The 72089-nt window shown below is 44.4% G+C and overlaps 2 protein-coding genes across 7 annotated transcripts; one reads left to right on the top strand and one right to left on the bottom strand.

Moving 5' to 3' along the window:
- The first annotated feature begins 39096 nt into the window (after window positions 1–39096).
- Window positions 39097–43064, top strand: LOC123053087 (protein CMSS1). Its single transcript, XM_044476480.1, has 6 exons — window positions 39097–39498; window positions 39630–39825; window positions 40023–40095; window positions 40965–41014; window positions 42431–42544; window positions 42641–43064. Exons 1-6 carry the CDS (start codon window positions 39198–39200, stop codon window positions 42765–42767), a joined length of 861 nt encoding a protein of 286 aa, XP_044332415.1. The 5' UTR covers window positions 39097–39197; the 3' UTR covers window positions 42768–43064.
- A 2858-nt stretch (window positions 43065–45922) lies between these two features.
- LOC123053084 (U11/U12 small nuclear ribonucleoprotein 48 kDa protein) lies at window positions 45923–54481 on the bottom strand. Of its 6 annotated transcripts, XR_006425392.1 has the most exons (7): window positions 53380–54481; window positions 52981–53095; window positions 52073–52180; window positions 48325–48998; window positions 47520–48240; window positions 47252–47424; window positions 45923–46229 (listed from the first exon to the last, which is right to left on the bottom strand). XR_006425392.1 is itself a non-coding variant. In XM_044476476.1 (5 exons), exons 1-4 carry the CDS (start codon window positions 54402–54404, stop codon window positions 48369–48371), a joined length of 1878 nt encoding a protein of 625 aa, XP_044332411.1. In that variant the 5' UTR covers window positions 54405–54481; the 3' UTR covers window positions 45923–48240; window positions 48325–48368. The 6 variants fall into 6 exon arrangements, 3 of the variants coding, with proteins under 3 accessions (XP_044332411.1, XP_044332413.1, XP_044332412.1); XR_006425391.1 differs by having other exon boundaries at window positions 47252–48240; XR_006425390.1 differs by having other exon boundaries at window positions 45923–47424.
- Between the last annotated feature and the right edge of the window lie 17608 nt (window positions 54482–72089).

Genomic DNA, 72089 nt, shown 5'->3' with positions numbered 1-72089 from the left:
GGAGCACCGTCTCGGCATCGCCGAGATGGACGAGGAAGCCATGGCGCTGTGGCGCCAACACTTCCCGCGGGACATCATCAAAGAGCGCGAGTTCTACACGCAAAGGAGGGCGGAGAGGGATAAGACGAGGGCGGAGCGAGCCGCCTATCGCGAGGACAAGCGTAGGCGAAAAGCGGACGCTCAATTCAACATGAGGCTAGGAGCAGCGTCGCCCTGGGAATCCGACGACGATCGGTATCTTCACGCCTACAGCCAGACGTCGGAGGAGGACATCACCGAGGAGGAGTCGGACGACGAGGAGTAGTTGAATTATATTTTTTTTATCTATCTATGCTGAGAACTATCCTCTACTCTATAGTATCTACTTCTCGATCTCAGCACTGTAAATGCCTTTTTAAAGCTCGCACGTTGCGATTCTGTTGGAGATGCTCTAACATGGCAGATGAGTGCTTTAATGTTGCCCACAAGATGCGCGAGTATTACTAGTAGTATATTTTTCTTGCCATGTTGAGATTTTAAAACCACGAGTGCGAACATGCAGAGGAGCAATGAAGACCAAACACGGGATATTCGGGACATCTTCAAGGAGCGTGGCAACTTAAAGAGGAGCTGCACCAAACCTGTAAAACGAGCTTTGGTAAGTAACACCCTTTCAATTACTTTCGTGTAGCCTCGTGTTCTTCGATGTGTATATGTTGTAGTTTCTGTTTCTCTTAAGCGTGGTGTTCTTCGATGTGTAATAAGAAGAGTCTTAATCGTCCTAATGCTTTCATTTTTAGCTTGATGTAGGAAGTGGGTGTTCTCACCTTGTAGTCTGTTTTTATTTTTTTTCCTTTTGAATTCACTTCTCCGAGTTCTGTTTATCTGGCTTCTACTAAATGGATCTAGGTTGCTCTGAGTATTGATCTAAAAAAGAAGTCAGGATGCAGTTCCTGCGAGGAGGGAAGTATGGTCAACCTCGAGATCATGTTTCCAAAATGAGGCTGGATTACACACAAGGTGCCAGTTCCCTAATGATGCTGGATTAGACACAAGGTGCAAATTCCCAGATGATGCTGGATTACACAAAAGCCAGGTGGAGTCGTCAGTTGTTCGTGTCCTCGTGGCATTAGTAAAGGTTGAAAGAAAGCGTGCAGCAGCCCTTCAGAATGTAGCTGAGTTCCTGAAGAAGCGAAAAGAGCAATCAGATGCTCTCTTCACCCAAGCCAAAGAAGAGATGGAAGAAGCCAGAAATAAGCTAGCAGAGGCAGAGCAGGCTAGGCGTCTCCTGCTATCTAAAACTGTTGTCAATACAAAATTTCCTTCATAATAGCTAGGTTCAAATGTTTATCCAGTCAGCATGCCTGTTGTGATGTCCGTGCATCTACTGATGTGGAACAAAATGTTTTTTTTCGGGTCATGTAATAACAGCAATTACTTTCCAAACAATAACAGACGAAGCATTGGACATGGTATAGTTCACGCGCAAGCCCGACATTCTAAGTTCAACTTCCACATCAAACTCATGTTCACAGATATCTGCACATTCATACATAGTGTCCACAACCATGATTCACTTCAAAGCCAAAAAAAATGTGAGGAGAGTTATAAATAAAGAAAATCCTCTACTAGTTCCTGCTACCAGTGCGAGCACAACAAGTCAAGACCATGCGTAAATTAATTATATTTTAGTCATTTTTTGTGTTCTAAAATGCCTGCCGGCTCGCGGAAGTACGTGTTGTCGGCACACGCGCGGATTCAATGAAGGCATGCGGGGCAGTCTTAAGCTGGTTGCACGCGGCGAGGAGGCGTGCTCGGCCGGGCCTGCAGCGAGTGCGGCCCTCTTGGCCGGCGCGCCGGTTCAATGCCTGCGCTATGAGAGGTCGCGTCCGTGTCAGAGCAATCACTCCCTCCAGTCCTTTTTTGTTTGGGTATAACAAAATCTCGTTTTCCATTCACATTTTACAAGTAAAATTCATGGACAAACTTTGACCCAAAGTACGATGGGGACTAGTAAACCAGAATGGAGGTAGTAGTTTTTTTTAATCAAAGAAGGGTTTCCCCTTCCGATTTTCATTACTGAAAACCAGCATCTAAATCTAAACCATAGTATTTTCCCTAGAACTACCAGGTTCAACATCTCGCAACATAAACCCATACAACCTCCATCGCAAAAAAAACCATACGACCATACGCCAAGGAGGTACATAGTACTATGAATTCCATTTTTGCTCCATACCAATCGTTCTAAAAACTACTTACTACTTATAACGCGCCATTCAAAATCGGAACTCTTAACCCCGCTAAAAAACGATATTTTAAACGTGGCTACTCAATCTGTGGCAACTGGCGAGCCACCGCGCTCCAAGTCGTTCACCTGTGGTCCCGACCATCAACTCCTACGGATCAAATTATCACGCGAGCTGACTATTCCTACAAAGGTGCTCCACCACGTACCCGGTACCCAAGAATGCAGCAATCGTGCACCTAGGGTTTTAGGGTTTATTTGTTAACGTCGCCTTTACGTAACACTCATGTGTGTGAGACAGCGAGAGGCCGACTGCGTGCGTGCGCCTCTTCTCTTCGTATATGTACTCCACAGTTTGTCTGGTGTCCAAAAAATTATAATAACTACTAGCAATGTGCCAATGCGTTGCCACACGATCAAAGTAGATTAATACATATTCACCGATTTGATAGAAAAAAAAGTCTAGTTTTGAAATACGTATATCACTAAAAATATGTTATGTTTCACTCAAAATATATTCCTTTGGCGGTTTTGATGAGATAAGGGAGGAATGTTGTTGGTTTCAAGATTCGAGAAGTAGTATATGTATAATTTCTACTCTTAATAGCAAGATGCCCGTGCGTTGCACAGAACATCAAGATCTTGTGGGAGAAAAGGATGAACGAGGGAAGGCCTTATCTGCAAATGTGGTGAAGAGTGCGGGTAAATTGCCATATTTTCCTTCCTATCCGTCAAATATAAATCGGACGACCTACATTGCAGGATGGCAGGCCCACCATCATCACCAACTCTATTTTTATCCCTACTCTTATAAAAAGCATTGTCGGTGATGATCGTGTGCCTGCCATCCTGCAATATAGGCCGTCCGATCTATATCTGACAGATAGGAAGGAAACTATGGCAATTTTGCAAAAAGATATCCACACCCCTCTCCACATTTGCAAATAAGGCCTTCCCTTGTTCATCCTTTTCCCCCACAAGATAAACTACTCATACAAATGCATCTTGATGTTCCGTGCAACGCATGGGCATCTTGCTAGTTGTTGCAAAAAGCCCATGTGTGTGTGAGAGAGAGGGAGAGTGGAGGAGGACGGAGTGCATGTGTAACAAAGACACAAGGAGTGTGTGTGCGATAGGTATCAGCTTAAAATGAGGCGATAGTGTGTGTGTGCATGATCGAGAGGGCGTGTCTCAAGAAGGGAAGAAAAATCTACATAGATACAAGGAGCGGGAGAGAGACATGTATGCGATGGTGGAAGCACGAGTGTGCGGGTGTATAAACCTATCTAGAGGCTAGCTAGTCAATAAATGTTTGTGAGAGAAATACGAGTCGGGGTGTGAAAGCGAGAGTTTTGTGTGTGTGAGAGAGAGACGGTAGTCGGGAAGGGGAGTGGAATCAGGAGTTGTGTGTGTGTGTCTGTGAGAGAGAGAGGAGACGGTAGTCGGGGTTGTCTGATCGGTAAACAAATGAATAATGTCAGTCTGGGATGAAGACGAAAAGGAGACCGCAACAAATGTTGTGTCTACAGGAGAGAGAGAGAGAGAGAGAGAGAGTAATTTTAGTGGTATGAGTCATATGTAGAGACATATAGGGTGTGTGAGAGAATCCCATAGAGAGAAAGACAAAGTGAAAGACGAGTGGAGACTGTGTGTGTGGCGGTGAAAAAGAAAGCTTAGGTACCGAGTGATACCAGAGAACAGTAGAAACGTGAGAGATAATGAAAACCGTGTAATGTATAATGATAGGGAGAGTGTGACACTTCTCAAGGGAGACATCGAGAGACCATGTTTGCGAGGATAGGAGAAACATGAAGTGAGCGTGCGGGTGAGCTGGGAAAAGAGAGTGATAGCTACCTGAAGGAGCATGCATGCGAGAGAGATGGGCGTGAAAGGAGTGAACAAAAAAGGGATTCAAATATTTGAATTCGAGATGATGATACATGTAATCCATACTCGAACCAAAATTTATCTATCAAACATGCATACTCACATGAATTCACACACATCTATGTTATTTAATATGTAGATATTACTGATCCATACATTTTAGTAGAACATAATTTGGTTAAATTTTTTGAATTCAACCTTAAGATTTCGAGATCGTTGTATTTGTAAATCATATTATACATATAAAGGAGCAGAATCCTTTGTTGTGCTTTTGAAAGTATATATAAAAAATGATGTATATAGAATGTAATTCCAATTGAAAATGGATCCCGCCCGAAAAAAATAGAATACAAACGGGATTCGAATTGAGTTGGCACGGTAAACGTGCACTCTGCAAAATTTGAACGAAGCGGGGAAAGTCGCAGTAACCGCCCGAAACCAAAATCTGCGAGATGGAAATCACTACTGCCTATCCCTGCCACGCAAAGCCTATCTGCTGGATTTCTATAGGTTTCGATAGGGGTAGGTTTGTAATTTCACCCAAACGTGACGTAACCGCCTCTCACCCGGATTCATACACGGTGGGCGCCAAAACACAGTGTGTCCTCGGCCGAAATCGACTCCCTCCCCGATTCATATTCATACACGGTGGGTGCCAAAAACAAACTCTCGTCGGCAAATATTCGGTGTATGCGAGATTACCGTCCTATCCCCAACCGACTAATGTTGCTGTGATGTAGTAGAAATTTGAAACGGGGGCTAAGTTTGTAAATTTCCTCGCATTTGAGACAAGCGCGCCCTGAATACATGCTTCCCCCCTTCCTCTCTACCTCCCTTTTCCCCATTCGTACTCCGTGGGCGCCAAAACACCCTCTCCACCCCACCCTCCTCCGTCCGCCGCCGTCCGCCACCCCATCCACCGCCGTCCTCCTCCACCATGCCGGAGCTGATACCCCGACGCCGCCGTCCATTACAAGAGATCGACCTCTCTCATCCACGGCTTCGGGCCGGGATCCTTGCATCCCGTCCTCTCGCTTCATCCCCGCCGTCGTCCACCTTGCCGGCGCCGCTCCTACGACCGTCTCGTCCACCGCGCCCCGCCGCCACCGTCTACCCTCCTAGATCTGCTTCCACGCCGCCGACAGCCATCGCTACCGCAGCACCGTCAAATTCTCAACAGATGCGTACACGGCGCCGCACCAGAGGCGGTACTCTTTCGTATCTGCTCAACTTATTTATCGCAGCAAGAAAATATATCGCCACTGCTTTACTCTGATTTTTTGTCTTGGTTGCGAAGTTGCCTTTGTCCGGTTTGCACCTTCAGATCCGCCATGGCACGCTCCACACTATACTCCCAATGCTTATGGTTTTCCCCTTTTATATTCCACACTAGTTAAATCACAGTAGACTAAATTTCAAAATTGGGTCAGTCGATTTTTCAGAGCTCGCCGGAGTTCGCCGGTGCGATCGAAGGGGCTCGGGTGGTTGTGGGGCCTCGCCGAACGAAGAAAACTCGACGCGGGTGGGGGTTGGGGCGGGGGTGGGGGTAGGGGTGGCGGAGGAACACAGGCGGTGGGGGCCGGTGGTCCGGCCGGCGGCCCGTGCGGTGTTCTGTATGGGAAGAATCAGAGACGAGGAAGAAGAAGGGTTAGGAGACGTAGGATCTTCATCCAACCGCCTGAAATGGTCGAGAGACAGCTGGGAGTTGCATTCTTAATGCGCTCTGGTTCATCATGTGTGGGCACTGCGCAACCAACAATTTATTATCCAAAATCTGCTTGCTCTTCTTTACCATGTTCCTCTTCCGTTCTTCTTTAATATGTACTCTCTCCGTTCCTAAATACAAGTCTTTGTATAGATTCCACCATGGACTACATATGGAGCAAAATGAGTGAATCTACACTCTAAAATGTATCTGGATACATCTGTATGTGATCCATAGTGGAAATCTCTACCAAGACTTATATTTTGGAACGGAGGGAGTATGATAGTAGTACAGTATGTTCCTTGTACTGAAGATGAGCAGGGACATTTGCAGTGTAGAGGTCTATACGGTCGGTTGTGATGGACACTTTGAGCCTCTTTGATTCGTAGGATCTTGTAAACATAGGAATAGGATTTATAGTGGCCTGCCCACTTGAATCCTATAAGAATAGCAAGGAAATGCGGGGAGCTGTGTCGCCTTTGAGAGTTACACTGATATTAACAGTACCACACCTTCACTTGAAGAGAGCTGGTATCCGAAGCCTTTCTAGTCGTACCGGCAATACTAGCACATATATTCCAGCAAGTTCCACTTTGCTGATTTTACTCTGATGCTTAAGGTTTTCCCGTTATATCTACACTATGATTTGTGTAGCTGCTTTGTGTCGCACTAGCAGCAGTCCACTCTTGAAGCTAAACACTGCAATGACTTACAAAATTGGCACCAAGGCATTGAGTGCCATTCTGGATGCAATGAAACTCATACGCTCCCCACCTGTTGATTCTTGTTCAGAATATGATCCTAATGACTATTCTAACCTCAAGGAGTCAAAGGCAGATGGCATGTCCTGTTCACCCATCAAGGTGCATGTTCTAATTTGGCAATGTTTTATTGATTGCGGGTATCTTGCATATGTTGTCTTGCATTTCTTCTACTTTGTTGCACCGCCATTTGCTTAGTTTATTCATCATATATGTCGAGATGTCATGCCCATCCATTATCAATACATATTCCATCTGTCATCATACCATGTTTTTCCACTCAAATGTTGTTCTTGTGCATCAGACATCAAAAAGGAAGAGGGTGATTGCCGAACCTGAAGGAGCACCAGCAAAGTCCTTGAAAAACGTGGTGGTGCCGGAGAAATCAGACAGCACCCCACTTATATTGGTTGTACAACTAGTGACACAAAACGTAGGACCGACTCCAGCAGACTGTACCCATACTTCACTGGCCACACCACTAGCCCCACCACACAGGACCTGCACTCCAGCAAAAGGTATACCAATTTCATTTGCCATAGCACCAGCTGTACCACAGAAAAATCCCACTCCAGCAAAAAGTACAGCAAGTCCACCGGCCGAAGATCTATCCCAACTGCAGAGACGGCCAATTCCTGCAGATTGGAACCCCATTCCATTTATTCCCAGTTTAAAAGACAATGCTTTCAATGCTGTTAGGGACTACGTGCATATATTCCCATCATGGGAAGATTATTGTGAAGACAAACACCATTTTCACATCTTCCTGTCCAACTTACGTGTAAGTGCTATTATTCATGGTTATTATTTTCCTGTTTTCTGCTAATTGAACACATCAATGATTTACATTACATTGTTGTAACTATGCGAGGGTCAATCTGGATAGTCATGACGAGCAAAGCTTGCTTGTGCTTTTCAAGGAAGCATTGCAGCAGTATCGGTGTTACCTGAGGAAATCACACTTTGATGGCAAGTCTATAAACGAATTTCCGGTGAAGTCTCCTGCGCTAAATTTAGAAGACATTGAATGGAAAAACCTTGTTATGCACTGGTCTCGTTCCCAAGATGAGGTACTGTCTATGAAATCACATGACAATTTGAACTTCTACTTTTCCGCATGTGCCTTACGGATCTTTTTTGCAGGAAATCTGCTCGAAGAAGAATTCTGGTTTGACAAGAACGATAGGATATCGCAAATATGCTGCCCGCTGCTTTGCTCTTGTTAGTACCTGTTGTCCTGTATCACTGTACTTGCATACATACATGGTTCATTATGTGACAGCAGTATGCATGATAGCTTGCTTATCAATTGTTCGCTCCAAATTATCTGATCTGTATGAATGGTTACATTAGTGTAGAATATATCCAATGCCAATGTTTTTTTAGCTCTGCATTGTTCTTGTAAGTACATGTTGTCCTTTATCAGTGTACTTATAATGACAGGTAGTTGTTCATGTACCATCACTCTGCAGCTTATTTTCCTTTGCCCTCCATTTTCTACACATCAGATCTATATTTACTCTTACCATAAGGTTGGTACTGAAGAAGTTTAGTTGTGCATTGCTCTTGGTTGTACCTTTTGCCTGTATCGCTGCACTTACATTTATAGCTACTTGGTTATGTAGCATCACTCTTCATTTTATCTTAAATATTCTCCATTTTTTCGTATATTATCACATCTATATTTACTCTTAACAAAATGTAGAATAAAGGCAATGCTTTGAAGAAGATTTTGTGGTAAACTTCTTGAATTGCCCCCCCCCCATCAGCATGGACAAGGCCTTTATAGAGCCTGTCTTCACCAATAATGTAAGTTTGTCCATCTCAAGCCTTCAAACTTTGTTGTATATATTTGGTTAGGCATGACTGCAGCAGCTGTTTATTTTTGGTGTTTGCATCAAATTGCTTGTTTAAAGTTTATTATGTAGTTCATAAACAAAAGTTTGTCCTTTCTCAATTTAAGTTTTCAGTTGTACAACCAAGTTCCTTCTTCATACCATGTAAATTAAACTATACAGAGCAAGTGATCTTCTTTTGCACTGCATGTATGCTTCTGTTCTTCATTCGTAATCCAGTGGTGTGGTGAACCTACCCACTACAGCACAATGTCATATTCTGCAATGTCTTAACTATGAACAATGTCATATCATTCTACTATTATTTAAACCGTCTCTTTATTTGCCAATCTGAAATGGTATAAATTGACAGCACACTAACCATTGATACTTATGAGTTCTTGATCTGTAATCCAGTGGTGTCGTGAAGCTGCCAACTCCTTCACAATGTCATTTCCTGCCATGCCTTGACCTGAACAATACCATATTGTGTTAATGCAATTTTAAACTGTGTCACTTTATTCGTCAGTAAGAAATGTGATGAATTGTCAGCACTGATACTTTTATGTGCAAAACCTGTCATCTGTATGCTTGTTTATCTTTCAGAGTGAGGAAGATATAAGTGTTGAACAAGCGCAGTCTCATCATCTTGCTCAGCTGCTTGCGCTGCAGCTCCCCAGCAGGGCTAACCTTTCTTGAACTCTATTGAAGTGCTGTCGGTTTTGTATATTATTTTGTCGGCGTGTTTATTTGCACTGGTGGCGATCTTTGATGCCCAGTGTATGTAATCTGTTGTCTGCTTGTGCTTTATTATCATAGTGGCGAACTTTGATGCCCAGTGGATGTAATATGCCGTAATTTCTTTATTGTATAGTCTAGGTTTTTTCTTATTCACGATGCTGCAGTTATTTTACTGTATATATATATATATATCCTGTCTTCGCAGTAAACCGGCCAAACCGTAAAATTACGGTACATAATCGGGCTGTCATGCAATCACGATGTAGGTTGGGCCTGAAACGTGCCGAACAGCTCACGGGCCGGCAGCAGCCCGAAATGAACCCCGGCCCATGATTGTGCGAATCAAATCACGGGCTTTTAACATGCCAAAATTGTCTCGATCCTTGTTTGGCCCAATCAGATATCGGCTGCGAGCAGGCCGGATGCAAACCGGGCCGTAGTTAGGCCCAACTATATGACGGGCTTTTAACAGGCCAAAATTAATATAGGGCCGAAATGTTAAACGGGCCCTTAACAGGCCAAAACTAATATCAGGCCGAATTACTAAGTGGGCCTTTAGCAAGTGGGCCCAAAAGCATAGTGTCCAATTGACGGGCCGAATCTGATATGGGCCATAATTGAGCCCAAAGCCTCTTAAAGGGCCGGACCTGATCTGGGCCGTAATTTGGCCCAGAACATGGTAGGCTTTTAACAGGCCGGATCTCATATGGGCCACTATTAGGCGCGGAGCGTGGCAGGCCATTAATGGACCGGATCAAATATGGGCCGGCATTTGGCCCAAAACATGGCAGCCAGTTAATGGGCCGGCCTACTAGGGTCCTCAAAACCTTGTGGGCCTACAGCTGGGCCGGCCCATTAATGTCGGCGAAATCTCGTGGGCCTTTAGCTGGGTCGGCCCATTATGATCCGCAAGAATCTTGTGGGCCTTTACCTGGGCTGGCCCATTATGGCACACAAAATTCTTGTGGGCCTTTACCTGGGCCAGCCCATTATGGCCCGCAAAATCTTGTGGGCCTTTAGCTGGGCCAGCCCATTATGGTCCGCAAAATCTCGTGGGCCTTTAGCTGGGCCGGCCCATTATGGTCCGCAAAATCTTGTGGGCCTTCAGTTGGGCCGGCCCATTTAAACTTGATGGGCCGGTCCATGTGTCAACATATCATAGGCGCGTCTCGCCCATTGGATGAGTGACACCTGTGCCAACGCGGACCTGACACGTGTCTCCTCTAGCCAATGATGATTTTACACGAGGAAAATCCCCATTGGTCGGGGCTGTTAACGGGTTATCGGATCCAAAACCCGACCCGATAGCTTAACGGCGTTCCGTTACGGTGGATACCACGTGTCGGTCACCCTTGACGAAAGCACTTCTGTGACGCGCGATTTATCGTCATGGAAGTGGACACTTCCGTGATGATAATTTTGGTAATGTCATGGAACACTTCTACGACAGCACAGGTATGACTATCTTGATTCTGTCATAAATTTGTCATGGATGTACATGCATGACAAAAAACGCGACCTACTGTGACAAACACGTATCATCACGGAAGTGTATTTTTTTGTAGTGGTTGCTTCGTAAGGGGCTGATTTGGATCCATATGTTTCATGCTATGGTTAGGTTTACCTTAATACTTCTTTTGTAGTTGCGGATGCTTGCAATAGGAGTTAATCATAAGTGGGATGCTTGTCCAAGTAAGGACAGCACCCAAGCACCGGTCCACCCACATATCAAATTATCAAAGTACCGAACGCGAATCATATGAACGTGATGAAAACTAGCTTGACGATAGTTCCCATGTGTCCTCGGGAGCGCTTTTCTTTATATAAGAGTTTGTCCAGGCTTGTCCTTTGCTACAAAAAGGATTGGGCCACCTTGCTGCACTTTATTTACTTTTGTTACTTGTTGCTCCTTACAATTTATCTTATCACAAAACTATCTGTTACCTATAATTTCAGTGCTTGCAGAGAATACCTTGCTGAAAACTGCTTATCATTTCCTTCTGCTCCTCGTTGGGTTCGACACTCTTACTTATCGAAAGGACTACGATAGATCCCCTATACTTGTGGGTCATCAATATGCACATGTGGAATGATAAACGGTTAAATAAAAGGTTCCTAGTCTTTCCTCTCGGACTAGCTCAAGTGCTGTTAGTGATCACATTTTTCGGATCTTAGGATATTGTTAAGTGTTAAATGATAGTACTAAAACAACATTGACATAATAATGTTGGAAGAAGAATCATATTGAATCGACCCAAACTTGTCTTTTATGAATTGAGTTTATATCGTCTGTAATCAATTATAATAACACGGAGTGTTAACATGTGATTTTGATCCTTAGACCATGAGAGTACGTACCATTCACTTCTTACCATATGGTGGACTTTGGGGTTGCTCAAGCGTCATCTGTAACGCAGTGATCATAACGACAACTTACGGGCTCATCGGAAAGTTTGAGAAGGGACTAGACAGGTCGAGAGTGGGATTTGCTCCTCAGACGATGGAGATATATTCTTAGGGCCCTCTCGGTGTGACGATATCCATCATCGTCTGGCCAGACACAGGTGACTACGTCACGGGGATGCCGGAACACGACAACGAGAAAGAAGAACAAAATCGGTAATGAGGATAATGGTATAGTGAGAATGTGATGACTCAGGAGGATACCGATACATCCTAAGTTTTCTGAAATATCGTGAAGCAAAGGGAACATCACATGATCACCAAAGCTTCACTCGAATTTCATTCTTGTGCTCATAGGGATTGATATGGACGTCCGCGGTTCTGTTATCGGTCATCGAATAAACAGTTTCATTCATATCTATGAGTTACCGAACCTACGGGGTCACAAGCTTAAGGCAATCATGATCTGCTGAGTGTTAGTAGGACGGGAGCGATGAAAGTATATTTGTGAAATTGTTCCATAAATATTCGAAATAATTCCAAGAGGATCCGAAAGCGTTTCAGGTTCACTTGAAGGGTTTCAGAGTTTATCGGGCAATACCGGGTATTCCCAATAATTAATATATAGGTGGAAAATGTTTCTAGTGATGTAAATTATATATAAAAGGGTTTGTAATCATTAGGAGGCTTTTATGTTAATTTAAATATCAACGGGCCTTAAAAGGCCATGAGGAGGAAGGCAACTTGGGCCACAAGGGCCCAAGTGGAGTAGCACCCCCCTTCCTTGTGGTGGTGGGGGGTCATAGTGGGGGAGGAGTCCAACTCCTCCCCCTGGCCGGCGCACCAAGGAGGGGCTTTCCCTCCTTGGTGGTAGCCCCTCCTCTCCCCTCTAATATATATGCAGCCGGTCTATTCTGCTAATATTAGCAGAACAACTATTCTCATAACACTTCCGCACTGCATGCTCAACGCGAGTGTACTGCAATACAGAGACTAGTGAACCTCGTGTCGAAAAAAAACTGCACGCGGTGTTTTTTTGATACCTTTTTACTCTAGTTTTTTAACCGTTCATTAGAACGACGCGTGTAATATACCGTTGAGAAGCTATGGATTATGCGCAACTTCACCATGTTGAACACTTTTCGAGATTAATCATGGTTTAAGAGCAGTTTCAAAAATTGTGCGACACACGACGAGTGGCAGCGAGCGTTATTTCACTTTTTTCTAAACCGCTCGTCGGAATGAAGCAAACGATACACCGTTGGAAAGATATCGTCGAGGCGCATCTTTTTCATATACATTATTTTCTCTAATTCGTTACGGTTTAAGAGCAGTTTTAAATTTAGTAAATCACATAATTATGTTTTTTTGAATTTTTTCCAATTTTTAGTACTGTTTTCACTCCAGTTTTTGAACCGTTTGTCCAAACGAAACGTATGATACGCCGTTGGAAAGTTACGGACGAGGTGCAAGTTTCAGATGTTGATTTTTTTTTAGATGGAGACCGCATCAAAATCCCCTTTCCCCGCATGACCGCTTCGCTCCACGAGAAAAGCGATCGTGGAGGCGATCGCATCTGAGGCCAACTCCACCGGCCGCCGCCGGTCCCTGCCTCTTCCGTTTGGCCACTCCGGCCACGCGAGGAGGTGGGGACCACGGCGCTTCGACGCCGGCCTGTAGTTAGGGTTTGTCTAGTGTCTCCTTAGGGCGCCGTTGGGGTGGTGGGAGCGATGCCCGGGCAAATAAATCTGCCTCAACTCTACTCCCACATCGACGGCGACCTTCACGGTGGCGTCTCGGAGTTGATGGCAACGTATGTTGTTCGGTCCTGTAGATCGGCAGCTTGGTCTTCTCGTCGTTCTTCAGATCTGGCGATGAATAAAAGTATTTCAGTTTCTTTCCCGATGCGGTGTTCTACACTGTGGTCGGTGAGGGATCTGGACGGAAGTGTGTCCAAGCGGGGATGGTGTGGCAGCAGCATCTTCCCCGTGGTGGACTTGTGTTCTGGGGCTTCGTCGTTGCGACGACGTTTTCTCCAACGTCGAAGTGGAGCCCGGGAGGTCGTCCAGGAGTACGCGCAGACTGCTGTTTGCGCATGTCACAGCTGGAAGATGGTGTATCCTGTGTTGGTTTTGTGGTTGGAGGCTGACAGTTCTGGTTTCTTCCTCCTACGTTGTAGTCGTGCGGGGATGTCAGTTCTGGAGCTTGATGGCGTGTCCGAGGACATGTTGCCCCGGTCTGATTCGTTCAACGGCAATGGTTTTGCTTCTGGCAAACGACTTTGGAGGTCCGTAAAGCTATTGATCAGCGATGGAGCCGCGTCGAGCTCGGGTGTAGAGGTGATCTGTCTTCCGTCCCTTTGGTGGTCGCTTCGGTGGTGTCGAAGGAGGAAGATAGGCGCTGGTTTTTTGCATAGGTTTATCCTATCTTTTCAGGTCTGTAAGGTCGGTGTGTATGTGCCTTGTAACTTGATTTCATCTTATAAATGAGACACGTATTACCATGCAAAAAAGAAATGTTTTTAAGATGCCTTACGGTTTTTAGTTAATTTTGAAAATTGTGTGGCTGATGACAAGAGGCAGCGGCCATTTTTCGCGAAATTTTTACAAACCGCTTGTCGAAATGATTCAAATTATACGCCTTTGGATAGATATTGACGAGACGCAACTTTTTCATATAGAACACTATCTCCGATTCCTTACGGTTTAAGAGCAATTTTGATTTTCAACGAAATGCGGGCACTCTGTTTTTTCGTGACCCAAAATCGTCGTGTGTACTGCATCAGACAGAAAACCCCACTGCTTTCAGACTAAATACCGCACTTCATCAGACCGACAAGTGCAATGCATGATTTTTTTGGGACGTTAATTTTCCCAAACGAGTTTTGGTTTTGTTGTCTTTTTTTTTTTTACTTTCTTTTATGAACTAGAGTGGACCGCAAAGACAAGGGCAAGTGAGCCGCGACATATTTCAAAGTGAACCGCATTACCATCTTGTTGTTTCGCTATTTTTTTTGCATTTTCATGTTGGGGGCAAGTGAACAGCATCACTCTCAAAAGTGAACCACATCCGAAGACCAAACGCACTGCAAAATGAACCACACACATTTTTTGTTTTCTTTTTAATTTTAGAAATTCTTCTGAAACACATTGTTTTTCGCGACACAAAATACCGAAACGCAGACACTCTGTTTTTCGCGACACGCTCAAATCTCCGTGTGTACGTCATCAGACAGAAGAACGCACTGCATCGAACAGTCAATTGAACTTCATGATTTCTTTTGTCGGGCGTAAAGTGACACCCAAATCTTCGTCTGTACTTCATCAGACAGAAGAACGCACTGCTTCGGACCGAAAACCGCACTTCATCGGACAGTCAAGTGAACTTCATGAATTCTTTTGTCGGACGTGAACTTCCTCACACGAGTTTTTTTGTGAGTTTTTGTTGTCTTTTTTCAACAATTTTTATGAACGAGAGTGGACCGCGGAGACGAGGGCAAGTGAACCACGACATATATCGAAGTGAACGGCATTACTATCTTGTTGTTTCGCTAAATTTTTCGCACTTTCATGTTAGACCCAAGTGAACAGCATCACTCTCAAAAGTGAACCACATCCGAAGAAGACCAAACGCACTGCAGGTGTTGCATTGATATAGTGAACCACAAAGGAGCTTTATAGTGAACCATGTGAGAGAACAAAGTGAGCTTCAAAACATATATATCCATTCATTATTTTTATACAGCTACACATAGATACAAAATCAACACTATCACCGGCCGAAACACAATTGAGGACTAGTCGAGCTGCACTAGATCACACCCCAGCGGCGTACTGCACTTGCAAAGTAGACCATGCCACTGAAACTGCATATTCGAAATAAAATAGACTACTTGTGCCTGACGAGATGAAACTTTTTTCTATACAAATAAAAGAAAGAAAAAAATGCCGCCCGCACCACCGAACTGCGCTGCAATTAACTGAATGTCCACGTGCACCGTGCTGCATGGTGTGCCGCTGCATATCATCTTTGCACGTTGTCGCCCTCCTCATGCCCGGCATACCACACATGAGATCAAATTTGCAGAGACAAGACAAATGAACTACATCAAAAATTATCTCAAACAAGTGAACTCCTGACTGAAAGAGGACTGATCGAGATGACTGAGTAAACCGCATGTTTTCACATGTGCTCTGTACTGCACATGACGAGAGGACCATGGTGGAAGCGGCGAACTGCATGTCAGGCAATGGTCATTGGGCAAAGGGCACTCCACCACGACCAGCCAAAGTGCATCAGGAGCACATCTGCACTGGTCACTAGGGCGCAGTTTGTTCCTTTTTTTTTTATGTTTCTCCCCTCTCCTGCAAAAATCTGTAAATTGAACCGGAAGAACATGAATTTACGTTTGCAGTGCACTCAATATTTTCTTTCAGAAGTGAAAAGAGCGAACTAGAACAAGAGCATCACCGCTAAGTGCACTGCACGCGCGCCCGCCGGAGGACAGCGGCGCACACCGAATCGAAATGCAGGACACGGCCTGAGAGATGAGGGAAGGGATGCACCAGGGGCCGAGGGCATCCACGGCGAGCGCAGGTAAACACTTGGTCGCCGAGGTGCCACAGGGTCGTCGACGGGGGAACGCTGGTCGAGCGTGGGCCACAGGCTCACGCTCCTTCAAGGTGGAGTGCAGATTGGAGGTCGCCGGAGAGGACCGCGGGTTGGCCGGGATCCGGAGTAGAAGACCGGCCTGCTGGCACGGGATCCATGGGTCCGTGGCCGGGGTCACCGGATCCAGCAGTGTGGGTCGGGGGCGGCGCGCCATGGAGGCACCTGCGCCGGCTCGGTGCGGGAGCGGGGCCCCGGCGATGTGGCGGTGGTGGCGAAAGGAGGAGGGGATGCCGGAGGTGGAGGTGCTGCTCGATTTGGAGATGGGGAGAAGGTGGGGGAAGGGTGGAGATGCGGCGGATGGGGGTGGGGCAGCGCTCGAGCGGCGAGGGCGTGGCAGCTCGGATCCATCAGCGGGAGTCCACACCCGGCGCTGGCGGCTCTGGGACGCGGTGTCAGGAAGCTGTGGGCGGCGAGCGGCGCCGGGGCGGGAATCGGCGTCGGTGGGGCAGAGGTGGCTGTGGGCGGCGCTCTAGTAGGTGGTGGCCGAGCGGCGCGATGGGTGCGGGACGGCGTCGGGGAGGACGCCGCGCGGCCGGTGAGATGAAGGTGACGCCGGTGGGGAAGTAGTGGGGCGGGGCTCCTTGGAGGAAGGAGGAGGAGGGCGGGGGGTCGCGGGGGCTCCGGCCCATCCCATCAGGGCGGCGCAGGAGGAGGCTGGCGGGGCGCGGCGCGGGATGGAGGCTGGGCGGTGGATCGTGGATTCGTGGGGTTGTGGGGGTCGTGGGCAGGGAAGAAGATGGGGTGGAGCGGGGTTTGACTAGTGGAACAGGTGGGGTAGGCATGCGGCGCCGGTGTTAGCAGAATAAGCTCGGTGTTAGAGCATCTCCAGCCGTTGGCTCCTAGGAAGGGCTAAAAATCGCCCCCGGCGCACCGGCGCTAAACCGCGCTGGGGCGTGATGCCCCCAGTCGCGACGTCCACTTTTTTTTGAAAAACTTAAATACGGCGCAAACATGGCTCAAATTTAACGCAAAAATCGGCAAGTTCGTTCAAATTTAAACATATTTTACAAAAAAAAAACTACTAGGGGCTGCTCCTGCCGTCTCCATCGCCGCTCCTCGCCGTCTCCCTCGCCGCTCCTCGCCGCCCGCCGCCCGCCCTTGCAGTTCTACATGCCGAGGAGGTTGTAGAACCGCGTGTAGTCGCCGTCGCCGTCGTCGTCGCCGCCGCCGCTTCCGTCGTCACCGTCCCTGCTGCATCCCTCCCCTGGTTGGCGCGGCGGGTTGGACGGTCCGGGGGCGTCCTCGTCCTCGTCGTTGTCGAGGATCACGACGCCGTGCTCGTCCTCGCGCCCACGTTTGCGGGCTTCTATCTCCTCCAGGGCCCGGCGCTGCCGGACCATCTCGTCGCGGTAGTAGTCGTCCCGCCGCGCCGCCTCGGTGGGTGGTGGTGGCACCGACACGCCGGCGGCGCTGATCCTCCACGCCCCGGGCACCCGCATGTCCGGCGGGACCGGGTACTCGGCCTCGAAAAGGAGGCGAGTCTCGTCCTCGTGAAGATGGCGGCGCCCGAAGCCATTCGCCGCCGCGCCGTCGCCTGGGAAGCGCTCGGCCCGTGAGGCATCAATGGAGGCTGACCGGCGCGGCAGCGCGCGCAGCTTTGGCATTGATTCGCCGCGGGGAACGAGGCGATGAGGACGACGAAGCGGCGAGAAGAGAGTCGAGTCGCTGGCAAGGGGGGCCCGCGGCTCTTCGCACCAAAAACGATTCGCCCGGCGCCCCCCAGCACGCCGGGTTCGGGTTGGGTCCGCCGGCGCCAATTTCGGCCTGAGCCGGCGAAAACTGGGCCGTTGGGGGCGCGACTGGGCCTTTTTTTGGCGCCGGCGGCCGAAAGTTCGTCTGGGGGGCCTTGTTGGGGGCGCGGCTGGAGATGCTCTTATAAGAATAAGAGTCTTAAGGGTGTTATCAGAATAGACCCACACTATATATATGTATACATATACACACACACATGAGGTGTTGACTCTATTTGAGAAAGTTTTGGAGCCTCCTCTAGTTCTTCTAGTTCTAGTTCTAGTTGGTCCTAGTTGACTAATTAGAGTTAGGTCTAGTCCCTCTAATCCTCATAATAAGAAGTCCAATGTCGTTCCAATCTCCTTCCCCTAATTCTTCGGCTAAAATTAGCTCTGGACGGCGAAGCACTGCCGGATCATGAAGGCTGCACACTTGCAACCAAGCAGAGAGGCCGTGCTTTTGGTCTTCGATTCGAGGGACTAATCGTGGGTGGTTCGTGGGATCGTTCATCGATGGTTCAAGGGACTCCAAGTATGACCCATGATGACCAACAAGTATAGGGGATCTATCGTAGTCCTTTCGATAAGTAAGAGTGTCGAACCCAACGAGGAGCAGAAGGAAATGACAAGCGGTTTTCAGCAAGGTATTCTCTGCAAGCACTGAAATTATCGGTAACAGATAGTTTTGTGATAAGATAAATCGTAAGTGGTAACAAGTAAATAAAGTAACTAAGGTGCAGCAAGGTGGGCCGATCCTTTTTGTAGTAAAGGACAAGCCTGGACGAACTCTTATATAAAGCAAAGCACTCCCGAGGACACATGGGAATTATTGTCAAGTTAGTTTTCATCATGCTCATATGATTCGCGTTTGTTACTTTGATAATTTGAAATGTGGGTGGACCGGTGCTTGGGTGCTGCCCTTCCTTGGACAAGCCTCCCACTTATGATTAACCCCTCTCGCAAGCATCCGCAACTATGAAAGAAGTATTAAGGTAAACCTAACCATAGCATGAAACATATGGATCCAAATCAGCCCCTTACGAAGCAATGCATAAAGTAGGGTTTAAGCTTCTGTCACTCTAGCAACCCATCATCTACTTATTACTTCCACATGTCTTCCCCTAGGCCCAAATAATGGTGAAGTATCATGTAGTCGACGTTCACATAACACCACTAGAGGAGAGACAACATACATCTCATCAAAATATCGAACGAATACCAAATTCACATGATTACTTATAACAATACTTCTCCCATGTTCTCAGGAACAAACGGAACTACTCACAAAGCATATTCATAATCAAGATCAGAGGAGTATTAATTATCATTAAGGATCTGAAAATATAATCTTTCACCGGATAAACCAACTAGCATCAACTACAAGGAGTAATCAACACTACTAGCAACCCACAGGTACCAATCTGAGGTTTTGGGACCAAGATCGAATACAAGAGATGAACTAGGGTTTGAGAGGAGATGGTGCTGGTGAAGATGTTGATAGAGATTGACACCCTCTTGATGAGAGGATCGATGGTGATGACGATGACGACGATTTCCCCCTTCTGGAGGGATGTTTCACCAGCAGAACAGCTCCGCTGGAGCCCTAGATTGGTTCTGCCCAGGTTCCGCCTCGAGACGGCGGTGCTTCGTCCCGAAAGCTCCTTCTTGATTTTTTCTAGGGTGAAAGACACCATATAGCCAAAGATGGGCACCGGAGGCCTGCCAGGGGGTCCACAAGGTTGGGGGGGCGCCAGGGGGGTAGGGCGCGCCCTCCACCCTTTTGGCTGGCTGGTGGCCCCCCTCTAATACTTTCTTCGCCCAATATTTTTTATATATTCCAAAAACATGCTCCGTGAAGTTGAGGACTTTTGGAGTTGTGCAGAATAGGTCTCTAATATTTGCTCCTTTTCCAGTCCAGAATTCCAGCTGCCGGCATTCTCCCTCTTCATGTAAACCTTATAAAATAAGAGAGAATAGGCATAAGTATTGTGATATAATGTGTAATAACAGCCCATAATGCAATAAATATCAATATAAAAGCATGATGCAAAATGGATGTATCAACTCCCCCAAGCTTAGACCTCGCTTGTCCTCAAGCGAAAGCCGATATCGAAAAATATGTCCACATGTTTAGAGATAGAGGTGTCGATAAAATAAAATACGGACATGAGGGCATCATGATTATCTTTAGAACAACAACATATATTGTCATATAATTTCTTATGCTAAAGTAACAATTCGTTCACAAGGTAAAGTATGAATCAGAAACTTCATTGAAAACTAACAAACTATGATCTCAGTTATTGGAGCAATTGCAATTTATCATAACATCGGAAAGAGTCAATTAAAGTGCTTTTCAACAAGTCCACTCAACTATCATATAATCTTTCACAATTGCTAACACTCACGCAATACTTATGGGTTCATAGTTTCAATCGAACACAGAGAAAGATAGGGGCTTATAGTTTTGCCTCCCAACCTTTTACCTCAAGGGTAATGTCAACAATAATACTTTATGCTAACCTACATCCAAGGGGATATATATATATCCAGATCTCTCCAACACTTCGAGCTTGCCAAAGGAAAAAGTATAAAAAGGAAAGGTGATGATCACCATGACTCTTGTATAAGGGTAGAAGATAAAAGTAAAAAATAGGCCCTTCGCATAGGGAAGCAGAGGTTGTCATGCACTTTTATGGTCGGATGTATAAAATCTTAGTGCAATAGAACGTCACTTTATATTGCCACTTGCGATAAGGACCTTTATTATGCAGTCCGTCACTTTTATTTCTTCCATATCACAAGTTCGTGTAAAGCTTATTTTCTTCACACTAATAGATCATACATATTTAGAGAGAGCAATTTTTATTGCTTGCACCGATGACAACTTACTTGAAGGATCTTACTCAATCCATAGGTAGGTATGGTGGACTCTCATGGCAAAACTGGGTTTAGGGATGTTTGGAAGCACAAGTAGTATCTCTACTTGGTGCAAAGAATTTGGCTAGCATGAGAGGGAAAGGCAAGCTCAACATGTTGGATGATCCATGACAATATAACTTCTATTCGGATATAAGAAAACATAAACTATTATGTTGTCTTCCTTGTCCAACATCAACTTTTTAGCATGTCATATTTTAATGAGTGCTCACAATTACAAAAGATGTCCAAGATAGTATATTTATATGTGAAGCCTCTCTTTCTTTATTACTTCCTATTAATTGCAACAATGACCAAAACTATGTTTGTCAACCCTCAACAACTTTTATTCATCATACTCTTTATATGTGAAGTCATTACTCTCCATAAGATCAATATATGATCTTTTCATTTCTTTTTATTATTTATTTTATTTAATTCCCTCAAGATCATAGCAAGAAAGCGAAAGCCCTTATCTCAAAACTACTCTTTATTATATATCTCAAGGACTCGATTACATAGAGGGAACATAAAGTAAAAACTCAAAGCTAGATCATACTAAAACTTTATTCTACTAGATCAAGATATAACCAAAAGGATCGAACTAAGAAAAACGATAAAGATAAAGATGTGATGGTGATACGATACCGGGGCACTCCCCCAAGCTTGGCAGTTGCCAAGGGGAGTGCCCATACCCATGCGTTTAGATCTCTTTCTTCGGAGGTGGTGATGAAGGAGTTGTTGATGAAGTCGTGTCACACATCGAGCGTAGGAGATTCTCCAATTTGCGAATAATACCCTTGAGTGCGGTGTACTCTTGCAACAGAATATTTTCACGAGTGAGATACTTGTTTTGCACAGGAACTATTTCAATGATCTTGAAAGCTTAAATTTCAGTAGGAGTAAGATAATCGTAGTGAGGTTGAAGGATGTCTTCTTCTTCGACTGCCGGAGCTCGATCTTCCGTGGCCTTCTTGATTTTATCATCCTTGTTAATTTTCCCGACTTCTTCTCGCTTCATCTCTATCTTCATCACCCACGCATCGTCGCCCGCATTGTTGGAGGAGGGGGGCGACATGATGCCTGGCCTTGAAAACTCTAGCAGAAAACAGCTTGAAACAAAACCTTCGGGAGATTATATAATGAATTTTTACCGACCAAAAGAAGTATCGTGCAAGAAAATGGAGTCCGGAGGGCACACGAGGTGGCCACAAGGTCGGGGAGCGCGCCCAGGGGGGTAGGGCGCACCCTCCACCCTTGTGGTGGCCTCGTGTCTCTTTCGGACTACTTTTAATTTTCCTGATTTTTTAAATATTCCAAAATGGAGAGAATTTATCATTGGAAACGTTTCGGAGTCGGTTTACTTACCGTACCACATACCTATTCCTTTTCGGAGTCTGGAACGTTCTGTAAAGTGTCCCTTATGTACTCCTCCGGGGTTACGGTATCAATTATATTGGTCTCAACATTTATGGGAGTACCTGAGATATAATGTTTGAGTCTTTGACCGTTTACCACTTTCGGATTTTTGCCTTCGGCATTATTAATTTTTATGGCACCAGAACAATAGACCTCCTCGATGATGTAAGGGCCTTACCATTTAGAGAGAAGCTTCCCTGCAAAAAATCTTAAACGAGAGTTGTATAGCAAAACATGACCACCTACATTAAACTCACACTTTTGTATCCTTTTATCATGCCATCTTTTAACTTTTTATTTAAACAACTTGGCATTCTCATAGGCTTGGGTTCTCCATTCATCAAGTGAGCTAATGTCAAATAACCTCTTCTCACCAGCAAGTTTGAAATCATAATTGAGCTCTTTAGTAGCCCAATATGCCTTATGTTCTAGCTCAAGAGGTAAGTGACATGCTTTTCCATAAACCATTTTATACAGAGACATACCCATAGGATTCTTATAAGCAGTTCTATAAGCCCATAATGCATCATCAAGTTTCTTAGACCAATTCTTTCTAGATCTATTAACAGTCTTTTGCAAAATTAATTTAATCTCTCTATTGCTCAATTCTACTTGACCACAAGACCGAGGATGATATGGAGATGCAATTCTATGATTAACATCATACTTAGCAAGCATTTTACGAAAAGCACCATGAATAAAATGTGAACCACCATCAGTCATTAAATATCTAGGGACTCCAAACCTCGGAAAAATAACTTTCTTTAAGCATCTTAATAGAAGTGTTATGATCAGCACTACTAGTTGGAATAGCTTCCACCCACTTAGTAACGTAATCAACAGAAACTAAAATATGTGTATACCCATTAGAGGAAGGAAAAGGTCCCATATAATCGAAGCCCAAACATCAAATGGTTCAATAACAAGTGAATAGTTCATAGGCATTTCTTGACGTCTACTAATATTACCAATTCTTTGACATTGATCACAAGACAAGACAAACTTACGAGCATCCTTGAAGAGAGTAGGCCAATAGAAACCAGATTGCAATACCTTATGTGCAGTTCTATCTCCAGCGTGGTGTCCTCCGTAAGACTCGGAGTGGCACTTGCGTAGGATCTGTTCCTGTTCATGCTCAGGTATACAACATCTAATAACACCATCTACTCCTTCTTTATAAAGGTGTGGTCATCCCAAAAGTAATTTCTCAAATCATAGAAAAACTTTTTCTTTTGCTGGTATGTGAAACTAGGTGGTATAAATTTAGCAAAAATATAATTAGCATAATCAGCATACCATGGAGTATTATGAGAGGCATTTATGACATTTAATTGCTCATCACGAAAGCTATCATCAATAGGTAGTGGGTCATCAAGAACATTCTATAACCTAGACAAGTTGTCTGCAACGGGGTTCTCAGCTCCCTTTCTATCAATAATATGCAAATCAAATTCTTGTAGCAAGAGAACCCATCTAATAAGTCTAGGTTTGGCAGCATGATCAGTGTGAACTGTTACTTTGGAATCAACAATATAAGGTCTAAACTTATCACATGCAAATACAACTGCTAAAAATTCCTTTTCAGTGGTGGCATAATTTCTATGGGCACTGTCTAGAGTTTTACTAGCATATTGATAACATTTAATTTCATATCCACTCTTTGTCCTAGAACAGCACCAACAGCATAATCACTAGCATCACACATAATTTCAAAGGGTAAATTCCAATCAGGTGGCTGAACAATAGGTGCAGTAATCAAGGATTTCTTAAGTATTTCAAATGCTTCTACACAATCATCATCAAAAACAAAAGGAACATCTTTTTATAAGAGATTAGTGATAGGACTAGAAATTTTAGAGAAGTCTTTAACAAACCTCCTATAGAAACCAGCATGACCAAGGAAACTTCTTATACCTTTGATATCTTTAGGACACGACATCTTTTCAATAGCATCTACTTTAGCTTTATCAACTTCAATACCTCTTTCAGAAATTTTATGCCCCAAGACAATACCTTCATTAACCATAAAGTGGCACTTCTCCCAATTCAAGACAAGATTAGTTTCTTCACATCTCTGCAAAACTTGATCAAGGTTGCTTAAGCAATCATCAAAAGAAGTTCCGTAAACGGAGAAATCATCCATGAAAACCTCAACAATCTTTTCACAAAAATAAGATAATATAGCAGTCATACATCTTTGAAAGGTAGCAGGTGCATTGCAAAAACCGAAAGGCATACGTCTATAAGCAAAGGTACCGAAAGGGCAAGTAAAAGTGGTTTTCTCTTGATCCTCTTTTGACACAGGTATCTGAGAGTAACCAGAATAACCATCTAGAAAGCAAAAATGCGTATGTTTGGATAATCTTTCTAGCATTTGATCAATAAAAGGTAGAGGGTAATGATCTTTTCTAGTAGCTTTATTTAATTTGAGAAAATCAATTACCATTCTATAACCTGTAACAATTCTTTGTGGAATCAATTCATTCTTATCATTAGGAACAACAGTAATACCTCCCTTCTTAGGGACACAATGAATAGGACTTACCCATTGACTATCAGCAATAGGATAAATTATACCTGCCTCCAGAAGCTTTAGTATTTCATTTCTTACCACTTCTTTCATCTTAGGATTTAACCGTCGCTGATGATCAACAACCTGTTTAGCATCTTTCTCCAATTTAATTTTATGCTGGCATAGAGTGGGACTAATGCCCTTAAGGTCATAAAGAGTATATCCAATAGCGGCACGGTGCTTCTTCAGATTTTTCAATAATCTCTTTTCTTCATGCCCTGAAAGGTTAGCACTAATAATAACAAGATATATCTTCTTTTCATCAAGATAAGCATACTTCAGAGTATCAGGTAATTGTTTAAGCTCAAACACAAGATCACCCTTAGGTGGAGGAGGATCCCCAAGGATTTCAACGGGTAAGTTGTGTTTCAAAATAGGTCCCTGATTAAAGAATACTTCATCTATTTCCCTTCTTTCATTTGTAAACATATCATTTTCATGGTCAAGCACATATTGTTCTAGAGGATCAGCGGGATGCACGGCAATAGAAGCAAGACCAATAATTTCATCCTTACTAGGCAGTTCTTTATCATGGGGTTGTCTACGAAATTTAGAGAAATTAAAATCATGAGACATATCCCCTAAACCAACAGTAACAATATCTTTCTCGCAGCCTATCTTAGCATTAACAGTATACAGGAAGGGTCTACCAAATATAATGGGACAAAAATTATCATGTGGGGAACCAAGAATAAGAAAATTAGTAGGATATTTAATTTTCCCACACAAGACTTCAACATCTCTAACAATCCTAATTGGTGATATAGTTTCTCTATTAGCAAGCTTAATAGTAACATCAATATCTTCTATTTCAGCAGGTGCGATATCATTCATGATTTCTTTATATAAGGTATAAGGAATTGCACTCACACTAGCACCCACATCACATAAGCCATGATAACAGTGATCTCCAATTTTAACAGAAACAACAAGGCATGCCAACAACAGGTCTATGTTTATCTTTCATATCAGGTTTAGCAATTCTAGCAGCTTCATCACAGAAATAAATAACATGACCATCAATATTATCAGCCAAGAGATCTTTAACCATAGCAACACTAGGTTCAACTTTAATTTGTTCAGAGGGTGTAGGTGTTTTAGTATACCTCTTACGAACCATAGTTGAAGCTTTAGCATGATCCTTTATTCTCACAGGGAATGGTGGTTTCTCAATATAAGCAGTCGGAACGATAGGATCAACATTATAAGTAATAGTTTGTTCTTCAACTTTAATAGGTTCTACTACTTTAACTTCAATGGGAGGATGATATTTAAACCACTTCTCCTTAGGGAGATCAACATGAGTAGCAAAAGATTCACAGAAAGAAGCTACTATCTCAGAGTCAAGTCCATATTTAGTGCTAAAATCACGAAAAGCATCTGTATCCATAAAAGATAACACAATCAAACTTAAGTTTTATACCTGACTCCTTACCTTCGTCGAGATCCCAATCTTCGGAGTTGCGTTTAATTCTTTCCAATAAGTCCCCTTTGAAATCAATATCCTTCTTCATATAGGAACCCGTACATGAAGTATCGAGCATGGACCGATCATTATGAGAAAGCCGAGCATAATTTTTTTGAATAATAACTTCTCTTGAGAGCTCATGATTGGGGCATGAATATAACATTGACTTAAGCCTCCCCCAAGCTTGAGCGATACTTTCTCCTTCACGAGGCCAAAAATTATATATATAATTCCGATCACGATGAACCAAATTGATGACCCACAAGTATAGGGGATCAATTTTAGCTGTTTTCGATAAGTAACAGTGTCGAAACCAACGAGGAGTAGAAGGAAATGACAAGTGGTTTTCAGCAAGGTAATGTCTGCAGGTGCTGAAATTGCAAGTAGCAGAGTAGTTTGATAGCAAGATAATTTGTAACGAGCAAGTAACGATAATAGTAGCAAAAGTGCAGCAAGGTAACCCAATCCTTTTGAGGCAAAGGACATGCCAAAACAATCTCTTATGATAAGCAAAGCGTTCTTGAGGGTGCACGAGATTTTCAACTAGTCACTTTCACCATGTTGGTTTGATTTGTGTTCGCTACTTTGATAATTTGATATGTGGGTGGACCGGTGCTTAGGTGTTGTTCTTACTTGAACAAACCTCCTACTTATGATTAACCATCCCGCAAGCATCCGCAACTACAAGAAAAGTATTAAGAATAAATTTGGATCCAATCGGTCCCTTACGGAATAGCGCATAAATTGGGGTTTAAGCTTCTGTCACTCTCGCAACCCATAATCTAATTGCTACTCCACAATGCATTCCCTTAGGCCCAAATATGGTGAAGTGTCATGTAGTCGATGTTGATACGTCTCCAACGTATCTATAATTTATGAAGTATTCATGCTATTATATTATCCATCTTGGATGTTTAATGGGCTTTACTATGCACTTTTATATTACTTTTGGGACTAACCTATTGACCCAGAGCCCAGTGCCAGTTTTTGTTTTTTCCCTTGTTTCAGTGTTTCGCAGAAAAGGAATATCAAATGAAGTCCAAACGAAATGAAACCTTCGGAAAAGTTATTTTTGGAAAGAAAGCAATACAGGAGACTTGGAATGCACGTCAGGAGATCAACGAGGAGAGCACGAGGCAGGGGACGCGCCCTCCACCCTCGTGGGCCCCTCGTGGCTCCCCTTACCGACTTCTTTCGCCTATATATACATATACCCTAAAACCATCGGGGAACAGAATAGATCGGGAGTTCCGCCGCCGCAAGCCTCTGTAGCCACCAAAAACCAATCGGGTCCCTATTCCGGCACCCTGCCGGAGGGGGGATCCCTCACCGGTGGCCATCTTCATCATCCCGGCGATCTCCATGACGAGGAGGGAGTAGTTCACCCTCGGGGCTGAGGGTATGTACCAGTAGCTATGTGTTTGATCTCTCTCTCTCGTGTTCTTGAGGTGATACGATCTTGATGTATCGCGAGCTTTGCTATTATAGTTGGATCTTATGATGTTTCTCCCCCTCTACTCTCTTGTAATGGATTGAGTTTTCCCTTTGAAGTTATCTTATCGGATTGAGTCTTTAAGGATTTGAGAACACTTGATGTATGTCTAGCATGTGCTTATCTGTGGTGACAATGGGATATCACGTGATCCACTTGATGTATGTTTTGGTGATCAACTTGCGGGTTCCGCCCATGAACCTATGCATAGGGGTTGGCACACGTTTTCGTCTTGACTCTCCGGTAGAAACTTTGGGGCACTCTTTGAAGTACTTTGTGTTGGTTGAATAGATGAATCTGAGATTGTGTGATGCATATCGTATAATCATACCCACGGATACTTGAGGTGACAATGGAGTATCTAGGTGACATTAGGGTTTTGGTTGATTTGTGTCTTAAGGTGTTATTCTAGTACGAACTCTATGATAGATCAAACGGAAAGAATAGCTTCGTGTTATTTTACTACGGACTCTTGAATAGATCGATCCGAAAGGATAACTTTGAGGTGGTTTCGTACCCTACCATAATCTCTTCGTTTGTTCTCCGCTATTAGTGACTTTGGAGTGACTCTTTGTTGCATGTTGAGGGATAGTTATATGATCCAATTATGTTATTATTGTTGAGAGAACTTGCACTAGTGAAAGTATGAACCCTAGGCCTTGTTTCCTAGCATTGCAATACCGTTTGTGCTCACTTTTACCACTTGTTACCTTGCTATTTTTATATTTTCAGATTACAAAAAACCATATCTACCATCCATATCGCACTTGTATCACCATCTCTTCGCCGAACTAGTGCACCTATACAATTTACCATTGTATTGGGTGTGTTGGGGACACAAGAGACTCTTTGTTATTTGGTTGCAGGGTTGCTTGAGAGAGACCATCTTCATCCTACGCCTCCCACGGATTGATAAACCTTAGGTCATCCACTTGAGGGAAATTTTCTATTGTCCTACAAACCTCTGCACTTGGAGGCCCAACAACGTCTACAAGAAGAAGGTTGCGTAGTAGACATCATACGTTCACATGACACCACTAAGGGAATCACAACATACGTACTATCAAAATATCGAACACATATCAAATTCACCTGATTACTTGCAACATGATTTCTCCCGTGACCTCAAGAACAAAAGTAACTACTCACAAATGATAATCATGCTCAAGATCAGAGGGTTATTAAATAGCATATTGGATATGAACATATAATCTTCCACCAAATAAACCATATAGTAATCAACTACAAGATGTAATCAACACTACTAGTCACCCACAAGCACCAATCTATAGTTCCGGTAACCAGATTGAACACAAGAGATGAACTAGGGTTTGAGATGAGATGGTGATGCTGAAGATGTTGATAGATATTGCCCTCCCCAAGATGGGAGAGTTGTTGGTGATGATGATGACGATGATTTCCCCCTCCGGGAGGGAAGTTCCCCCGGCGGAATCGCTCCGCCGGAGGCAAAAATGCTCCTGCCCAAGTTCCGCCTCGAGACGGCGATGCTCCGTCCCGAAAGTCCTCTCCTTATTTTTTCTAGGTCAAAATGACTTATATACCAGAAGAGGGGCACTGAAGGTGGGCCTGGGTGAGCACAACCCACCAGGGCGCGCCTGTGCTCCCTGGCGCCCCTAGGTGGGTTGTGCCCACCTGGTGGGCCCCCTATGGTAGTTATGTGCTCCAATATTCCTCATATATTTGATAAAAAATCTCTGTGAAGTTTCAGCTTGTTTAGAGTTGTGCAGAATAGGTGGCCTGGCGTAGCTTTTGCAGGTCCAGATTTCCAGCTGCCGAAATTCTCCCTCTTTGTGTATACCTTGCATATTATGAGAGAAAAGACATTAGAATTACTCCAAAAAGCATTATTATGGATAAAAACATCATAAATAACAGTAAGAAAACATGATGCAAAATGGGCGTATCACAGATGCATAGGATAAAACTTCTGATGAAATTCCAGTTTCAATTGGTTGTAGTTCCATGATCCAATATCATCCAATAGCCTACACCATGTCAATTCCTTTCCCTTCAAAGCTAAAGGGAAGACCTTCTTCTTGACAACATCCTCGGGCATACCTGCAAGCTTAAATAATCCACAAACTTCATCCACATAGATTAGGTGCAAATCAGGATGTAATGTTCCATCTCCTGCATAAGGATTAGCTAGCAGTTTCTCTATCATACCCGAAGTAATTTCATAATAAATATTTTCAGTAGGTGCAGTAGGTTGAGGAGCAACTAATTGTGGTTCCGGTCGAGGTGAAGATACCCCGAACAAACCCCTCAAAGGATTATTTTCCATAGTAACAAGTGTGAAAGATCGTGGATGTCGCCTAGAGGGGGGGGGTGAATAGGCGCTTTAAAATAATTACGGTTTAGGCTTGAACAAATGCGGAATAAACCTAGCGGTTAATTTGACAAGCACAAAACCTACAACAACTAGGCTCACCTGTGTGCACTAACAACTTAAGCTAAGCAAGATAAACAACTAAGTGATAGCAATATATATGACAAGAAACAATATGGATATCACAAAGTAAAGTGCATAAGTAAAGGGCTCGGGTAAGAGATAACCGAGGCACGCGGAGACGACGATGTATCCCGAAGTTCACACCCTTGCGGATGCTAATCTCCGTTTGGAGCGGTGTGGAGGCACAATGCTCCCCAAGAAGCCACTAGGGCCACCGTAATCTCCTCACGCCCTCGCACAATGCAAGATGCCATGATTCCACTAAGGGACCCTTGAGGGCGGTCACCGAACCCGTACAAATGGCAACCCTTGGGGGCGGTCACCGAACCCGTACACTTTGGCAACCCTTGGGGGCGGTCACCGGTACCCGTCAAATTGCTCGGGGCGATCTCCACAACCTAATTGGAGACCCCGACGCTTGCCCGGAGCTTTACACCACAATGGTTGAGCTCCGAACACCACCAGCCGTCTAGGGCGCCCAAGCACCCAAGAGGAACAAGCTCAAGGGTACCAAGCACCCCAGAGTAATAAGCTTCTCAACTTGTAACTTCCACGTATCACGTGGAGAACTCAAACCGATGCACCAAATGCAATGGCAAGGGCACACAGAGTGCCCAAGTCCTTCTCTCTCAAATCCCACCGAAGCAACTAATGCTAGGGAGGAAAATAAGAGGAAGAACAAGAAGGAGAACACCAAGAACTCAAAGATCTAGATCCAAGGGGTTCCCCTCACATAGATGAGAAAGTGATTGGTGAAAATGTGGATCTAGATCTCCTCTCTCTCGTCCCTCAAAAACTAGCAAGAATCCATGGAGGGATTGAGAGTTAGCAAGCTCGAAGAAGGTCAACAATGGGGGAAGAACACGAGCTCAAAGGATAAGGTTGAATGGGGAAGAAGAACCCCTTTTATAGGAGCTCCCGAATCCAACCGTTATGTGCTCAGTCCGCGCACGAGCGGTACTACCGCTCAGAGGAGCGGTACTACCGCCCGGGCGGTAGAACATAGAGAGCGGAGCAAAACAGAGGGCGAGGCAGAGCCGTATGAGCGGCACTACTGCTGGAGCCAGTGGTACTACCGTTGGCCGCAGCGGTAATGCCGCTTGGCCCAGCGGTACTAGGGGCGGTGGTAGCCGTGGTACTACCGCACACGAGCGGTACTACCGCTCCTACTGCTGCTACTGCTGCCGCTGAACCCGACACGAGAAAACCACGTCTCGAGTCGAGGCGGTACCGGCGCGGAACCGGAGCCGTACTACCGCTTATGGCCATAGGCGGTACTACCGCTGTGGGACGGCGGTACTACCGCTTGTGGAGATACGCGGTACTGCCGCTCCGGTCCAGTGGTACTACCGCTGGCGCCAACCTTATGCCAAGTCCACGAAAACAAGTACACTCCAAGGAAGACCAGAACTGCCATAACTTCTGCAAATGAGCTCCGAATTGAGCAAACTCAAGCTTGTTGGATAGAGGAAGACGAGTAGCATCAAAACCTATAGAGGAGTGAAACCTCCAACCGAGAAGAGGCAGGGGAGGTATGCCAACAAATAGAGGAGTGAAACCTCCAACCGAGAAGAACCGGCATAACCTCCAACATCGAAAACATCATAGAAGATGCGAGTGAACTCCGTTTTCGATGAGCTCGAGCTTGTCATCAAGATGACCATAAGCTCCAAAACTCACAAAGAGAAGAACCAAACAAGAACCAATAAAGATGATGCAAGGATGCAATGGTTTGAGCTCTCTATGAATGATACAAGCAAGCTACTCATCGAGAGCCCCCCTTGATAGTACGGCAATCGATCCTATAACCCGGTCTCCCAACTACCATCATGAGACCGGTAAAATAGAAAACCTATCAAGAGCAAACCTTTGCCTTGCACATGGTCCACTTGAGCTAGATGATGACGATCTTGACTCCCTCAAGATGGACCACCTTTCTTGATTGCGTTGGCTCGATGAAGACTAGTTGATTTCTCCCCATATTCCACTATGGGTGAGCCACCCTTCCGCACATCTTCACAAGTCCATTGTCACCACAATGGCTTCAAGCATTTGATCTCTTCGTGATGCTTTACTTGAACTTGCCAGCTTCACTTGAACTTGCACACCGCAACCTAACCCCACAAAGAACTCTCACGAAGACCATGGGTTAGTACACAAAGCGTAATTGACAATGCTTACCATACCATGGGATCGCTTGATCCCTCGATACATCTTGTGCGCTTTGTGTGTTGATCAACTTGATTCACTCTTGACTTAGTCTTGATTAACATTGACTCTTTCCAACTCTCTTCATTTGGATGATGTCTTGAAGGTAAACATGAATGATCACACAATCTTCTTCTTCAAGACATGCTTGCAATAAGCTCAACTCTCACATGACCAATCTTTGGATAAACTCCTTGAAACCAACACATGGACTTCAAGAAATGCCTATGGACAAATCCTTCAAATATAACTAAAGGCAACCATTAGTCCATAGAGATTGTCATTAATTACCAAAACCAAACATGGGGGCACCGCATGTTCTTTCAAAGTGACAGTAAATTTCAGCATGCTATATAAATGTTTCCTTACCAAAGGCGCTTTACTCGCCGGCGACGGCGCCAGAAAAGAGTATTGATGACCGACAAGTATAGGGGATCTATCGTAGTCCTTTCAATAAGTAAAAGTGTCGAACCCAACGAGGAGCAGAAGGAAATGACAAGCGGTTTTCAGCAAGGTATTCTCTGCAAGCATTGAAATTATCGGTAACAGATAATTTTGTGATAAGATAAATTGTAACGGGTAACAAGTAAATAAAGTAACTAAGGTGCAGTAAGGTGGCCCAATCCTTTTTGTAGCAAAGGACAAGCCTGGACGAACTCTTATATAAAGCAAAACGCTCCCGAGGACACATGGGAATTATTGTCAAGTTAGTTTTCATCATGCTCATATGATTCGCGTTCGTTACTTTGATAATTTGATATGTGGGTGGACCGGTGCTTGGGTGCTACCCTTCCTTGGACAGGCCTCCCACTTATGATTAACCCCTCTCACAAGCATTCACAACTACGAAAGAAGTATTAAGGTAAACCTAACCATAGCATGAAACATATGGATCCAAATCAGCCCCTTACGAAGCAACGCATAAACTAGGGTTTAAGCTTCTGTCACTCTAGCAACCCATCATCTACTTATTACTTCCACATGCCTTCCCCTAGGCCCAAATAATGGTGAAGTGTCATGTAGTCGACGTTCACATAACACCACTAGAGGAGAGACAACATACATCTCATCAAAATATCGAACGAATACCAAATTCACATGATTACTTATAACAAGACTTCTCCCATGTCCTCAGGAACAAACGGAACTACTCACAAAGCATATTCATAATCAAGATCAGAGGAGTATTAATTATCATTAAGGGTTTGAAAATATAATCTCCCACCGGATAAACCAACTAGCATCAACTAAAAGGAGTAATCAACACTACTAGCAACCCACAGGTACCAATCTGAGGTTTTGGGACCAAGATCGAATACAAGAGATGAACTAGGGTTTGAGAGGAGATGGTGCTAGTGAAGATGTTGATGGAGATTGACCCCCTCTCGATGAGAGGATCGATGGTGATGACGATGACGAAGATTTCCCCCTTCCGGAGGGATGTTTCCCCGGCAGAACAGCTCCGTCGGAGCCCTAGATTGGTTCTGCCCAGGTTCCGCCTCAAGACGGCGGCGCTTCATCCCGAAAGCTCCTTCTTGATTTTTTCCAGGGTGAAAGACACCATATAGCCAAAGATGGGCACCGAAGGTCTACCAGGGGGCCCACAAGGTCGGGGGGCGCGCCCAGGGGGTAGGGCACGCCCTCCACCCTTATGGCTGGCTGGTGGCCCCCCTCTGGTACTTTCTTCGCCCAATATTATTTATATATTCCAAAAACATGCTCCGTGAAGTTTCAGGACTTTTGGAGTTGTGCAGAATAGGTCACTAATATTTGCTCCTTTTCCAGTCCAGAATTCCAGCTGCTGGCATTCTCCCTCTTCATGTAAACCTTATAAAATAAGAGAGAACAGGCATAAGTATTGTGATATAATGTGTAATAACAACCCATATTGCATTAAATATCAATATAAAATCATGATGTAAATGGACGTATCAACCTACACCGTCACGTTCTTCTTCCGCTGCAATCGGTGACGGTAACGATCATTATCCCAAACCCTAATGCATATTCATATTGATCTTGGTTGTGCGTTGGCGCGAATTTTTGTTTTCTACTACATTCCCACAATGACCACCAAGTTATCTGAGTTAATGATGAGGCGGTTGCAACCCTCCCTTTGAGCAATTGATAAACCATATCTAAGAGACAAAGCTTCAGCCGTCAGGACAGCCATGCACCAATCAATTCTCCAATTCCCCTTGCAATGAATTTTCCTTTATCGTCCCTCAAAACAGCACCAGTCGTGCCCCTAAGTAGGTCATGATCAAAAGAGGCGTCCACATTAAGTTTTACAAAACCCCTCGGAGGTTGGACCCAACCCCCTCTTTTCATAGTAGCCTTTGGTGATATAGTCATAACATAGTTTAATATAATAGCACGAATCCCCGTAGAGATATGGTTAGCATCTTGGGTTTTCTCTTTATGGACCAATTTTCGAACTTGCACACCGCAACCTAACCCCACAAAGAACTCTCACGAAGACCATGGGTTAGTACACAAAGCGTAATTGACAATGCTTACCATACCATGGGATCGCTTGATCCCTCGATACATCTTGTGCGCTTTGTGTGTTGATCAACTTGATTCACTCTTGACTTAGTCTTGATCAACATTGACTCTTTCCAACTCTCTTCATTTGGATGATGTCTTGAAGGTAAACATGAATGATCACACAATCTTCTTCTTCAAGACATGCTTGCAATAAGCTCAACTCTCACATGACCAATCTTTGGATAAACTCCTTGAAACCAACACATGGACTTCAAGAAATGCCTATGGACAAATCCTTCAAATATAACTAAAGGCAACCATTAGTCCATAGAGATTGTCATTAATTACCAAAACCAAACATGGGGGCACCGCATGTTCTTTCAAAGTGACAGTAAATTTCAGCATGCTATATAAATGTTTCCTTACCAAAGGCGCTTTACTCGCCGGCGACGACGCCAGAAAAGAGTCTTGATGACCGACAAGTATAGGGGATCTATCGTAGTCCTTTCAATAAGTAAAAGTGTCGAACCCAACGAGGAGCAGAAGAAAATGACAAGCGGTTTTCAGCAAGGTATTCTCTGGAAGCATTGAAATTATCGGTAACAGATAATTTTGTGATAAGATAAATTGTAACGGGTAACAAGTAAATAAAGTAACTAAGGTGCAGTAAGGTGGCCCAATCCTTTTTGTAGCAAAGGACAAGCCTGGACGAACTCTTATATAAAGCAAAACACTCCCGAGGACACATGGGAATTATTGTCAAGTTAGTTTTCATCATGCTCATATGATTCGCGTTCGTTACTTTGATAATTTGATATGTGGGTGGACCGGTGCTTGGGTGCTACCCTTCCTTGGACAGGCCTCCCACTTATGATTAACCCCTCTCACAAGCATTCACAACTACGAAAGAAGTATTAAGGTAAACCTAACCATAGCATGAAACATATGGATCCAAATCAGCCCCTTACGAAGCAACGCATAAACTAGGGTTTAAGCTTCTGTCACTCTAGCAACCCATCATCTACTTATTACTTCCACATGCCTTCCCCTAGGCCCAAATAATGGTGAAGTGTCATGTAGTCGACGTTCACATAACACCACTAGAGGAGAGACAACATACATCTCATCAAAATATCGAACGAATACCAAATTCACATGATTACTTATAACAAGACTTCTCCCATGTCCTCAGGAACAAACGGAACTACTCACAAAGCATATTCATAATCAAGATCAGAGGAGTATTAATTATCATTAAGGGTTTGAAAATATAATCTCCCACCGGATAAACCAACTAGCATCAACTAAAAGGAGTAATCAACACTACTAGCAACCCACAGGTACCAATCTGAGGTTTTGGGACCAAGATCGAATACAAGAGATGAACTAGGGTTTGAGAGGAGATGGTGCTAGTGAAGATGTTGATGGAGATTGACCCCCTCTCGATGAGAGGATCGATGGTGATGACGATGACGAAGATTTCCCCCTTCCGGAGGGATGTTTCCCCGGCAGAACAGCTCCGTCGGAGCCCTAGATTGGTTCTGCCCAGGTTCCGCCTCAAGACGGCGGCGCTTCATCCCGAAAGCTCCTTCTTGATTTTTTCCAGGGTGAAAGACACCATATAGCCAAAGATGGGCACCGAAGGTCTACCAGGGGCCCCACAAGGTCGGGGGGCGCGCCCAGGGGGTAGGGCACGCCCTCCACCCTTATGGCTGGCTGGTGGCCCCCCTCTGGTACTTTCTTCGCCCAATATTATTTATATATTCCAAAAACATGCTCCATGAAGTTTCAGGACTTTTGGAGTTGTGCAGAATAGGTCACTAATATTTGCTCCTTTTCCAGTCCAAAATTCCAGCTGTTGGCATTCTCCCTCTTCATGTAAACCTTATAAAATAAGAGAGAAGAGGCATAAGTATTGTGATATAATGTGTAATAACAACCCATATTGCATTAAATATCAATATAAAATCATGATGTAAAATGGACGTATCAACCTACACCGTCACGTTCTTCTTCCGCTGCAATCGGTGACGGTAACGATCATTATCCCAAACCCTAATGCATATTCATATTGATCTTGGTTGTGCGTTGGCGCGAATTTTTTGTTTTCTACTACATTCCCACAATGACCACCAAGTTATCTGAGTTAATGATGAGGCGGTTGCAACCCTCCCTTTGAGCAATTGATAAACCATATCTAAGAGACAAAGCTTCAGCCGTCAGGACAGCCATGCACCAATCAATTCTCCAATTCCCCTTGCAATGAATTTTCCTTTATCGTCCCTCAAAACAGCACCAGTCGTGCCCCTAAGTAGGTCATGATCAAAAGAGGCGTCCACATTAAGTTTTACAAAACCCCTCGGAGGTTGGACCCAACCCCCTCTTTTCATAGTAACCTTTGGTGATATAGTCATAACATAGTTTAATATAATAGCACGAATCCCCGTAGAGATATGGTTAGCATCTTGGGTTTTCTCTTTATGGACTAATTTTCGCCTCTCTCACCATAAGTACCAAGTTGTAATTGCAATCATCCCATGGACATTCGGAATACTCCCTCCTTCCATCTAGATAGGGCCTAATGCGTTTTTCAAGACCTCCTTTGACTATTGACAAGATTAATAGTACATGAGATGTATAATGTGAAAATTATATCATTGGAAGCTCCTTTCACATACGAATTTGACGATATGCTTTGTGTAAGTTGCATGTCATATAGTATTTCTTTAACGTTTGGTTAAAGTTAGCCTCGAAAAACGCATTATGCCCTATACAGATGGAAGGAGGGAGTACCCAAGATAGTCAGCTCCCATTCAGGCATAGAAAGTAAAAATTTAAGAACCGCCTTACTAGCATAATCAACTTCGCAAGCTCTTTTAATGACCTGATCCGTTCCCAGCACTCTCCAAACCTCCTTTAATTTCTGACATTGAAATAACATATGCTTTGAATCTTCTGATTCAAAGGGACAAGCAAGACAATTGGGGGTAACTGTTATGTGTCTATTCGTCAAAGTAACTATACGCGGAAGAGTGCCATGCAGCGTGTGCCAAATGATTTTTTTTACCTTCGATGGGCAAGATAACTTCCAAATCCCACTCCAAATATGATTAATAGTTACATGTCTCATATCATCTTTTCTTCTTAGTTTTCTCCCGTGTTGGCATTCCCATTGCACAACATAGGCCGATCAAACAGAAAATGTTCCATTCTTTAAATAGCTCCAAGCGACAAAATCCAATATGTCATGTTGGGGCTATGGAATTGCAACACAACATTTGTGTAACTAGATTTTCGTCCCAATTATTAGCAACGGAATCAAGATCAATTAAATCAGATACCCTTGAGATCAAATTACTCCCTCTAGGTGTGATTAATTTTTTATTTGCACAATTCGGGATTAAGCATCTTCCCAAATATCAATATTGTGACCATTTCCAAGACGCCATATACAACCATGATTTAAACAATTAACCCCCACCATAATACTTTGCCAAGTAAAAGAGGAACCCTTATTTAGCTTTGCATTCAATAAGTCACCATTTGAGTGGCAACAACTTTATTTAACTAAGAATCTGTTTGAGAATTCAAACGATGTCCGGTAAAACTTGAAGCCATACATGACGACCAAATGGTAAAGTAGTTGCTGCCTTTGAGAGTTTAAGGACACATGGGTACCTCGACGGGCGAGCACGACACACAGCGTGCCACGGGCGGCCAAGCACGACCCATTTTAGTCCTCTGCCGGGCACGCAAAATTCGATCGGTTTGGCCACAACTATAGCTAGAGGGAAAGTTTCACGTGATACCGCCCCTTATATGTTACCACAGTACCGCCTCCTGGGCCGTTGGATTGGATCTCAGTCTGAGAAGTTGATGGACCCACTCGTAATTTTAAAACTCTTGGATAGCTTTTGTGCAAAATATTCAAGAGCTCCTAGGAACCGTTGGATCAGATCCAACGGTTCAGATCCAACGGTTCCTAGTAGCCCGTATTATCACGTGAGCCTCGGGAACACCCGATATTCACCAAGCTGTGATCCCTAAAAAAGAAATACTGCCCGTAAAGAAACATAAGACGGAGTAGCTGTGCCTCCCGCCCGAGGCCTACCGCGTCCCATACAACATCGAACTAAACCCTAACTGGGAACGGCATCGCCAAAGTCAGGTTCCAAGCCCAAACCCGTACCCCCAAAATGGCGCCGCCGTCGCAGGCGGCCACTGGCAAGCGGAAGAAGCAGCAAAAACCCGCCAAGAGCCTCGCCGTGAAATCAACCAATCCCGTCTCGAAGAAGACGCACAAGCAGAAGAAGCCGCGCCCACCCGCTGAGCAGGACCAAACCAACGACGCCGCCGCCGCCGCAGGTGAACCCGCGGGCGGTGGCGTCCTCTTGTCGGCCGCGCTGCCGCCGGCGCGGCAGCTCGAGTTCCTCCTCCGCAGCTTCGAGCGCGCCGCCAAGATGCGCCTCTCCCCACTCGAGCTCGGCGCCTACTCCGGTATGTTCACATTCAGACGAACCACTGTGGCCGGGTCCTGTCAAATTCGATTCAGCGTGTCTCTATGCTCGTCTCGCTGTAAGTGTTGGACGGATTATAAAAGATTTCCGGATCCGCTGCCCTCTGTGTAGAGGGGTGCATGGTGCAGCTCGCCGAGGGGGCGAGCCAGGACGTTGAGAGCTTCGGTGACCATGTGAAGGGGGCCTTCGGAGCGACGTGGAAGGGGGAGCTCTGTGAGGGGAAGCTCGTTGAGGGGTCAATCGATGCGGGCAGCCCGGCGCTCCTGGTTATCAGCTTGGGTGCACTGAGATCACTGGAGCTTCTGAGGTAGCTGCTGTTATGATACTTTATCTTGTGAAACTGCTGTTGTTATGAATTAAATTGCTGCGCTTGCACTGCCACTACATCGTTTTGAAAAACTATCGTGGACGAGAACTATCAGAAGTTTCTATCATGTATATCTTCAAATTATGGTTTGAAGCGGCTGTTGCCCTGTTTTCATATCATCAACATTTGGTTTCTAGGGGGTTGAAGATGTTTACTAGAGGATGCCGTTCAGTAAAGCTCTTTGCCAAACACATGAAAGTGGAGGAGCAGGTACGCCTTTATGACTCCGACAATTAGCTTCCCAAGTCGCTGCATTTTCCTGCTCTGTCTCGGCGACTCAAAACCATTGGTTGCTGCCTTATTGATTGTTGTATCCTGTTTGCCTGTAATGTTCACAACACAAATAAAGCAGCTCTGTGCCTCTGTGATTCTGCTACAAATGCTCTACCTGGATTTGGTACCTTGATGTTGAAAGAAGCCACAACATTATTTTTGCGATATCTGCAACCTAGCTGCCGTATTCGTGGCTCCCTCTGAACCATGGTCATTACGCTATCTGACGGGTGCTTTGCCAGTGTTCTAATTCTTTTGGAGGCATGACCTATTTGGCAAAAAGTAGCTAACCCTATGGTAGCACAAGCCAGCAAAGTACTCCCTCTGTCCCACAATGTAGGACGTTATTTGACACTAGTCCTACATTATGGGACGGAGGGAGTAGAAGGCAGAAACAACATGACAGCCAAATGGCAGGAAATAATCATCCTGCCTGAGCTCAACCATAGTTTTGCCGGATTCTAGGTGGCAGGGTGAGGAACATCCGTCTAGGGTGGTAGCTCAATTATGACGCCTTTTCTCACCTTTTCCCAGTCTTGTGTCTCCCTCTTGTTCAACCCCCTTCTCTCTCCGTGTTGCGTGAGACCGTCAGCGGTGGCTCGGTTTGGAGCGGAGAGAAAACTTAATGCTATTAATCACAGGACGGGTAACCACATGGACACCTTTTTTACTTGATTGTTCTTTTATTTGCAAAATAGCAAACAAGATTGTTGTAAATTACGGCGCGGGCATTCTGATTTTTTTTCTTGGCCTCATACTGGTTTTTATTCAGTTATCTCATTCTCTGTGCTAATTTTCATATGTAGGTCACGCTACTTAAAGATCGAGTTAATATAGCCTGTGGTACACCCAGCAGGTATGCAGTCTTGAATGCTCAAGCTTTTGTCCGGCATATGTCTTTATGTTTAATCAGCAGACAGTGAGAGCTTAGTATTTGGTGGATTGAAGACCAATTGGGTTCACAATTTTTTACTTGTAGGATTTAAGATTTATTTTAGGTTTTAATACTTGGTAGTGCTGTGATTCATCTTGTAATATACTTGGTAGTGCTGTGATTCACAGATAAAAGGATACATCCATGTCGATTTGCTAGGTTCAACACCTTTAATATAATATAATTTTTATATTTGTCTTCCTCAGAACATAGAGCATTTATTGTATTGTTGCAGCATATATTCTTTACTTTTTTTTCGTCCTATTTTTACAAAGCTAATAGTCTCATGAATCACCACAATATTTTAACAGTGTCTAACCTGCAAAGTTTGCTACAGCACGTATAATTTATAGCTTGCCAGAACTAAGCTAAGGCAAAGTGCAGCTTGCTACAGAAGTGTGAGTAAGAAAAACTGGCCACAGGTGTGGCAAGATTTAGCAAAAATTTAGAAGTTTGTGACAGATAACTGTAGGAATATTAAAGTGCAGCAATGCTTATAATGCATATTAGACACATACCTAAAAATCTGTGGCTCGCCTAAGCTTAGGCATAGCAAACTGTGGCTCGCCTAAGCTTAGGCATAGCAAACTGTGGCTGGGAACCACAAATGCCCTTGGTTACATCATTTTTGGATCATTGAGCATATGCTGGTACTATGACTGGAGCTGTCTTAGCCTGTCTTTCTGGAGCTCAAAATAGGCAGTGAACAGCTTAACCCAGCTGGACTAGTTTTTGTCTGCTTCCCAACAGAAATAATAAAAGTTGGCTGACAAAGCTACTATCCCTGTTCACTTCTATTGTTGTTTAAGACATCAGTGTGTTGTCGAAGGGGAATTACTGCTTTACTACAATCTCATTGAAGAAAAAAAGTCATGGAGAACTGACAGCGGCATCTGCTTGGCCATTGATGCCGTCTCATGTTGCATACTTTGTTCGCCGTGGGCATTGGGTGTGACAATGTTGAGATTAAACTTCTTGATTATTAATTGCTCCAACTTTGGTGAAAAATCTTGTCTGTTTCCATGCGAAGCCTGGGATATTATATCTTTTATTTTTCAAGTTTGATAAGTAGGTCGTATCTAAGAACACTTGTTTTTCTTCTCATGCATTATGTTACTGAGCATGTTGTAGGATTATGCCTGCTAATGTCAAAAGTTGATTGAATTCTTACCGTAAATAGTCTAGTGGAGGAAAAGATTGCCTGCTGTTCAGCAGTAATACATGTAAATTGTCGTCCTTTTGTCAAGGTAGCAACATAAGTTTTGTGTGTTGTATAGAGCAGTTTTGCATTTTTCTTTCATTAATCTTTTCTCTTATGCTTGTTCATCTCTTGATCAGAATCAAGAAACTAATTGACATGGAAGCTTTATCGCTGTCACGCTTGAAACTAGTGGTACTCGACATGCAGAGGGACCCGAAGTCATTTAATTTGTTTACGCTACCGCAAGTCAGGTACGACTTACGTCAACAACTCCGGACATTCAGAAATGCTATATGCAACCAGTGCCATTTCCATCTTATTATATTTTCATATCACTTTTGATGCAGCAACGAGTTTTGGGACCTGTACAAGGGATATCTAGATGAGAAGGTTAGAGGAGGCGACACAAGAATATGCTTTTATGGTGCTATTTCTGAGAAAGATGCCAGTAAAGTCCTAACGCCTGCTGAGTAAATGTCTATACCGTGAAGTAGTGTCCCAAGTACACTTACCAATCGTAGTTGGCGGCAAGATATTACTCCCTCCGATCCAAAATAAGTGTCATTGTTTCAGTTCAAAGGGAGTAGGAATTTTGGTCGCGTGAGAAAATTAGGAGTTTTGGTTGCGATTTTCCAATGTACCTTGCCACTCCTTGCTGAATGAGCAAGTCTGCAAGACATACAATGTTTCCATGAGACTGAAGCTGCTGTGTTGGAATTCATATCAACTAATGAAAACTCATGAACTCAAGCTAGGATATTTATGACCTCCTGTGTAGTGGTGTACATCTGCTATGCTAGTGTTAAACAACAAACTAATTTGGACTTGACGCTTTTTACCACTCGCAAGCCAATATACTTCTGTTTTTCAAGGGAAGGTCATTGTGGCTGGTTTTATTGATTGGAAAACATGATTACAGCATTCACAATTACACTCGTGATAAAGCCATCCAGTTACAAGGTATGCGAGAGAATGTGTTGCTGCATTCGCCCGTCTTGGACAATGTGTGAATTAACCTTCCTACCGTTGTAAAACGCTCTGCACTAGTCTGTTGCTGATTTCTGACGAGTTGGATTCCGCCTGAACAAAACTATAGCCGAAGCAAGCCCATTCTTCCTTCATAGTAACACCAGGGACAGTGAAGACCTCATTCGTGTCTGGGATGATAGCACGTGCTGCCCCTAAGAAGGATGGGAATGGCGTGGTATGTGTTGGCCCGTGTGCTTTATTCGGAGACATGGAGCCGACCCGATGGACCGGGTGACTCGCCTCGTGTCCCATTGGGTAACATGTTCTCACACACTTTAATACTAAATTTGCACAAAATAGAGAGCGGTAAGAGCACAGTCAAGTGTCCCAAACCCGCCTCAAACGCCCGGGGAACGGCCTGGTCATTGACTGGTCACAAAAGTCCAACTCAGACTGGCTCTTTAAACGGGTCTCAAACGTCCGGACTGACCGTCCCTCATATCCAGCGCAAATATGGGGTGGATATAGGGCGCCCGGGCGCGTCCGCCACGTCGGACTTGACAGCCCTACCCACCATAATTTGCCTCAAACCCTTCCTCCTCCCGCCGCCCTCCTACCTTTCCAGCGCCCAAGCCCCTGCCGTCCGCCACCCTTGCTCCCATCCTCACTACCGGTCCCGATCCATCGCCCTAGATGTCGTCCAACCCGTCCCCGACCGCCACGACGGAGACTGCGTCCACCTCATCCGTCGGCGTCCCTTCCTCTGCTCCGTCGGGCAAGGTGGAGAACGTCGCCGGGAAGATGCGACGGCAGCGGAGCAAGACGCAAGCATGGCCTTGGAGCAGACGGCATGGATGGTGTTCGGCCAGTGATCTGGCAAGCGAGCCATCTGTCACGCTCAGACGTCCAGTTTGTTGAATTATGATTTGCTTTGCTTTGTTTTGAACTATTGAATTCGGATAATTTGTATCGTATGGTCCACACACATGGATTGCATGGATTTGTGGCTCCGCACTTGAGGTATATGGATGTGCAGCGCAAGATATGAGGGGCCGGTGGGCGCTGCCCGGACGCGCCTGCAAGCGTATAGAGGCCAGATTTGCCAAGTCCGGCTGTAAATGCTCTAACCTACATACTTTTAACAATGGAGCTATTTGGAAAGTAGGGGATCCGAGACAAATTGATATATGGGAAGATGTGTGGATCCCTCACAACTCAAATGGAAAGGTCCTAACATCAAGGGGCCAGATACTTATTCGGACTGTTGACCAGCTTATTGATCCAATTAGTGATGGTTGGGATGAAGAACTAGTACGATCCATTTTCTAGCCTATTGATGTCGAATACATCCTTGCTACCCCCCTAAGTCAGAACGGCATGGAAGATTTTGTGCCTTGGAGGTTTAATAAAAAATTGTTTTTCTCATTTAGATCGGCATATCATCCTTTTTTTGGCGGGAGTGAAAACGAGTGTATTACTCAAGAGCATCGAAGTTCATCTCTACACAAGCTAGGGATATTACCAGGACCGGATCAGAGCCAAACCACAAGGACCGGATCAGAGCCAAACCACAGTATGGTTTTCCATCCTCCCAAAGTTCGCTAAAGCATGACTAACATTATTCTGCTCTCTAAACATGAGTAATTTTGCACTCCCGCTCACCCATAAGCCTTTTCACCTCCAATAACACCATGGCATATTTCGATCGATCTTGTCCTTTAGCATTGACCATTTTTCCTAGCATAGATTCAAAGTTAAGCCTAAGATCGACATTGCACACAGAGTGATCGGCGCCACCCTCTCAAGGCATGTCAGTCTTCTCCCTTCTCACCGACCATAAGTATCAGTAGTAAAGCTACTACCTCTGTGTCCTGAAACCCCCACTGGTCGTACCGTGGCATTGCCTTCACTAGATGGGAACTCAAGAACAGCCGGCCGGAAGCTTCAACATGCACACCTTCCACTTTGCAGAGTAATTTTCTACACACAAATAATATGCTCTTTGTTGATGATTCTTTCTATAGTGATGAATCTTATAATGCTCAAACCCTTGATGAAAACTCTCAAGAGTACTTTGATTCAAATTATCATTATTCATTACTTAGATAATCTCCCTGATAGCATTAATAATGATGAGCTACAGACTCAAACCCTTATATGCCTCCATTTGTTCCTTGCATACCAATATAGTGCAAGGAGTCCTATTAGAGATGGGTGAACCACCGGTCTCAAAAGAATATTATTAAGTGTTCACCGACAACAATAGTCATGGTAAGATTTTAAAGAAATTGTAACTCTCTAACCCTCTTGTAGCAGATATATGAGAAGACATGTTCACCATGCTCAGTGCATCATCTCTCGCTTGAAAGTGATTACTTATTACTTCGAAAGGTAAATAAAAATAACGTGACGGTTGTCTCAATTTTGCTGCACACCTCCTTATATATATATATATATATATTTGCAAAAATACAGTATCTAATTAACATGAGGGAGGACAATTTTTTTCACCAAATCGTGTAGCTCCAGAAGGGAAGATGGGGTGCAGTACGACCGGGGCTCATACCAGCTCCAGCAGCGAGAAGAAAACAGTTCCAGACGAGAAGATGGTGCAGTACTTTAGAAATCTAGGAATACGATGTTTCTGAAAACGGGTGCAATGCCAATTCGGAACCTTTTTTTTAGTGTATCACAAACTAACAAAATGCAAAATTTAACCATACATGCTCTCAGTGAGCAAAATACTGACGTAAACAAATTTCTCGAACAACCCATGTGTTGAACTTTGATTGGCGAAGGAAGGTTTTGTGCTCTAGGAAACACCTTACCAGCAGGATGGCTGTTGCACGCCAAAGGGGTAAAACTCCGTGATTGCGATGAGCTAAACAGAACTTAGACGAACTAACTACCTATCAAAATTACTGTTGTCTAAGTAGTTCATCAAACTTCAACATCCAGCTCAGATACCTACAATAAAGTGATGAAAAACTAAAGTATGTCAGTACGAGAACATAATGCCAACAGATCAAAGTTCTGTTTAGAAAGTAACAATAATTACGTATCAAAGCAATTCGCCAACGGATTTCTGAGAATATAACTACAGAACTGATTTCTGGTGTGCATTTAAGAAGGTTTTGCATAAATGCCATCAGCGATTCTCACAGGCTTCTGAGAATTCTAAATGTACATCAGTTCTGTCAGTATTAACAGCCTTTTCCTGATTCCACATGAAGTAATGGATACGGAAGGTCAAACAATATGCAATTGCATCTTGATCCGAAGTGTGTAATGTCTTTAATCCTCAAAATCACTCCCTCGCTATCGGTTGTAATAACATCTTATATTATGGGACAGAGGGAGTAACATGCAAGGTAAATCAAGAAAATGGTTTACTTCTATGGGGCTTTCAGGTTTTATTCACATGTTGATGCAAAGTGCAATAAAATTCTTCTCAGCTTTTCAGGGTCTCACTACAGAAATACCACAAACAAACGGGCAACAAAGATGCAACTTTCAGTTAATATATAAACATATGAACAGCATCCTGAACAAAGATTTAAATATATCCGATGAAGACTCGCCATTTTATGTAAGCAAGCAGTTGCTATAAAAACATACAAATAAAGTAATGTAATACATATATTAAGTTTGTTTGTTTATGGAAATGGTGGAGTCCTGCTATCTTTTCCAAGGAACATTACATCTTTGATTGAATGATTCCATTTTAGAGCTTGTCAATGAAGAGGACTTGTGGTGGAAGCTGGTAAAAATGATAAGCATCAGGTTGGTTAAATTTTACCAGTTCAAGGTAGTACGACCTTGATGGCTGTATCCATATCGAATACATAATACCCAGCACAAACACTCATATACGTGAGTATGGGGTGAATAAACAATTAAAACAAATATCATTGCCCGTGGGAAATTTGTGTACACATTGTAGACACATCCAGGTACAGCCCGGCCCAACATGAGATGCGGGAGTTAACCTAATTGAGGCCACTGTCCTCCCCGTCCAAGGGAGCAGACACTCAAGCGTGCTCCTCCATGTTGCAAAGCTAAAGAAGTACAAACAGCACAGCCAAAACATGTGTTCTTCACATCCACCACTGGGAATGATTGTGTAAGTGCTGCTTCATCAAGCTTGAACACCGGAGGGCACCTAATTATTTTTATGACATATTAAGTATCATCCATTACCAAAAATAATTTTTAAAATGTATCTCATGCGTCTCTATCATGATGCATAGGCTGTACCTGGCTACATCTTGGCAGATGCAGAACCCTACTTCAGTACTACCTACATCACTTTCTTATGTGTAAGTACTTGATATGTATGGAAAATCCATTTTAACACTACCTAACAGTAGAGCAAAACACAGTCCATAAAAAATAGGACAATACAAGTCACAACTACTGGGTTGTGGCGCTTAAGATTGGCCTTCGCTTACAGAACTCATTGTAGAAAAACTAGGCCCACAAAAAATAACATGAACCAATAATTATGCATGAGTAGCATCTGCATGAGATGCAATGCAAGCAGATAGGTGAAGAAAATTTATTCCAGCCATGCCCTTTCCAGGCAAAGGTAGTCAACTGAAATTCCTGCCAGTTCAAAACTAAAAGGGTACCCTAACTAAAAAGGATAGAATTCCATAGCGAAGTTATTACGAATGCATGCTTCGAAACTAACAGGAAGTCCTTTTAAAAGATCGGTTGTGAACGGGAAACATATGCACCCTACATGATGTTCCGATATTTTTGATTAGCTAAAATTAGATGGAAATTTGATTGGTGAGATGAATGTAATTTATAAGCAAGAAAATGCACTAACAATTAATAATTTCCCATATTCAGGAACTGTAACAGACTGTCACTACAACAATCTCAGCAGAAATAGTAAAGCATTTTCTGCATAAGGATACAGAAAAGGATACAGCTGACGGTATTAACCCAGATGCCTGTATTACACAGTATACTGCAAGATCATGTCAAACAGCTGTGTAAAATTAAGTGCCAAACAATAAAAAGAACCAAAAATATTGCAAATGAGTAAGCATACCTGAGATCAACAGGAAAATGTACTCTGTTCCTCAGTAATTCAGATCACGCATCATGGTATGCTTCACGAGGATCCTCATCAGAATATCTGCTTTTGGGATCATATCTATCACTGAACTGATCTTTATTCCCAGGTATTGATCCATGTCTGTTCTGAGTAGTTCTGGTTCTATCATTGCTTTTATCTCCTGGCATGCCGCCATATTCTCTTTCCGAGGATTTTGGTGTTCGTGTGGACCATGCTGAACGATCACTTGATTCAGAATGGTAATCTGGGATGTTCTTTTTATACTTATTACCATATTTCCTATGATCATTGGTGTTTCTTTTATGTGTGTAATCATGCCGGTCAGAATAGCCTCGATTCATTGCATTTCCTGATTCTCTGATCCCTCCTTTCTCATGCTCAGATACATTTTGGTGACGGTGTCCACTATTTTCATATCTTATGTTCATATATGAATCCCTTGTGTCATGGCTCCTTGATGCAGTATGCGGTGAGTTCTCACGACTAGGTAATCGAGAACCCAAAATAGCCTTATCACAAGAGCTTCCTTGGTAAGCGCCTCCATTAGAATTGGTCTCAAGTATATTTTGTGCAATGTCACCAGGAGGTTCCCCCAGACCTGCTTGTTTTATTTCCGCCATGTGCTCATCAATTATGTCTCTTAATATCTTCAAGATATAGAAAAGAAATTGAAATGCGTCAAACATGAGACCCATATCTTGGTCCAGACAAGTTTCAGAAATTAACTTAGCAAGAGGGTATGCAGCATGCACAAAGGTTTCATCAACATGCAAGATTGATTAAGCTTAAAAAATGAAACTAACTTAAAACAGAAAATTTAGGGAAAACAAAAAATTTAGACCTGATCAGATACAAATAGGACATTGTTGGCGTGGAGCCGGCGATCTATGGGGCAGGGCAGCCCCTTTGCTGGTTCGGCAAGGGGTGGCGATCGACGCAAAGAGCAAACACAACGAGGAGCACACGATTTTACCCAGGTTCGGGCCGCCCGGAGGCGTAAAACCCCACTCCTGCCTTTGGGTGTATTGGTGGTGTTGAGCACAAGTACACGGAGCGCTCCCCCCCCCCCCCCCCCGGCAAGAGGTGGGAAGAGAGCAGCTACACGAGTGCCTATGCGTGAGGGTTGCAAAGATTCGAACCCCCTCTAATGTTGCCCTGGCCCTCCTTTCATAGCTCAAGGGGTTACCACAGTGGCAAAAAGGTCATTACAGGGGTGATTAGACTGATACAGAGCTATCATACCTAACTCTGTCGGTTAGGACAAAACGCATTAAATGCGCTGCTAGGAGTCATATGGAGGTTGAAGCCCGGCAAGGCTGCTGCGCCGCGTAACTAGCTACCTCCTATTAGTGTGACACGCCATCAGGACGTGTGTCATTAAAGGTGAATTATCCTTTCAGCAAGCTGACGCGTACGGGTTATGTCCACCTAAGCACCTGCGGGCTCGACACCTCACTAATCAGCAGCCAGCTGGTGAGAGAGGCAGAGCGCTGGTGTTGGCGGGGAATCCATGCCCGAAGGGCTTGCCGGGGCCTGACTTGCCGACTCGCCCCTGCCGGAGTTGGATGCTTTATGAAATTCGTGTCTTGTTCCAACGCTTGGTCTTCTTAATGCTCTTCTTGATCTCATGAAGAGCGGCTTCTCTGGCTTAGTTGTGTATGAGACTTGGTACTTGACACAAGGATTTGCAACGCGCCTGTGCATAAGTTAGGGCGGCAAACACTCATGTTTGTTGCACCGACGGACATTATACTGGGATGACATTCCCTGTCAGGCGTACCCAAACAGTGAATAATGTTGCACACAACAAAATTTCAATGTTAAATCTACTCCATGTTAGTCCCGTGCATCGATAGATACAAAATTTCACGACGCATAGCTTCGTGAAACACTTTATTTCTGAGCTGGATATTATCAATGCGTTGCCCCGCGCATTGACGAACAATACACCTATACGCTTGGCTGGTCAGCCGAGCTGGAGCTTGGAGGCCACCCCCGATGGGGCAGATGAAAATCAATGTGGACTGTGGGCTTTCCGACACTAATGGGGTAGGAGCAGCGGCAGCAGTATGTAGAGATCATAACGGATTGTATATGGGTTCTTCGGCATTGGTGGTTCCCGGAATTACTGATCCGGCTGTCTTGGAGGCCATAGCCTGTCGCGAGGCACTTGCACTAGCAGAAGATCTATCTCTTCAGAGCTTCATGGTGGCGTGTGATTGCAAGCCAGTAGTTGATGACATACATGATGGAAAGGGAGGAGCTTATTTGACAGTGATTAGAGAAATATTGCTTCGTAGATCAAATTTTAGTAGCTGTAGTTTTATTTATGAAAGTAGAGCCTCGACTGTTGATGCACACAACCTTACCAAACACTCTTTGTTGCTTGATCAGGGTCGCCACTTGTGGCTTTTCTCCCCGCATGACCCAGCTTGTATCCCTCTTAGTGTCCGAGTTAATCAATAAAGTGTTGGCACCCTTAAAAAAACATTCTTTTTGTTGTTGCTTGACGTTATAAAATGAAAAGCAACAGGGGGAGAGGTGGTCTACTGTGATACAAGGTGGGATTGGTTTTTTCTGATTTATTTTTTAAGCAAACAAAGTATATATAAGCTAGTTAAATTATTTTTTGAAAAGTTATATAAAAGTTCTATTTTTCTATTTTGTATCGTTCTTTCTTTTATTAGACTTTGTCATGTTACATGAGAACAGATGAACAGGAGACAAGTCTACCATGACAGCGAAGACCTCCAATGGCTCTGACCTCTGAGTATGTCTTCCATTCAGAAGAAAGGTCAAATAGAATTTACATTTTGGGGATGGTTTGGGAAAAGTATTTCTCTGATTATAACATATATATGAGTAATTTTCCACCTCAACAAATTAACATGCATACAATCTACTCAAAGATTTAATATGTTCCATGTGCGCTCAGCACTATGCCCGGCAAGTTTAAGTCTTAGGAAGTCTGATTTGAGTACGATGGTTTTTTTTTTTTGTTCCGTAGAAGGTTTCCCTACCATGTTCAGGTCCGAGTCAGTTTAAAGAGTCTTTAGTTTCTAGGTGATGTAAACCGCAGGCTATATTGATTATATCCCAGACTAATACTGAGAAAAACAAGCAGTGAACATATAAACAGGAAAGGGAGGGTCCTCCTCCACCGCCTTATCTCCCCTTGACATCACGGTGTCACACACTCCCCTTCAGCCAACCAAGATACGCCTGAAGTGGAGGCGGACAGAGGGGTTCAGCTGCAGCAGAACCAGGACGAGGCTAGGCGTGGTGAAGAAGAGCGGGACCCGCCAGCAGAAGAGGAGAACTAGTGGTCGCTAGCGTGTGCTTGATAGCGGGGCCCCAAGCCAACTGGATGGTCTATTTACTGTGACAGGGTTGCTGTACAAGTGTTCACGTATGAAGAAAAGTCTGAAACACTCTCACCTCTCTCTCTCTCTCTCTCTCTCTCCCTCCCTCCCTCTCTCTCTCTGCACTCACCTACTCCTTCTCCTACCTCTCGATCACCCTCTTCTCACCTACCAATCCATTCCATCATGTTCGATCCATAGCAGGGTCATTACACACAGCACCCGAATGCAACCTTCCCGTCCCCGACCTCCCACCAGCCACCACTACCAACTATCTCCTCAGGAACTTATGCCGTGACAACTTTTAGGATGACTTAAGAGAAATGAAATTACTTGCAAATTTGAAATTTAAAATGTACCTCTGTTGGATTTCGCTTCATTTTCTTCCCACGGTAAGACATTCTTCTTCTCTTGTAATCCCGTTCTTCAGCTAGCAGCTCCTCCCTTGTCTTGGACCTACCAGATTCCTTTTCAAATGATGAAGAGAAGTAAATAATTAAACTCTAGTAAATTCGATAATAGTGATAATTATGAAATTTGATCATTTATATCACCACTCATTCATAATTTTTATGTAAAATATCTTTATATCCCTGTGTAAATAAAATTTAAGGCCCATTGAGAACGCAGGAATTCAAAAACGTAGGATGACTGCAGCAATTGAGATGCCATGTAACATCAATTCCTACACGAATCCAAAGCATAGGAATACTTTAAAACTGCCATTTGGATACCACAAAGGAAAAATGCAGAAAATCTGGACACAAGGAGAAGAAAACATGAGGCAAGACCTCGTGTTTGTTTTTCTCCAAACTTCGTGTAAATTGCCCAATTTCATAGGGATTTCATCGGAATCTTTGTGAGCCATTCCTTTATTCCGAACAGCACAGTAGGAAGTTTTTCTATAGGAATTAAATCTCCAAAATTCATACCATTTTCCTTTGTTCCAATCATATTATGTTTTTCGATGACTCGGCAAAACCTTGATTTAACAAATATTAGTAAACAAAGAGAATAAGCATGGAAAAATAGTACTCCCTCCGATCCATGGGAATACATAGAGATCAAGGTTCAGAAAAGAAAAACAAAAATCCTAGCACTGCTACTGCATGAACCAGCATAAATTGAAAAATCCGCATACATTATGTTCACAAAAATTTTGTCAATAGTAGGTTAGTGTAAATCAAGAGAACACTGGAACATGTAGAAATATCAGCATGGTATCTGGATTCTAGAGAAGTACTTCTGACGAAGTGCATGACTTTACCTGGTTATCCATTTGACGTGGTAGAATTCCATCATAATCCAGAACAGCTCTGTAGTTTGGTCGCTTTGAACGCTCATCACAGCCTTGCTTCAGTATTTGTGAATATTCAAGTAACCTGTCAAGAATCAAATGTATTGGTCATGGTTGAATTTCTTACCAAACCAAACTAAACTAATTAACTAATCACAATCTGAGGAAATGCATTCCAATGACGATTACTCATCATCATCACAAATTACAATCTATGTGCAACACGCTCCCTGAGCAAGATCTGCATGAGCAGTGTCAGAGTTTGTTTTCGACTGAACCGTGTCATCGTTATTTATTAAGATCTGCATGAGCATATTCGCTTGATCTGCAATGTTGGATTAAGTAACAGTAAGGTTCAAGAAAGCATACAGCTGATATTTGGATGGGCGTGGAGCTTGCAGAGCCCTAATCTTCTTATCCAGGGACAACCTGTCATGTAAGGCTGCAATGGCAGCAGCAACCTGAGAGACAAAAATAGGGCATGTCCCAGTATCTCTCAACTCACATCCTTTTTCACTAGCGCCTCCAGCAACACCATCTCCAACACCGACAGCCAAACAAGACCCCAACCTAAGAATTGCCTCCTTCACCGCCGTAATCGCGAAGAACCAGCCATTGCCCTTCCCATACAAAACCTCGAGCTGGCTCGCCAACCAGGAGACACCATCAACCAGCCTGGGGCACTCGAACCGCACAGGCCTCGGATCAAGACGAAACTCCTCGCCCTCCCCCTTGGGCAGGCGTTCCAGCGAGCACCCTGCCTCCGCCGCCGCCGCCTTCATACACAGCCTGACCAGCACAAACACATGGTCTCGACTGGCCGCATCAATCACGATACCATATTTCGGTGAGCTCGCGAGCAACCAGCGCCGCAGCTCGACTTCCCACTGTAGAGCACCTAGCCGCAGTGCCTCCACCACGCGGGCCGCGGCGTAGGAGTACGCCCCGGGGGGGTGGTGGCAGCCCCAGGAGTCCACCTCCCGACGCAGGAGGCAGAGCTCAGACGGGAGGATGCGGGGAGGAGAGGAGAGGGTTGGGGCGGCAGTGGAGGAGGCGAAGTCTGCACACTCGGCGGCGAGGAAGGCGGGGAGGGAGGACGAGGCGGGCGGTTGGCTGGTGGTGCGGACGACGGCTGGGCAGTCGTGGTAGGGGGCGGGCGCAGCCGGGAGGGGGAGGGGGATTTCGGAAGTCGGTGAAGAGGGGAGAGATGGGAGCGGGGTGGTGGGCGCAGGTGCGGGGAGTGTGGAGGAGGTGGCGATCGTCGCCGTGGTGGTGGTGGAGCAGGGGAGGAGTGGGGAAGGGAGGGAGGATAGAGCGGAAGAGGCGGCGGAGAGGAGGGACCGCAGGTGGGCGAGAACGGACGGCAGGGCAGGTGGTGGAGGCGGCGTCTCCATGGGAGGCGAATGAGGAACCTGGTTCGGTCGACGAAGGAAGAGAGAACAGATCTGCTATGCTCCTGCAACTCACCCGCATCCCCGCATCCGCCCCCGGCCCGTAAAATAACTGCCAAAATGCGGGTAGGGGCGAAAAAACCTGCCCGACCAGACCCCACATCCCGTCCCGGCCCGAAAAAAATTTATGGGGCGCGGCAAAATCCCGACCCCAATCCGGAAAAACGCGGGTTTCCCCCTCGCGGCTGTGGTGCCCTGCATCAAAGAGAAGCAGTCGGCGGGAGGGACATTTCAGCCCGCGCGCCTTTCCCCCCTCCTTCCGCCGCCGACCGCCCTTGCTTCCGCTCGCCCGCCGCCGGCGATTCCGGCCATATTTGCGGGCGGAATCGCGCCGCGGGGCCGCCCCACACCCTCCCGCGCCGAGCCGCTGCACCGACCCCTCCGGATCCGGCGAGAATAGCCGCCCCTCGTCGCCGCCGCCGCCGGGGATTGACCACCGTCGAGCGCGCCCCCTCGTCGCCACCCAGGAACACCCGCCACCGGTTAGTCCCTTTTTGTGATTTTTGCGAGCTGTGTAGTTGATTGATGATGACCCACAAGTATAGGGGATCTATCGTAGTCCTTTCGATAAGTAAGAGTGTCGAACCCAACGAGGAGCAGAAGAAAATGATAAGCGGTTTTCAGCAAGGTACTCTCTGCAAGTACTGAAATAAGTGGTAACAGATAGTTTTGTGATAGGATAATTTGTAACGAGCAACAAGTAACAAAAGTAAATAAAGTGCAGCAAGGTGGCTCAATCCCTTTTGTAGCAAAGGACAAGCCTGGACAAACTCTTATATAGAGAAAAGCGCTCCCGAGGACACATGGGAATTATCGTCAAGCTAGTTTTCATCACGTTCATATGATTCGCGTTCGGTACTTTGATAATTTGATATGTGGGTGGACCGGTGCTTGGGTGCTGTTCTTATTTGAACAAGCATCCCACGTATGATTAACCTCTATTGCAAGAATCCGCAACTACAACAAAAGTATTAAGGTAAACCTAACCATAGCATGAAACATATGGATCCAAATCAGCCCCTTACGAAGCAACACATAAACTAGGGTTTAAGCTTCTGTCACTCTAGCAATCCATCATCTACTTATTACTTCCCAATGTTTTCCTCTAGGCCCAAATAATGGTGAAGTGTTATGTAGTCGACGTTCACATAACCCCACTAGAGGATAGACAACATACATCTCATCAAAATATCGAACGAATACCAAATTCACATGACTACTAATAGCAAGACTTCTCCCATGTCCTCAGGAACAAACGTAACTAATCACAAAGCATATTCATGTTCATAATCAGAGGGGTATTAATATGCATATAGGATCTGAACATATGATCTTCCACCAAATAAACCAATTAGCATCAACTACAAGGAGTAATCAACACTACTAGCAACCTACTAGTACCAATCCCGGACTTGGAGACAAGAATTGGATACAAGAGATGAACTAGGGTTTTGAGAGGAGATGGTGCTGGCGAAGATGTTGATGGAGATTGCCCTCTCTCGATGAGAGGAGCGTTGGTGATGACGATGGCGATGATTTCCCCCTCCCGGAGGGAAGTGTCCCCGGCAGAACAGCTCTGCCGGAGCCCTAGATTGGTTCCGCCAAGGTTCCGCCTCGTGGTGGCGGAGTCTCGTCCCGAAAGGTTGCTTAAGCAATCATCAAAAGAGGATCCATAGACGGAAAAATCATCCATGAAAACCTCACAAATCTTTTCACAAAAGTCAGAGAATATAACCATCATGCATCTTTGAAATGTAGCAGGTGCATTACATAAACCAAAAGGCATACGTCTATAAGCAAAAGTACCAAAAGGGCAAGTAAAAGTAGTTTTAGATTGATCGTTGGCTGACACAGGTATTTGAGAGAAACCAGAATAACCATCTAGAAAGCAAAATGTGTATATTTGGATAGTCTTTCTAGCATTTGATCGATAAAAGGTAAGGGGTAATGATCTTTCTTAGTAGCTTTATTTAATTTGCCGAAATCAATTACCATCCTATAACCTGTAATAATTCTTTGCGGAATCAATTCATCTTTATCATTAGGAACGACGGTAATACCTCCCTTCTTAGGGACACAATAGACAGGACTTACCCACTGACTATCAGCAACGGGATAAATTATACCCGCCTCAAGGAGCTTTAGTATTTCTTTTCTTACCACTTCTTTCATCTTAGGATTCAGTCGTCATTGATGATCACGAACTGGTTTGGCATCTTCTTCCAAATTTATTTTATGTTGACATAGAGTGGGACTAATGCCATTAAGATCATCAAGAGTATATCCAATAGTAGCACGGTGCTTCTTCAGAGTTTTCAATAGTCTTTCTTCTTCATGCTCTGAAAGGTTAGCACTGATAATATTGTTCTCATCAAGATAAGCATATTTGAGAGTATCAGGTAAAGGTTTGAGCTCAAGCACGGGATCACCCTTGGGTGGAGGAGGATCCCTTAGGATTTCAACAGGCAAATTGTGTTTCAGGATATGTTCCTGTTTAAAGAATACTTCATCTATTTCCCTTCTTTCATTCATAAACATATCATTTTCATGGTCTAGCAAATATTGTTCTAAAGGATCACTAGGAGGTACGGCAATAGAAGCAAGACCAATAATTTCATCCTTACTAGGCAATTCTTCTTCACGGTGTTGTCTACTAAATTTAGAGAAATTAAACTCATGAGACATATCACCCAAGCCAATAGTAACAACACTCTTTTCGCAGTCTATCCTAGCATTAACTGTGTTCAAGAAGGGTCTACCAAATATAATGGGACAAAAGCTATCTTGTGGGGAACCAAGAACAAGTAAATCAGCAGGGTATTTAGTTTTCCCACACAAGACTTCAACATCTCTAACAATCCCAATGGGTGATATTGTATCTCTATTAGCAAGTTTGATGGTAACATCAATACCTTCTATCTCAGCAGGTGCAATTTCATGCATAATTTCTTTGTATAAGTCATGAGGTATAGCACTAGCACTAGCACCCATATCACATAAGCCATGATAACAATGATCTCCTATTTTAACAGAAATAACAGGCATGCCTACCACAGGTCTATGTTTATCTTTAGCACAGGGTTTAGCAATTCTAGCAGTTTCACCGCAGAAATAAATAACATGCCCATCAATATTATCAGCCAACAGATCTTTAACAATAGCAATATTAGGTTCAACTTTAACTTGCTCAGAAGGTGTATAAGTTCTAATATTGCTTTTACGAACCATAGTTGAAGCTTTAGCATGATCCTTTATCCTAACAGGGAAAGGTGGTTTCTCAACATAAGAAGTAGGAACAACAGGATCATTATAAGTGATAGTCTTTTCTTCAACTTTAGTAGGTGCAGCTACTTTTACTTCTATGGGAGGATGATATTTAAACCACTTCTCCTTGGGGAGATCAACATAAGTAGCAAAAGATTCACAGAATGAAGCTACTATCTCAGAGTCAAGTCCATATTTAGTGCTAAATTTACGGAAAACATCGGTATCCATAAAAGATTTAACACAATCAAACTTAGGTGTCATACCTCACTCCTTACCTTCGTCGAGATCCCAATCTTCAGAGTTGCGTTTAATTCTATCCAATAAATTCCATTTGAATTCAATAGTCTTCATCATAAAAGAGCCAGCACAAGAAGTATCGAGCATGGATTGATTATTACGAGAAAGCCGAGCATAAAAACTTTGAAGAATTATTTCTCTTGGGAGCTCATGATTGGGGCATGAATATAACATTGATTTAAGCCTCCCCCAAGCTTAAGCGATGCTTTCTCCTTCGCGAGGCCAAAAATTATATATATAATTGCGATCACGATGAACAAGATGCATAGGATAAAACTTCTGATGAAATTCCAATTTCAATCGTTTGTAGTTCCATGACCCCGTATCATCACATAGCCTATACCATGTCGATGCATCTCCCTCCAAAGATAAAGGGAAGACCTTCCTCTTAACAACATCATCGGGTATACCTGCAAGCTTAAATAATCCACAAACTTCATCCACATATATTAGGTGCTCATCAGGATGCTTTGTTCCATCTCCTGCAAAAGGATTAGCTAGCAGTTTTTCTAACATACCCGAAGGAACTTCAACGGGAACATTTTCATTTTCAGTAGGTTCAGTAGGTTGAGGAGCAACTCTTTGCTCTACTGGTCGGGGTGAAGATACCCCAAACAAGCCCCTCAGAGGATTACTTTCCATAGTAACAAGTGACAGTAAATTTCAGCACACTATATAAATTTTTTCTTACCAAATTCCACCTACCAAAGGCGCCGCCACCTCCCCGGCAACGGTGCCAGAAATCCTTCTTGCTACTTCTTGAGCACTGCGTTGGTTTTTTCTTGAAGAGGAAAGGGTGATGCAGCAAAGTAGCGCAAGTATTTCCCTCAGTTTTTGAGAACCAAGGTACCAATCCAGTAGGAGGCTACGCGCGAGTCCCTCGCACCTGCACAATACAAATAAATCCTCGCAACCAAGGTGATAAGGGGTTGTCAATCCCTTCACGGCCACTTACGAGAGTGAGATCTGATAGATATGATAGGATAATATTTTTGGTATTTTTGTGATAAAGATGCAAAGTAAAATAAAAGCAAAGTAAAAAGCAAAGGAAATAACTAAGTGTTGGAAGATTAATATGATAAAGATAGACCCGGGGGCCATAGGTTTCACTAGTGGCTTCTCTCGAGCATAAGTATTTTACGGTGGGTGAATGAATTACTGTTGAGCAATTGACAGAACTGAGCATAGTTATGAGAATATCTAGGTATGATCATGCATATAGGCATCACGTCCGAGACAAGTAGACCGACTCCTGCCTGCATCTACTACTATTACTCCACTCATCGACCGCTATCCAGCATGCATCTAGAGTATTAAGTTCATGAAAACAGAGTAACGCCTTAAGCAAGATGACATGATGCAGAGGGATAAATTCATGCAATATGATAAAAAACCCATCTTGTTATCCTCGATGGCAACAATACAATACGTGCCTTGCTGCCCCTACTGTCACTGGGAAAGGACACCGCAAGATTGAACCCAAAGCTAAGCACTTCTCCCATTGTAAGAAAGATCAATCTAGTAGGCCAAACCAAACTGATAATTCAAAGAGACTTGCAAAGATAACCAATCATACATAAACGAATTCAGAGAAGATTCAAATATTGTTCATAGATAATCTTAATCATAAACCCACAATTCATCGGTCTCAACAAACACACCGCAAAAAGAAGATTACATCGAATAGATCTCCGTGAGAGAGGGGGAGAACATTGTATTGAGATCCAAAAAGAGAGAAGAAGCCATCTAGCTACTAACTATGGACCCGAAGGTCTGAAGTAAACTACTCACACTTCATCGGGGAGGCTATGGTGTTGATGTAGAAGCCCACCGTGATGGATGCCCCCTCCGGCGGAGCTCCGGAACAGGCCCCAAGATGGGATCTCGTGGGTACAGAAGGTTGCGGCGGTGGAATTAGGTTTTTGGCTCCGTATCTGATCGTTTGGGGGTACGTAGGTATATATAGGAGGAAGGAGTACGTTGGTGGAGCAACAAGGGGCCCACGAGGGTGGGCGCGCCCCCTACCTCGTGGCCTCCTCTTTTGTTTCTTGACGTAGGGTCCAAGTCTCCCGGATCATAATCTTCCTAAAAATCACGTTCCCGAAGGTTTCATTCTGTTTGGACTCCGTTTGATATTCCTTTTCTGCGAAACTCTGAAATAGGCAAAAAAAACCAATTCTGGGCTGGGCCTCCGGTTAATAGGTTAGTCCCAAAAATAATATAAAAGTGAATAATAAAGCCCAATAATGTCCAAAACAGTAGATAATATAGCATGGAGCAATCAAAAATTATAGATACGTTGGAGACGTATCAATTGACGCGCCGGTATGCATGTAGATGGAGTTGAGCATGTGCGATAAGTTCTTGCTCTCCGATTCGGACGACTCGGATGTTGAGACCATGCTTGCGACCTTTCGGCAGCAGACATTAGTCATGGCGCTTGCCGTGAAGGAGCATGAAGACTGGCACCAGAAGAGGAGGCGAGGATCGACTGTCGGGCGTCTGTGCATTCCTCGGAATCGCCATCTTGGGAACGAGATGTTGATGCAAGACTATTTCGCGGAGAATCGTACATATCCTCTGCACCTCTTCCGGAGAAGGTACCGAATGCGCCGATCCCTCTTTGTGAAACTTGTTCAAGCTTGCGAGGCAAATTGCCGGTATTTTACTCAAAGAAGGAATGCCGCGGGCTTAAAGGGATTTAGTGCATATTAAAAAATCTCCGCAGCTATGCGGGTGATTGCATATGGTGTTCCGGCTGACTATGTCGATGAGTACCTTCGCATTGGTGAAGATAGTACAATTGAGTCTGTGCGTAGATTTGCAAAAGTGATCATCCGTGTCTTTGGTCCTGAGTATCTTCGGGCACCCAATGAAGATGACACAAAGAAATTGATGGAATCTAATGAGAGGAGAGGTTGGCCTGGCATGCTAGGTAGCATTGATTGTATACATTGGAATTGGAAAAATTGCCCCAAGGCATGGCAAGGAATGTATTGTGGCAAGTCTCATGATGCAACAATTGTGCTAGAGGCCGTAGCATCCGATGATTTATGGATTTGGCATTGCTTTTTTGGTATGCCGGGCACTCTAAATGATATCAATGTGTTGCAACGGTCTCATTTATTTGCTAGGCTTGCTAGTGGTGATGCTCCTGCTTGCAACTACACTATCAATGGGCATGAATACACAAAGGGGGTACTATCTTGCAGATGGTATATACCCTCCTTGGTGCACATTTGTCAAGAGCATCGAAGAACCCAAAACTAAAAAATAATGTGAATTTGCAAGGGTGCAAGAGGCAGCCCGAAAAGACATTGAAAGAGCATTCAGTGTTTTGCAATCTAGGTTTGCCATTGTCCGTGGTCCTCCTCATTTTTGGGATAAGAAAACCTTGAAAAACATCATGGCATGCTGTGTTATCCTGCACAATATGATTCTTGAAGATGAGAGAGGAATGAACTTAGAATTCTTTTACGACAACGTGGGTAGCCGTGTCAAACCAGCTAGAGACCCAAACCGCATTAGAGCTTTTCTTCAGACATACAAGGAGATTGAAAATGCAGACACACATTTTCAACTTCAGGAGGATCTCATTGAGCACCATTGGCAAAGGGCTGGACAGTGACTAATTTTTGTATTCATTTGTATTTGTATTCATGACAAGTTTTGTATTGCATTATTTAAGTTTGCTACGGTGATTTGAATAATTATTTGTAATGCAGATGATTATTGTATTATGTTTGATTTGAATAATTCGGTTTGTTTTCGATTGTTGTATTATGTTGGATTTGATATTTGCGGGCCGATGAGATGCGGGATGCAGCGGCGCAAAGAGCAGACCCCGCAAAGCCGACCCGTGAAAAGGTATATTCCGTGAATATACTTTTTTACGGATCCGTTTGGGGGATCTGCATCTGTGCCAGCCCGAGCCAGCCCACAAAAGCGGTTTTGCACGAACTGCAAACGCGTTTTGCGTGCTGGCGGGATGCGGGGTCTGCTAGAGTTGCTCTTAAAATGCTCCGCTCCAGAAAAAGCCAAACGGGATAGCTCCACGATATGGCGCTCTGCAAAAAAACTAGAATTTGGGGTACAACTTCTAGTTTTTTTGAAACTCTCCAGGGGTACTTCAAAAAACTCTAGAAGCTGGAGTTGAATGGAACTTACCCACCACTGCAACCAGTAAGTGGATACCCCTTCGTTTCTCCCCCTCAACCAATCAAATAGATCCTTTTCACCAAAGTTCTCATTCTTGAAGCTGGAGCTAGATGGAAGCCAAACATTCTCTCTGGTAGTGCTACAACTCCTGGATGAAACTGATCCAAAGTGAATTTAGTGGAGCGAAACTGATTTTGGTGAAGCGGAGCAGTCCCAAACAGGCCCAAGGCTCCGTTCCGGATCCGTAACTCCGCTGTGGAGCGGAGCGGTATACAGTAGAAATTCTAAGGCTGTGTTCGGCAATCCACCGCTCCGTCATCGGGTAACTCTACCAGATCCGCTATATCCTAACCAGCTCGTAGAATTCCAATGGTTTTTAAAAAATAATTCGTCCCAAACAAGTCCGCTAAAATTCCGCCAGCCCCTAAAAATTTTAGGGACGGCCCGCAAATCCGCTCGTCCGCCACTATATGTACAGGGTTAGGGTCTTTTAGGGTTCGTGTATCGGATAAGCTCTGCTACAATCCGCCCGCCTTCGCCGCTAGCGAGAGATTACTCCGACGAGAAATTAGCCGCCTCCTTTCTCGCCCTGGACCACATATCCATGGTCAATGTTGCTCGCAGGCATGGTGACCATGGCGGGACGCTACCTGGAAGCTCACCTGGCATGATGCAGTGGCCGGCAGCTCCAGCCGGCCCGCCGTCACGCCACAGCCGTCTCTCCCGCAGCGACGTCCCTGGGCATGTGGGCTGGCTTCCACGACCTCCATGACGCCCTTTTCCTGCACACCTTGAGATGTTGGGAGGCGGATGCGGAGCTCCTCGTCGTGGAGCGCATTATGGCGGCCAAAGAAGAAGGTGCCGCCGACAGGCTTGCCGCCGCAAAGGAGGATCACGCGTATGCCCACTTGTGTTGCAAGTCGGTGAAGAAGTTCTATATTACGCCGGTCTCCCCTAAGTTTAATTTGTAGTTTGATCCATGTTTTCGCTATGTATGAACTCTTATTGTGTTGAATTTGCATTACGAACAAAATTGTTTTAGGGGTAATCCTAAAATGATTTTACAATATCGGATTATACAGGATCTGCTAGAGTTGCTCTTATAAACCTGCAAACTTGTTAGGGGCTTGTGTCTCAATAGCTTCTCTAAAATAGGGAATAACTGGGTTTTTTGCAACAGTTGGGGAGAAAAATGCTGCTCAAACAAGTATTTTGTCTACGAATCTTTTTACTCTAATTTTAGGCTAGCTATAAAATACATTTGTTGGAGTTGGGTTGTTGCCGCAAAACGAAAATAATATGTGCGAGCAGTCAACCGCCTCGCGGGATTCGCGCGTGCCGCAACCACCTTCCGGTCTCCCGCCACCCGCCTCCATCGTCGGAGACATGAATGACATAGAAGAGGCATGGATGGCGGCATGAGAGGATTCATGGGTGCTTTGATGAGCATGGTAGGTGTCGTAAGAGGTGGCTATGATGGTACAATGGGTGTTATGGGAGGTGGCTTCGGTGGTACGATGGGTGTCATGGGAGGTGATTATGGTGGTATGATGGGTGACATGGGAGGTGTTGGGAAATGTAGCATGCAATTTCAAAAAAACTCCTATGCTCACGCAAGATCTGTCTAGGAGATGCACAACAACGAGAGGGGGAGAGTGTGTCCACGTACCCTCGTAGACCGAAAGCGGAAGCGTTTGATAACGCGGTTGATGTAGTCGAACTTCTTCTTGTTCCGATCGATCAAGCACCGAACGTACGGCACCTCCGAGTTCTGCACATGTTTAGCTCGATGATGTCCCTCGAACTCTTGATCCAACAAAGTGTCGAGGGAGAGTTCCGTCAGCACGATGGCATTGTGACGGTGATGGCAAAGTGATCCGCGCAGAGCTTCGCCTAAGCACTACGTGAATATGACTGGAGGCGTAAACTATGGAGGGGGGGCGCCGCACACGGCTAACAATTATTGGTGTGTGTTCTAGCGGTGCTCCCCCCACATATATATAGGTTGGAGGGGAGGAGAGGCAGCCAAGGGGGCGCCCCAAGTAGGAGGAATCCTACTTGGGTGCCTCCCCAATTCGGCCTCCCCCCTTCCATAAGTTCCCGAGGGGGAAGGAAGGAGGAGGGAGGAGGGAAGGAAGGGGGAGGCCGAATCCCTCCCCTTCCATCTCTCTTCCCCTCTTTCCTTCTCCTCCTATTTTGGCCTATATGGGGGCGCACCAGCCCCTTAGGGGCTGGTCTGTCCCCTTCTTGGCCCATTAGGCCCATATAGTTGCCGGGGGGGGTGCCCGGAACCCCTTCCGGTGACCCGATATGTACCCGGTACCCCCAGAACACTTCCGGTGTCCGAATATCATCGCCCTATATATGAATCTTTAGCTCACGACCATTTGAGACTCCTCGTCATGTCCGTGATCTCATCCGGGACTGCGAACAACATTCGGTCACCAAATCACATAACTCATATAATACAAAATTGTCATCGAACGTTAAGCGTGCGGACCCTACGGGTTCGAGAACTATGTAGACATGACCGAGACACCTCTCCGGTCAATAACCAACAACGGAACTTGGATGCTCATATTGTTTCCCACATATTCTACGAAGATCTTTATCGGTCGGACCATAATGACAACATATGTTATTCCCTTTGTCATCGGTATGTTACTTGCCCGAGATTCGATCATCGGTATCTTCATACCTAGTTCAATATCGTTACCGGCAAGTCTCTTTACTCGTTCCATAATACATCATCCCTCAACTAACTCATTAGTCACATTGCTTGCGAGGCTTCTTATGATGTGTATTACCAAGAGGGCCCAAAGATACCTCTCCGATACTCGGAGTGACAAATCCTAATCTTGATCTATGCCAACCCAGCAAACACCTTCGGAGATACTTGTAGAGCATCTTTATAATCACCCAGTTACGTTGTGACATTTTATAGCACACAAGGCATTCCTCCGGTATCCGGGAGTTGCATAATCTCATAGTTAAAGGAATATATATATATGACATGAAGAAAGCAATAACAATAAAACTGAACGATCAATATGCTAAGCTAACGGATGGGTCTTGCCCATCACATCATTCTTCTAATGATGTGATCCCGTTCATCAAATGACAACACATGTCCATGGTTAGGAAACTTAACCATCTTTGATAAACGAGCTAGTCTAGTAGAGGCTTACTAGGGACACAGTGTTTTGTCTACGTATCCACATATGTATCAAGTTTCCGGTTAATACAATTCTAGCATGAATCATAAACATTTATCATGATATAAGGAAATATAAAATAACAACTTTATTATTGCCTCTAGGGCATATTTCCTTCAGTCTCCCACCTGCACTAGAGTCAATAATCTAGTCCACATCGACATGTGATTTAACACCAATAGTTCACATCTTTATGTGATTAACGCCCATAGTTCACATCGCCATGTGACCAACACCCAAAGGGTTTACTAGAGTCAATAATCTAGTTCACTTCGCTATGTGATTAACACCCAAAGAGTAGTAAGGTGTGATCATGTTTTGCTTGTGAAAGAAGTTTAGTCAACAGGTCTGCCACATTCAGAGCCGTATGTATTTTGCAATTTTTCTATGTCTACAATGCTCTGCATGGAGCTACTCTAGCTAATTGCTCCGACTTTCAATATGTATCCAGATTGAGACTCAGTGTCATCCGGATCGGTGTAAAAGCTTGCATCGACGTAACTCTTTACGACGAATTCTTTATCACCTCCATAACCGAGAAATATTTCCTTAGTCCTCTTAGGTAACTAAGGATAACTATCGGATGTGGGGTTCCGGCAAACCCTTAAGGTTCAAACACTGGGGTGCGCGCGGAGTCTTTCCCTCCTGCCGATCTATGCCCTAGCTCGCTAAGATCTCGCGGACGAACTCGACGAACTCGCAACACAGAAAGACACGGGATTTATACTGGTTCGGGCCACCGTTGTGGTGTAATACCCTACTCCAGTGTGGTGGTGGTGGGTTGCCTCTTGGGCTGATGATGAACAGTACAAGGGGAAGAACAGCCTCCTGAGGTTGAGGTGTTCTTGTGCTAGTGTTGGCTTTCGATCCGTCCGAGTTTTTTCTACTACTATGGTGGCTAGACCCATTTATAGAGGCCCTGGTCCTCTTCCCAAATAATGAGCGGGAAGGGAGCCAACAACGGCGGGCAAGTTTGAAGGGGGACAGCTAGTACAAGCTATCCTGACAAAAGTGGTCTTCGCCTGCGAAAAGCTCTGGTGGTGACGCCGTCTTGGGCTCCACGGTGACCTCCGTCTTGTCGTCCTCCTGGTCTTGGTCTCGTTGCACCAATATAGCAACCTTTGCCTGATGCCTCGGTACTCCTCGCCTGCGCTGGCCTCCTTAGCACCAAAGAGGAAACAAGGACGCTGCGCGCGCTGGCGCCCGCCTGGTGCCCGCCTGGTGTCGATCGTCATGGCTCACGTCACGAGAGCCTCATGAGGTTTGCCCCGCCTTGATATCTCCGCTCCTCGTGAGCCTGCCTGGCTTGGCCGCTCCTGAGGAGGTCTTGCGTCGTCCGCCTCGCGAGGCTTGGCCCCTCACGAGGGCCTTGAATGCCTTGTTGATGAAGATGGGCCGTACGGCCTGCCGGCTTAGCCATGCCGTGGGCCGCAGGCAGGCAAGTCTGGGGACCCCAGTTCCTAGGACGCCGACAATAACTTTGACAGTTGTCCAGTGATCCACTCCTGGATCACTATCGTACCCCCTTGCCAAACTCATGGCAAGGTAAACAACAGGTTTGTTACACAGCATGTCATACTTTATAGAACCTATAGCTGAGGCATAGGGAATGACTTGCATTCTCTCTCTATCTTCTGTCGTGGTCAGGTTTTGAGTCCTACTCAATTTCACACCTTACAACTCAGGCAAGAACTCCTTCTTTGACTGATCCATTTTGAACTCTTTCAAAATCTTATCAAGGTATGTACTCATCGAAAGTCTTATCAAGTGTCTTGATCTATCTCTATAGATCTTGATGCTCAATATGTAAGCAGCTTCACTGAGGTATTTCTTTGAAAAACTCCTTTCAAACACTCCTTTATGCTTTCTAGAAAAATTCTACATCATTTCTGATCAATAATATGTCATTCACATATACTTATCAGAAAGGCTGTAGTGCTCCCACTCACTTTCTTGTAAATACAGGCTTCACCGCAAGTCTGTATAAAACTATATGCTTTGATCAACTCATCAAAGCGTATATTCCAACTCCGAGATGCTTGCACCAGTCCATAGATGGATCTCTGGAGCTTGCACATTTCGTTAGCACCTTTAGGATTGACAAAACCTTCTGGTTGCATCATATAAAACTCTTCTTTAATAAATCCATTAAAGAATGCAGTTTTGATATCCATTTGCTAGATTTCATAAAATGCGGCAATTGCTAACATGATTCGGACAAACTTAAGCATCGATACGAGTGAGAAAATCTCATCGTAGTCAGCACCTTGAACTTGTCGAAAACCTTTTGCAACAATTCGAGCTTTGTAGATAGTAACACTACCATCAACGTCCGTCTTCCCCTTGAAGATCCATTTATTCTTTATGGCTTGCCAATCATCGGGCAAGTCCACCAAAGTCCATACTTTGTTCTCATACATGGATCCTATCTCAGATTTCATGGACTCAAGCCATTTATCGGAATCTGGGCTCATCATAGCTTCTTCATAGTTCGTAGGTTCGTCATGGTCTAGTAACATGACTTCTAGAACAGGATTACCGTACCACTCTGGTGCGGATCGTGCTCTGGTTGACCTACGAGGTTCAGTAGTAACTTGATCTGAAGTTTCATGATCATTTTCATTAGCTTCCTCTCTAGTTGGTGTAGGCATCACGGGAACGATTTTTCGTGATGAGCTACCTTCCAATTCGAGAGAAGGTGCAATTACCTCATCAAGTTTTACTTTCCTCCCACTCACTGCTTTCGAGAGAAACTCCTTCTCTAGAAAGGATCCATTCTTAGCAACAAAGATCTTGCCTTCGGATCTATGGTAGAAGGTATACCCAACAATTTCTCCGATTTGGGTTCGAGCTTATCAGGCTGAAGCTTTTTCACATAAGCATCGCAACCCCAAACTTTAAGAAACGACAACTTAGGTTTCTTGCCAAACCATAGTTCATACGGCGTCATCTCAACGGATTTAGACGGTGCCCTATTTAACATGAATGCAGTTGTCTCTAATGCATAACCCCAAAATGATAGTGGTAAATCGGTAAGAGACATCATAGATCGCACCATATCTAATAAAGTACGGTTATGATGTTCAGACACACCATTACGCTGTGGTGTTCCAGGTGGCGTGAGTTGTGAAACTATTCCACATTGTTTTAAATGAAGGCCAAACTCGTAACTCAATTATTCGCCTCCACGATCAGATCGTAGAAACTTTATTTTCTTGTTACGATGATTCTCCACTTCACTCTGAAATTCTTTGAACTTTTCAAATGTTTTAGACTTGTGTTTCATCAAGTAGATATACCCATATCTGCTCAAATCATGTGTGAATGTCAGAAAATAACGATACCCGCCGCGAGCCTCAACACTCATCGGACCGCATACATCGGTATGTATTATTTCCAATAAGTCAGTGGCTTGCTCCATTGTTCCGGACAGCGAAGTTTTAGTCATCTTGCCCATGAGGCATGGTTCGCAAGCATCAAATGATTCATAATCAAGTGATTCCAAAATTCCATCCGCATGGAGTTTCTTCATGCGCTTTACATCAATATGACCTAAACGGCAGTGCCACAAATATGTTGCACTATCATTATCAACTTTGCATCTTTTGGCATCAATATTATGAATATGTGTATCTTCTTGATCGAGATTCAATAAACCATTCACATTGGGTGTATGACCATAGAAGGTTTTATTCATGTAAACAAAACAACAATTATTCTGTGACTTAAATGAATAAATGTATTGCAATGAACATGATCTAATCATATTCATGCTCAACGCAAACACCAAAATAACATTTATTTAGGTCCAACACTAATCCCGAAGGTAGAGGAAGTGTGCGATGGTGATCTTATCAACCTTGGAATCACTTCCAACACACATCGTCACCTCGCCCTTAACTAGTCTCTGTTCATTTTGCAACTCCTATTTCGAGATACTAATCTTAGTAACTGAACCGGTATCAAATACCCTGGGGTTACTATGAACACTAGTAAAGTACACATCAATAACATGTATATCAAATATACCTTTGTTCACTTTGCCATCCTTCTTATCCAGCAAGTATTTGGGGTAGTTCCGTTTCAAGTGACCATTTCCTTTGCAGTAGAAGCACTTTAGTTTCAGGCTTAGGTCCAGCTTTGGGCTTCTTCACGGGAGTGGCAACTTGTTTGCCATCCTTCTTGAAGTTCCCTTTCTTTCCCTTGCCCTTTTTCTTGAAACTAGTGGTCTTGTTAACCATCAACACTTGATGCTCTTTCTCGATTTCTACCTTCACCGATTTCACCACCGCGAAGAGCTCGGGAATCTTTTCCGTTATCCCTTGCACATTATAGTTCATCGCGAAGTTCTAGTAGCTTGGTGATAGTGACTAGAGAACTCGGTCAATTACTATCATATCTGGAAGATTAACTCCCACTTGATTCAAGTGACTGTAGTACCCAGACATTCTGAGCACATGCTCACTGGTTGAGCTATTCTCCTCCATCTTATAGGCAAAGTACTTGTCAGAGGTCTCATACCTCTCGACATGGGCATGAGTCTGAAATACCAATTTCAACTATTGGAACATCTCATATGCTCCGTGGCGTTCAAAATGTTTTTGAAGTCCCGGTTCTAAGCCGTAAAGCATGGCGCACTAAACTATCAAGTAGTCATCATATCGAGCTTGGCAAACAATCATAACGTCTACATCTTCTCCTGCAATAGGTCTGTCACCTAGCGGTGCATCAAGGACATAATTCTTATGTGCAGCAATGAGGATAATCCACAGATCACGAACCCAGTCCACATCATTGCTACTATCATCTTTCAACTTAGTTTTCTCTAGGAACATATCAAAAAATATAGGGGAGCTACAACGCGAGCTATTGATCTACAACATAGATATGCAAATACTATCATGACTAAGTTCATGATAAATTAAGTTCAATTAATCATATTACTTAAGAACTCCCACTTAGATAGACATCCCTCGAGTCATCTAAATGATCACGTGATCCAAATCAACTAAACCATGTCTGATCATCACGTGAGATGGAGTAGTCTTCAATGGTGAACATCTCTATGTTGATCATATCTACTATATGATTCACGTTCGACCTTTCGATCTCCAGTGTTCCGAGGCCATGTATGTACATGCTAGGCTCGTCAAGTTCAACCTGAGTATTCCGCATGTGCAAAACTGTCTTGCACCCATTGTATGTGAACGTAGAGCCTATCACACCCGATCATCACGTGGTTGTTGGGGAACGTAGCATGCAATTTCAAAAAAAATCCTACGCTCACGCAAGATCTATCTAGGCGATGCATAGCAACGAGAGGGGGAGAGTGTGTCCACGTACCCTCGTAGACCGAAAGCGGAAGCGTTAGGTTAACGCACTTGATGTAGTCGAATGTCTTCACGATCCAACCGATCCAAGTACCGAACGTACGCCACCTCTGAGTTCAGCACACGTTCAGCTCGATGATGTCCCTTGAACTCTTGATCCAGCAGAGGGTCGAGGGAGAGTTCCGTCAGCACGATGGCGTGGTGACGGTGATGCTGTTGTGATCCGCGCAGGGCTTCGCCTAAGCACTACGACGATATGACCGGAGGATTAAACTGTGGAGGGGGGCACCGCACACGGCTAAGAGAACATCTGATGTCCCTTTGGGGTGCCCCCTGCCCCCATATATAAAGGAGGGGAGGAGGAGGCCGGCCGCCAAGGGGCGTGCCAGGGAGAGTGGAGTCCTACTAGGACTCCAGTCCTAGTTGGATTCGCCCCCCCATATTCCTTCTTCCAGAGGGGAAAGGGGAAAGGAGAGGGAGTAGGAGAAGGAAAGGGGGGCGCCGCCCCCTTCCCTAATCCAATTCGGCCTCCTCCTTTGTGGGGGGCGTGCCAGCCCCTTGTGGGATGGTTAGCCTCCCTCCTATGGCCCATATGGCCCATATCTTTCCCCGGGGGGTTTCGGTAACCCCTCCGGTACTCCAGTATGTACCCGATACACTCCGGAACCCTTCTGGTGTCCGAATACTACCTTCCAATATATCAATCTTTACCTCTAGATCATTTCGAGACTCCTCGTCATGTCTGTGATCTCATCCGGGACTCCGAACAAACTTCGGTCACCAAAACACATAACTCATAATACAAATCGTCATCGAACGTTAAGCGTGCGGACCCTACGGGTTCGAGAACTATGTAGACATGACCGAGACACATCTCCGGTCAATAACCAATAGTGGAACCTGGATGCTCATATTGGTTCCTACATATTCTACGAAGATCTTTATCGGTCAAACCGCAATAACAACATATGTTATTCCCTTTGTCATCGGTATGTTACTTGCCCTAGATTCGATCGTCGGTATCCTCATACCTAGTTCAATCTCGTTACCGGCAAGTCTCTTTACTCATTCCGTAATACATCATCCCGCAACTAACTCATTAGTCACATTGCTTGCAAGGCTTATAATGATGTGCATTACTGAGAGGGCCCAGAGATACCTCTCCGATACTCGGAGTGACAAATGCTAATCTTGATCTATGCAAACCCAACAAACACCTTCGGAGACACCTGTAGAGCATCTTTATAATCACCCAGTTATGCTGTGATGTTTGATAGCACACAAGGTGTTCCTCCGGTATTCGGGAGTTGCATAATCTCATAGTCAGAGGAATATGTATAAGTCATGAAGAAAGCAATAGC

Source organism: Triticum aestivum, chromosome 2D (assembly GCF_018294505.1).
Source record: "Triticum aestivum cultivar Chinese Spring chromosome 2D, IWGSC CS RefSeq v2.1, whole genome shotgun sequence".
NCBI lineage: Eukaryota > Viridiplantae > Streptophyta > Magnoliopsida > Poales > Poaceae > Triticum > Triticum aestivum.
Note: the sequence above shows the minus strand (reverse complement) of the source record. Positions and strands in the feature narration are given on the sequence as shown.

Excerpts from the sequence above, each read along its gene's own strand:
- LOC123053087 (XM_044476480.1), top strand. The coding sequence starts at position 39,198 with ATGGCGCCGCCGTCGCAGGCGGCCACTGGCAAGCGGAAGAAGCAGCAA. Across the intron at positions 40,096-40,964 it reads ACATGAAAGTGGAGGAGCAG|GTCACGCTACTTAAAGATCG; the intron begins GTACGCCTTTAT and ends TTTCATATGTAG. Across the intron at positions 42,545-42,640 it reads TTTACGCTACCGCAAGTCAG|CAACGAGTTTTGGGACCTGT; the intron begins GTACGACTTACG and ends CTTTTGATGCAG.
- LOC123053084 (XM_044476476.1), bottom strand. The coding sequence starts at position 54,404 with ATGGAGACGCCGCCTCCACCACCTGCCCTGCCGTCCGTTCTCGCCCAC. Across the intron at positions 53,096-53,379 it reads CGCCCATCCAAATATCAGCT|GTTACTTGAATATTCACAAA; the intron begins GTATGCTTTCTT and ends GATTCTTGACAG. Across the intron at positions 52,181-52,980 it reads CACGTCAAATGGATAACCAG|GAATCTGGTAGGTCCAAGAC; the intron begins GTAAAGTCATGC and ends TCATTTGAAAAG.